Here is a 72,089-nt window from a genome sequence, read left to right as displayed (position 1 = left end):
TTATGAATAGGGAGAAAATTTATTATAATTTAGTTGTCTAACATTAACAGTGGGGATAGTTATTATTGGCTTCAACATCAGTGTTACCACTATTATTCAAGGAAAACTATGGCACTTGTATTACACACTAGTGGTTTATAAGGGGGAATCTTTCACTTCTTACAGATGCTTTATGGTCTTGGGCCGTTAACCTGTTTCTTTGCTTCCAAGAAAGACAAACTATTCACCACTCAAAAGAAATGTTTCTTTGCTTCCAAGAAAGACAAACTATTCACCACTCAAAAGAAATGTTATAAAAAATAAGACAAAAATGAAATAATAATACTAATTTATTTTAACAATAAGTAACAATTTTATCTTGAAAAAAAAAATTAAGATCAATAAATTTATAAATATTTTTTAGTGAATTTTTAATCAAATTTTGTTAAGATAACAAACATTCATAATTTACCTTGAGACATATTACAATGAAGTAATAAGAGACTTCCTTACATCAAAATCCTTGGAAACAAAATCATGGGTTACTAAAATCATTAACCCCACACTATAAAATTCATGGTTAATCTAACATTATTTTTTTTAATTTTATTTTGGTAATTTATCCAAGATATATGCATGTTTAATTAGGTCTTACATTATATCTCAATTTACATGTAATTAGCTCAACCATACAAATTGAATAGCTAGTAAATAGGCATCAATCTATAATAATTATCAAAACACATATTTCATTATACATCATAAAAAGTAACTAAATTATAACTTTATTTTAAATTGTTATTAATTATAAAAGAATTAATATATATGTTAAACATATATACATTTAAAATAATATAGAGCAAGATTTTTAATCAGGGCGAATTATCCCTACTTTACCATGAAGATTCTTAATGTATAAAGAGGCTTTGTTACAATACCATGGGACAATACTATGGTTTATCAATACCACATGCTCTAAAAACCATAACTCACTTCATACGACATTTGTTCATATGCCACTTTTCATAATTAATCAATTGAATTAAAAGGGGAAAAGGGCATAACTACTTTCGAAATAAATCACAACGTTTGATTTGTGTATGCTACTATGGATATTCTAGAATATTCCATGGAGGTTGAATCTCTACCATCCACCTTAATAATGAAATTAAAATTCTAGAAACTCTATTCCAAAATAGTCATGCCTATAGAAGTAATTAAAAATTTGCAACTCCATTATAAAATTGTTGTTGTTGCAGCAAAATTTTGACTCTATTATAAAATTGCTATTGTTGTTGTTGCTACAATTGTAACAAACTCAATTAGTAGGTTACCTTTAAAGGTCAAAATTTAATTAGAGAGTGGTTAGTATTTCTTTGGAAAGTGTCTCCTCGTGGGAGAACTGAGTAACTAGCATAATGGGGGGTTATCCCCTCCATCTCGTGTCAAATCCCACAAGGGAGATCTTTGGCTTGTTGTGATAAGGCTTAAAGAATAAGCTCACCCAGGGCTTCCAAGTTGTTGGATATACTATTAGTGATCTTATGACTTGCCCAGGTTACTCCACTAACTTACAAAGTTCAAGGAGTAGGCTTGATCTGGGGTCTTGCCTAGATTACTCCAACGAGTTACAAGGTTCAAGGAGTAGGGTCCCCCACAACTTACAGGTTGTTGTATATACACTTGGTTATCTTGGGCATTGCCCATATTACTCAAACAAGTTACAAGGCTCAAGGAGTAGTCTCCCCCATGGCTTATGGGTTGTTAGATATACTCTTGGTGATCTTGAGCCTCGCCTAGATTACTCCAATGAGTTATTGATTCACCATGGTAAATAAAAATAAAAATTCTTTAGAAACTATTTTAAATACATGCTAAATAAATCTAGTTTATCTAGCTTTAACTCTCTTATCAATTTCAAAATTTCAAGTTTCTACCATTTCAAGCTTGGATTCAACCATTCGAAGTGGATAATTTCTAGTGATATGGACATTAACCCTTTCTTCATCACTTGTCATTGACTAGGTGTCTTTTTGTTCGATATGGGAGATGAGCTACTACCTTTTCATTGTCGTGTACCATTTCAAATTCTAGTAGTTTTATAAGGAGGAATTTCGCTTATGCTTATCGCTTCAAAAGTTAACTTCCCCACAAAAATGGCTTTGGCTATCACTTGATATATCTTTTCTCTAGTGATATAGGGCCACATATTATATGGATAAAGTCCTTCTAGTGATACAGGGTGTTAGACCCCTTAACCCTCTTAACACTCAAATGATTGTGTATGGACCTCCAAAACTGAGAAGTGTGGCACGTCCTCATTTTCTTCCACTTCCTTAGAATTATAGAATAGAAAAGAACAAGATTAGGGATTACAGCTACAACTACAGGAAAAAATTGAATAATGTAAAATACAATATGGGTTACGTTGTGATAGGTGTGTTTATTAATGTCTTGGAGTGATCGTAGAAAATGTAGTCATATCTAAACAGGAAAGGAGCTTCGTTGTAACCACTACATGTTAAGGAATATATCGTTCTTATTTGTTTGTTTTCAAGAGCTCAAATCAATATTTATATTTAAAATATGACAAGTGTGTTGTAGGTGGAGCAATAGTAGGTATAGTGTAGAGAACAATGTAGGGAAAATTTTCCATGGCTCCATCCATACATGATATGGGTGAGCTCCCTCCACTGACCCCCCTTTTTGGATGTAGATAAAGATTATATACAAAGACACATGATGCATGAGATTATATATAAATATATACAAAACATAAGATTATATATAGAAATATAAAATTAAGGGAAAGAGAAACGTTTTATGAGTTTGAGGTCCTTAATCCCAACCCAGGACATTGTTAACTCTTCCAAAGCATGGCTCTTTGCTTTTAGGGAACACACATAAGCATGAGCCCACACATCAAATGGGTAGGTTTGGCCCAAGAAAAACCCTCTCTACATCGCACATAGAAGTAGAGATGAGTAATATTTGTAAATAAATCAAGCATAAATTGAATTGGTAGTTTTATTATCAACAAATATTCCCCTCAAAGTTGATATTCCATCTATCATTCAATGATATAAGTTACCAATGACACAGTCTTGCGGGAAACTTGGCATCATAACCCTTTTAACCATATAGCCCCATATATCACTTAACAAGGCATCTTCTAAGATTTCAAGCTCGTTATGAGACCCATCTTCTAGGCTTGAGGAAATGAGAAAAACTTTGTGTGTGTGTGTGTGAGAGAGAGAGAGAGAAAGAGAGAGAGAGAGAGAGAGAGAGAGAGAGAGAGAGAGAGAGAGAGAATTTCAAATAGATAACACCTTAATTACCAGAGAATTATGCTTAGATAGATACTTTAGGACTCCATAATGAATGAAAACCTTGTTTGCGACTAACATAACTAGATGAAAATCCACATAAGGTGGATGCCATATTTCTATTTATTTTATCCAACAACACCATAATTTAGACCTTTTTCCCATGTATATGCCTAACTAGGTAATGCTATTTGTCATTGGCCCATCGAAGTCTTTGGGTAGGGTGGTGAAATACGAAATTGTTTCACTAAGCTCAAAGATCCAAGATAACCCCATACTAGAATTGTAGGGTTCATAAATAATTGAGTAGTATTTGAAATCTTAGCTTCAAATGTTGTAAGAATATTATTGTAATTTTTTACTTGTAGATTCAACAACTTATGTGATATGTTAAAACAAAAGACAAGAATCTACTCTACTCTTAAGAAGAAACCAAAAATTGATCGATGAAAACAATAAGTAGAAAATGATGAATATCAATCACACATAACACAATATTTCTTTGGGGAAAGAAACCACTGAAAACTCCGACTATCTATATTGCATTAACCAAAAGATATGAGAAGAAAATACAATGCTTGTTCAACCCAAACAATTCCTGCACTAGTACAATCTATCTCTCTACTTTACAAGCCAACTCAAGCCAATACTTAGCCAATTCTGCTGCCTGCCATGCCCCTACTTCTTTGCACAATTCTTGAGAGAATTAGCCCATATTTAATTGGGAAATTCTCCACCCATGACTGTGCAATCCATACATAGGCCCTCAACTGATTTCATGCACCATCTGTACAACTCGGAAAATTATACAACTGATAGTACATTGTCCCTAAACTTTAATCTCAACTAGGTCTTCATCTAAACTGACATGCATGAGTTATTTACGAGTGAATCTTCAATTAACTGGTGTGGCAGTGAAGATGCACTGGTGCTCGTCCCCACTAAGAGATCTGCTATTAGTTCCTCCAACAGTTAGAACTAGTTTAACTTACTATAACTCAATTAAACTGAGTTAATTAATTACAACTCAAAAGAACTCAACCCAGCCCCCTATAATTTAGGGATCACTCTACATGACACTAGATAGACTTCCAACTCGAATTTCCTAAGCCAACTAAGTCAATTTAACTTAGTTAACTATTACAAGTTGCTATGAGAATAGAATTTTAATTTAATTCTCAATGTCAATTTAACTTAGTTAACTATTACAAGTTGATATGAGAATAGAATTTTGATTTAATTCTCAATTTAATTCAAGGACAAATTAAATTAGAATTTCTAGATATTATTTTTGACATTTCATGTTGCTATTTTCAACAATTATAACATAATTATTTCTCTTATAAAACTTAGGACTTTAGTTGTGATTCCTATAAGCACATAGGTGTCCAAACTTCTAGTGGCATCTTCAGAAACACTCTTTAGTAAACCAACTCATTTAGTCATGATATAAAATCATTATTAAATATTCATACACAACATGTAACATCATAACAAAAAATTATATCTCACACATATGACTAAAAAATATAAAATTAAAAGTAATTGCATGTATATATATGAAATTTTCGGCTTGCAACTAAAGAAGGATGTGTGACTTTCCACCCTACCATAGGCTCACTGGACTTATCTTTCCCACAACTAGCCATCCAATAGCTATGCCTTGATACCACCAAGAGAAAAATTAGATTCTAAAGGAAATTTCTAGTTGTGATAATCACTCTCCTTCACAAGAAAAAAGTAACAGTCGCCCTTTTTAACTAGGCCAAGAATTCCACAAATTGCCTAAATGTCTTCCTAGATAGTTGTGGTCACACAAGTGATTCAGGAGTATTCTAAAAAGGACTAGTTCAAAGTCTCCAAAATTTGATGGAAATAATGCCATGTCAAAGAGATCGATGAGATGATTCCAACACAACTTGAATCATGTCAATTTGATTCCCTATGCGAAATTTATCATAGTTTGAAGTTTTGTAACAATGAAGAAAAGAACAAATTCAACACTGAAATGGCACCATGACACGTGGCATATGACACGACAGTACATGTTGATTTGACAAGCATACACATAGACACATGACAACACACAACTTGTTGATTTGGTGCACAAGTGGACCAACAAGTGCATGACATGTGGGCTAATGAGATGGTGCCACATGGCAGCCAAAAGTTCCCATGCACCCAAGTAAAAGAGCAATTTTGATGCTATGACCTCCATAATACTAGTCCAATAACTTACCAATAGGGCACGTTTGTGGTTTGTTAAATGTCATGTGGGAATATAATATTTGAATCTTTAAATGCTTTATGGTGGAAAAGGGGGGCAAAACTACCAAAATATGGTGGCCCCACCAAAGTTGGAGTATAGTTAAAACCTCCACCCAAGTTAGCAGAGGAACAACGATATTTTTTATGCCACCATATTGATTTGGGATTGGATCTTTTGTAAACATTGCGCCAACCTACCAAGTTTAGGCATTGTTTAAAATGGATAAGTTGACGAGATATTTGGATAAGTCTATGTTTAATATGCAAATGGATTAGCATATTATTATATGGCATGGAATGTTATAAGTTTTTAAACATTCGACCTAGTTCATTACCATATATTCATAGAAAAACTTTAATATATTCCATATGATCGTCGGGGTAGGTAGCTTATAATCTCAAACTTAAAGGTAGCATGCCCTATCCTATTTTGATAGAATTGAGTTTTCCCCTCTTCAAAGCATGGTTATGACTAGGTTCCTAATACACAAGAACAAGATAAATAAAATGGAAGGAAAGAGGTTTCCTAATATTGCTTCAAACTCTAAGTCAAAGCCACATGTATCTCAAACAAGGGTGGCATAAAATATGTCAAGACTTGGCTAAATCATTGGGGAATAAAGTAAGAGGTTATAATGTAAAATAATGATAATATTGAAAATGCCATTACATCTAAATCTAAGGAGAAATTATGGTGCATTAAATAATTAGAAGATAAAAGAAAATTAAGATACTATAAGGAAGTGATCAACCCTACTCTACTTTGACAAGGATAAATAAGAAAATTAACAAGGTAAGTTGCCTATACTTTTGCTCCCCAAACTGGGTAAACTCGATCTTCGTATGCACATGAATCTTTGTCACTCATGGAAATTCACTCACAGAACTATAGATAGGGAGTTGTAAGGCCCACGGTAGCTTCATATAAAAAAGACAATAACGAGGTCAACGGGCTATGCAACTAAAATTTTTGTCGATGGATCTTTTGTCGATTAAAGGAATGATGTGGGATTTAGAACTGTGGGATAACTCCATAGTTAACTGGGGCTTTGAACATTTTCTAAAATGGCATGGATCAAAAGAATTTGTCATTTTTGTAACACTAAGAGGGTTAGCGTTGAAAACACTTTTTCTTAAAATATTTTGCACACACCTAATATTTTAACTCATCAAATCTATGATACTTTGAAATTTTTTCTCTTAAGCTTTTTAAAAATAAAAATTAAATTTTCAAACAAAAAAATTAATTTCAATAATTTAACTGACATCATCATCATTCCTATATTAAATATTGATAATATTAATTAAATTAATCCCTTAAACTATTATTATAATAAGTAAATATAAAACTATAACTTCCTCTTAATTAAAAAAAATAGTATTTATTTAAAAAGAAAAAATCCTAATCCTTGTACTGCTTAAACAATTTTAGTACTGTCATAATATGTTTATAACTGACCATTTTTATATTAATTTCTATTTTAATTTATGTCATAAACTTTGACAACCCTTGTCGTAATCTTCTGCTAGGTTGTCTTACTCAATGCATCACATTAGTATCAATTTATATGCTACTTGAATATTAACCATATTAATTTTTACAATCAACTAAATTAATCTGTTAAAATATTCTTTATGATAATTTAAAAGATGAATATATCCTACCTTTTACATCAGACATATTCTTTATCATTAAACTTATGTAGACAATAATATTCTTTTCATTATATATTTTCTATTATTTTCATTGTATATTTATTATCAGCCCCTAATTTATTTCAATTCATGTAAATCATTGTTGGAAAGGTAGAGGAGGAAAGACATAAAATTTCACACACATAATAACACGAGATGTAGCTCTTCAATTGATCATACAAACTTGATGATTACAATGAACCCAATGAGGGGTATTCAACCTTTCTCAAATCGCGACTTACTTAAAATAACTTTGACATGCAACCACACATTAAGTTCGACTTTACCAAAAATAGGACTTAAGTTGACTTGATTCAACTTGAATTAGTTAATTGACTCTCTAATTTTAGCCAACTCTTCATGCGGGAGTAATTAGCTATCTTTAACACTCCCCCTTACTTACGACTGCTAAACTAAGACATGGCTCATGACAACTCAAACATGTCTGCTGGTTTAAGTCTCAGCTAGGCTTACAACACCCAAGTTTACTCTATGAAACTCAAATATATCTTTTATGAATGCCTCGATGAATATATCAGCCAATTGGTCAATTGATTTGCAAGGCTTCAAGTGGACTTCTCCATTGCTCACATGTTCTCTAATAAAATTATATCGTGTATCATTATGGTTCCTCTTTTGATGAAACACATTATTCTTGGATAGTGCAATGGCTGAGGTGTTTTCACAATATATGATTGTTGATCCTTGTTGTTTCAGCTTAAGTCCATCCAATACTCTTCTTAACCACATTTTTTGACATGATACTGTTGTTGCTACTACATTCTCTACTTTTGCTGACGAAAGTGTCACAATAGGTTGCTTCTTAGATGCCCATGAAATCAAAACTGAACCAAGATGGAAAACATAACCAAAAGTGCTCTTCCTATCATCCAAACTTCCTAGAAAATCACTATCAGTGTACCCAATCAAATCCTTCATCTCTATGCTTGTGTGCATTATGCCACAATATGTAGTTCCTTTTATGTATCTCAAAATTATTTTGCCTACTCTCTAATGTGAGTCTTTTGGAGTCTCCATAAATATAGAAATCAAACTAACTCCTTGCATAATATTTGGTCTTGTAGTTGTGAGATACATGAGGCTGCCAACCAATATTTTAAATAGAGTTGGATTGACATCTGATCTTTCATCATCCTTGCTTAACTTTGTACCTATTGCAACTAGTGTAAGGGTAGGTTTACAATTTTCCATCCTTAATATTTTCAGCAAACCTTTAACACATTTATTTTGATAGATAAAAGTTCCTTTTTCATATTTCTAAACTTCTATGCCAAGAAAATATTTCATAATACCAAGATTTGTTATCTCAAATTCTTTCTTCATGGCTACTTTAAATTCATCTAACTCAATATCACTAGTATAAATCATGTCGTCCACATACAAACCAACAATCAAAATTTGTCTATGCTCATTTACCTTTGTGTACAAGGTACTCTCAATACTTCTTCTGCAAAATCCGATGTAACTATCAATTCTTCTATACCATGCTCTACGTGCTTGCTTGAATCCATAGAACACTTTCTTCAACCTGTAGACTTTATCTTCTTGTCCTTTAAATTCATATCCTGGAGGTTGCTGCACATAAATTTCCTCTTCTAAAATTCCAATCAAGAAGAATGGTTTCACATCCATCTGATATAACTTTCCATTTGTTCTGAGTTGTTGTGGTTAAGACTGCTCTTACAGTATCCAATATGGCTACCAACGAATTTTTTTCTCCACAATCTATTCATGGTTATTGTGAGAACCCTTTTACTACAAGTCTTTCTTTAAATATGTCAATTTATCCTTTCTCATTCAACTTTGTCATATACACCATTTCACACCAATGATATTTTTGTCCTTTGGAAAATCACCCAAATCCCATGTATCATTCTTTTCAATAGCTTCAATTTCTTCATCCATAGCTTGTACCCACTTTTCATCTCTAATAAATTATTCAAATGAAGAAGGTTGGAATGACAATAATGAATAATTTGAACTAACATCCCAATCATCATAAATATCTTTCAAACTTCTCATTTTTCTCTTACCATTTCTTGATTCATCTCCTGATTGATTGCTAGGAGAATTTCGATCTGTTGATCTTCTTGAAGATCCATGCTACTAAGAATATCTTGGAGTCCTTGCTGACATGACTTTTTTGGTGTGTTCTCTTGTGATATCTGATGCTCCTTTTCTGCGACATCCTCGTCTTCCATAAGTGGCACTTTTACATCAAATTTCTTGTCTATACTCGTGTTACATGACTCTTGTTCTTTGAACACAAAATCTATGCTAATTATGGTCTTCTTGGTGATAAGGTTATATAATTTGTAAGATTTTGATTTCTCACTATAACCAATAAATATGAAATTTTCACTTCTCTCATCCAACTTACCTCTTATCTCCTTAGGCACATGTGCATAGGCTACACATCCAAACACTATGAGACGTGATACACTGCAAGACATACCCGACCATGCTTCTTCTGGCACTTTAATCATCACACTCTTTATTGGAGATATCTTTATCACATAAACAACACATGCAACTGCTTCTTCCCAATACATTAGACAAGTTTCTTCCTTTCAGCATGCTCCTTACCATGTTCATAATTATCCTTTTATTTCTCTCTACTACACCATTCTGTTGCAGTGTGTGTTTGGTTGTAAACTTCTTTCTAATTCCATGTTGTTTGTAGTAAGCATGGAATGCCTTCAAATCATATTCTCCACCATGATATTTTCTCAATACGTTGATGTGATAATCACTTTGGTTCTTTGCTAAGGGTTTGAAGTATTTGGACTTTGAAAAAGTTTCAAACTTGTACTTCAGGAAGTAAACCCAAGTCTTTCTTCTATAATCATTAATGAAAGTGAGGAAGTAACGACTTCCACCAATCGACTGTGTCCTCATAGGTCCGCACAAGTCCATATGAAGAAACTCTAGTGGTTTCTTTTCTATGTATGCAACTCCCTTTGGAAAAATCTCACAGTGTTGCTTCCCCAAGTTGAAACCCTCACAAGTACTAGAATGTTATCTGATGGGAGGTAATCCTCTAACCATTTGTTTCTACTACAACAATCTTAAACCATAGAAGTGCAAGTGTCTAAATCGAAATTTCCATAACCAGTACTCATTAGAACAGACAACTGTAAAAGAATTGACTTGATCATTGTAATTCATGATTAGAGGAAAGAGCTTGTTCTTTGTCATCTGCACCTTTTCTATCCACTTATTTCTTGCAGGCTTATCATATATAACACACTCTAGTTCATGAAAAATAACCTTGTATCCTTTCTGCATCAACTGACCAACACTAATCAAATTATGTTTGAGACTAGGGACATAATATACCTTTGAGATTGTCTTTGGCCCCCCCGCTTGGTCACCTTTTCCATCTACATCCTCAATCTTGTCAGTGCCCAACTTTACCTCTGTCTTCATAGATTGATCCAGATTTACAACCAAATTCTTGTTTCTTGTCATGTGGTTACTGCAAACATTGTCTAGTAGACAACATTATCAGAGGGTTCATGCATGGTATGGGAAGTTGGGAACATGGAGTCAGTATTCTTTGTAGTGACATTATCACTATACTTTCCTTTATTAGCTAACCTCTCCCTGCAATCACAGGCATAATGACCAAATTTATTGCAGTAATAAGATCTCACCTTTGATTTTTCGAATCTTTGATTGTTGTTGTAGCTTCTGCTATTGCTTCCACTTTCATGTTCCTACTCTTCTTTGCCATATCTTTGAGCACCATGTCTTCCACATTGTCCTCTACCTCTTGATATACCTTTGCCTCGACCTATGTTTCTTGAGATAGAAACCTGACTTTTGAAAGCGGTTTCTAAAGTGTAATCCTTATTTTTCTCTATCCTTTCCTCATGGGATAAAAGTGACCCCATCAACTCATTAACTGTCAACATTTCCAAATCCTTTGCTTCTTCTATGGCTGCTACCACAACGTTAAATTTGGTAGACAAAGATCTGAGGACCTTCTCAACCACTGTTTGATCTTTAATATAACCACCATAAATTTTTAACTGATTTACAAAAGTCAAGACCCGATTCATGAATGAATCGATGTCTTATGTTTCTTTCATCTACAAACTTTCAAAATCTATTATAGTATTCTGCAACTTAACGATATTGACTTTGGTCATACCTTTATAGCTTGTCGTCAAAGTCTCCCATGCTGCCTTTGCTGAAAACATGATCATAATTGTCGGTCCACTCCTTGTTGGATAGGCTGCAACGCTTGCACATTCTTATTTTTATCTTTCTTCCATTTTTCCCTCTCTGCATTAGTGAGATCTCGTTTAGTTGCTTCATATTTAAGTTCTGGAAATCATTCTCTGACATATTCTCAAACATCATAAGCCTTTAACGTAATATCTATCTTTCCCTTTAACGTAATATCTATCTATTCTCAAACATCATAAGCCTTTAACGTAATGACCCACGCATCATAATCTTTCCCTGCAAATAAAGAAAGCTATGATTAAAAACTAAATAAAACCATATTTTCTCCTTAAATAATAAAAACCCCTTTTATATTTTTATAAAAATACTTTTCTAAACAAAAATCCCTTCTTTACAAAACCTTTTTATAATAAGCCCTTTCAAACAATACTTTTTTAAAGAACTTTATATTAAACTTTGAAGAACTCAAAGAATCCTTTTAAAAAAATGCGGGTCATGAATTAACAAAATTTCAATGAGAAAAAGTAACTTGCGTGACCTTTTTTAATCTTTACCAAAAAAACACTTTAATATGCCTCACACTTTAGTATGCACACGAATTACTTTGAAAAAGTTCCCTTCAAAAAGACTTGAATTTTCCCTTTTATAAAATCGTTCTTGTCTTGGTTAACACGGGTCTTCTTAAGGAGTGCCTACGTACTAACTCTCTTTATTATCCTAAGGAGAGCTCTCGTTAGTGCATTGAGGAAAATGATGTCCCTGCGACGAGTGTTCTTAGTTAAGATTGGGTTCTTTAACATGTCTCTCTACGGGTGCTTCTTGCGTTATAATGCCCGAATACAACTACAAGGTGCGTTATAGTTTAACCAAGGGAAAAAAATTTTTTCTCCTCTCTCACATATTGTTGAACTTCCTGGAAACCCTCCGCGTGTTCTTTTGTTTTGCACTGGTTTCTTGAGGTTCAAACTGGTTCAAAGGGCATTCACGAAACAGGTCTCTGTATTCGTGGCATCTATGGCATCTAAAGGGTATATGCTCGTAATCTAGGGGTTGTTGTCAAACCTCATCATGGTATTCAAGCTCAATGAATTCAGGGAGAGACTTTGTTATATTCATGTAGATGCAGACCCAGACATAAGACGTGTACCTTCCTCGCTGCATGGAATGTGCGACCTTAACAAAGTTTCCAATGGAGTTTCCAATCCCTTTTAAGATCTCTGGATCCCAGAAGTCTACTGGTAAGGCAAATAATTTGACCCAGATTGGCGCTGCTAAGAGTTTCTCTTGATCAGGATTATAACATTCTTCCCAATGCTTCATAAAGAGACCTCCATTGTTAAAAAAATATGGTCCATTTTCGAAAACCCTTTCCTTGTCCTCCAAATTGGTGAAAATCACTGTAAAGAAGCCTTTAGCCCCCAACCTTAGCTCAATATGATCTTTTGGCTGCCATTTTTGTTGGATCCATTTGACCAAGTCCCTTTCTGTTGGGCAAACCCTGATAAATTTACATATTAGTGCATGGTATTTCATGTACTTCCTATATGTCTCCAACTTCTTGTTGCGTATGAGAAATCACATTTTTTTGGCAGCCCATGGAAGACACTGCCCACGTAAGTAGGCTTGCCACTCAGCACCAAGGAACGAAGGACCTTTGTCATTGCCGCCATGATTTCCTGTCGTCGCTACTCCTTGACTGCTTGTTTCGCCATTCTCTATGTTTCGGTAGGAGGGGATCTTTGCCCCCCCACCCCGGGCAGGTGTACTCATGTCTCTGTCAGAAGGCTAGACTGAGGTAGCTGTAGGAGAAGGGATCGCCGCAACCATAGGTCTGTTGTAGGGGAGTCAAGGTTTTCGTACTGAAACCCTAGCGAGATCTTTTTTTTTGTAATTTCTAACCAACCTTATCAATTAATAATTTTGACTTTTTTAATTAAGCCACGAAAAATATAATAAATAAGTGAAGTTTTTTCTTTAATATATTAGATTTGATAAAATTGAAATTGAGTAATTTCGCGTGTGAAATTTTTAACTTAAAAATTGAAATGTTTTGAGTGAAACTGGCCGCTAATTAAAAAAATATATTGAAAAGAAAATATATAAAAATTATAATTTCATACATGTTTCAATGAAATTAGAAATTCAAAAACATATTAAATTTTATTGATATATAATCCATATCAAATATCATTGAAATTTATGTACATTTCGACAATCCCATTTATCTACATTTTGATATGGTCAACCATTGTTCAATGTCCTATTGTGAAAAAAATTGTGTCAATATGAAAATAAATCATGCTCAACCATGACCAACCATGTTTATTTTAGGGTTTATAATATTTATGTTTTGGCTTATATACCTTGGGTTTATAATATTTATCCCTTGGGTTTAATATTATTCCCTTGAGTTTATAATATTAATCTCTTGGGTTTATGTATAACTCTAAGGGCTCATATTCCTAGGGTATAATATTATCCATAAGGTTTATAATATTAATCCTAGGGTTTAATATGAACCCCTTGGGTTTATAATCATGGTCAACCTTGTGCAACCATGGTGCAATATCACATTGTGACAAAGATTGTCTCAATAAGAAAATCAACCACGGTAAAATGTTGCATTTTGATAAAGATTATATCTATATGAAAATAAATCATGGTAAATCATGGTCAACCATGTTTATTTTAGGGTTTATAATATTTATTTAAGGGTTTGTATACCTTGGGTTTATAATATTTATCCCTTGGCTTTAATATTATTCCCTTGATATTTTAGTATTAATCCGTTGGGAAAGAGTCTAGCTCGTGGGGGTGCTTTGAGTTTCCAGATTTTTCCCCACCAATCCAGGAGAGCAGGTGGTTTACAATCCATTAGCAGGTTTGGGTATCTCGCTTTGGGAGAGTATTTCCCGTGTTCAACTGGGTTCTAAATGAGTTCATCACGTCCCTCCATTATGCAGACATGTGCTTTGCTGAGGGCATTTATATAACCCTCCCAATTTTGGTGCCAGTGCTCGGGAATGCCCAGATGTCGAGCAGATAACCAGGCTTGTTCTAGAATGGAGTTTTTCTCCCTGTCTGCAATCTAGCCGATCACCTTAATCTACCTCTAGTTTAGGTATTGTATGAGGTCTGGAGGTAAATGGTGCATGTTGCCCCCACTAGACCATGGATCCATGCCTATTCGAGCCATATTGCCTTCATTTATTTTCCATGCAAGGCCCTCATGAATGCTGGGCATAGAATGGAAGATAGATTTCCAAACAATAGATATCCTAGTACTTGGCAAGTTGGGATGCGTATCCAGTCCATGGGTGTTGAGAGAATAAGTCCCCTAGGGCTTTGGGTCAAAACCCTAGCAGAGCAGGAGTAGTCTATAGCAAGAAACAAGCATTCAACTGAGGCAACATGCTTAAACAAACTATGCAAGGATGAACATACCTAGATGTCCTTCGTTTGGGTAGTTCCATCCAGGGTTCAAACCCTCTGCAACTCTTAATGATCTTCGAACCTGCAAATCAGCCAATTCGAATACACATAGCAGCATATAGATAAAGCATTTTAGTGAAATCAACTTTATATCATATAAGTAGATGGTTAGTTATACATTGAAATAGTCATCCATATATAAACCATAACAATAACATCTGATGCATAAACAAAGTCGATATCGGGAACAAGACAATGCTTCTTTTTATTGTAGAAAACTATAATAAAACATGGAAAGAGTTCACCTGAGTCTTCCTCTTTCGGCTCCAAGCGGAACCATCCTCCAGGTCCGTTTAGTCCCAGTCTTCAACAGCCTCCTTCCATAACCAATACCATGATATCTCCAAGCATGTGAGAGAATATCAACGCTCAAGGAAACAAGGGTTTCCTAAACTTGGGGAAGTGCTTGAAGCACGGGGATACTTCAGACTTGATCAGGGGATGATCTCAGTATAGTAATTCTATCATTTCTCTCCTCCTTAAGGCCTTCCCATTGAAGTCTTTTTATACTTCTCCCAAATTAGTTTTTTAGTTGGGAAACAGTTGGGCCACGGGCACTAGTAGGTAATCAACAGGTAAAACCCGTGATCTCTGCCCATAATTAAGGAAATTTATTTTTTTTAAGTGTTTTAACACATATACGCGGGTTGGGTATAGACGGACCCGCGTGTACACGCTTTTAACACAAGGCAAAGTAGTGTATAGGGAGTAAAACACTGTTTTTAAAATATTTGGACCAAGTTTGGAAGGAGGGGTTGCCTAGGCCATAAACCAAGCATCACAAATACAAAGGGTGATATTTGGAGCTATAACAATGAGATGTATTTGCGATATGTGAATTCAGTCTAGAGGTTTTGTGAAGTGAGCAAGGACCATCCCATCTTAGCTACGAGTGCTCGTACAAATGTTGAGAGGTATTTTAAGCCCCACCCTCCCCATTTTTTTTGGTAGAGCGATCTGTTTCCATCTGACCCATGCATAGGGCTTGCCCTCTTTGTATCCATTCTAAAGGAATCTGCAGCAAATATTTTGTATGTGGGCAAGAATTCCTTTAGGGATCCAAGCCAACATCACCCAGTATACAGGGGTGAATTCCAAGACATATTTTATGAGGACAAGTCGACCTACCCTTGAGAGGAATCGATGGTTCCATTTTTTCAACTTCTTCTCAATCATAATTACAAGCCAAATCCAATCCCCAATGCAATAGCAATGGGGCTTAAGCCGAAATCCTAGGTACTTTAGGCCATCCTCCAAGTGAAGCTATTGGAAGGGAAAGAATTGGTGTGCAGCTCTGGCTTCCTGGGGTGATGTATATGAGAGAGTAATGGTGGATTTGGTATGATTTGCTTCCATGTCGGTGGCCTTTGCAAAGAGTTTAAGAATTTCGTGGAAATTAGATAAATCCCACAGGTTGCCATGGAGGAAAATAAGGACATCATCGACAAAAGTAGATGGGTGAGATGGCAGAGGTCATTCATTTGTATCCCATGTAATCATCCCTCCCTCTTGACTATTGCAATGAGGTTGCTAAGGCCCTCCATAACAATCAGGAAGAGCAGTGGGGAAAGAGGGCATCCTTACCGAAGGCCTCTCTTAGCATGAAAGAAATTCGAGGCAGAGCCATTAATGAGAACACTGAAGGATGTCGAGTTAATACAGCACATGATTCAGTTGATGAAGGGAGGAGGAAAGCCCAGATGGGTGAGGATCATTTTGATATAAAGCCAGTTGACCTTATCAAAAGCTTTGGCAAGATCAATTTTGAGAATGGCTCCTTTGATCTTTTTGTGATTGATAGAGTGTAGGGATTCTTGTGCAGTTCCAACAGCTTCATGTATTTGTCTATTCTAAAGAAAGGCAAATTGTTTGGAGGAGATGTGTCTAGACAGGATGGGACGAAGCCGATTTGCAATGATCTTGGCAATGATTTTGTACAAGCATTTACAGAGGGAGATAGGCCGAAAATCATTGAAGGATGCAGGGGAGTCGGATTTAGGAATTAAGGCAATGAAAGTAGAGTTTATGGCCTGGTATATTCGCCCAGTTGTTCTGCATTCTTCCACCACCTTAAGAAAATCAAGTCTAATGAGTTCATAAAAGGCAAGGAAGAATTCAATAATCCATCCATCCGGCCTTGGAATCTTGTCTTTCTTGAACCATTTTAGCATACCTTCTAGTTCCGCTTGTGTGACCAGGGAAATGAGATCCTCAATTGAGTCCTCATCTACAAATCTGGGGAAATGCCCTGCAATTCGGACAATTTCAGCAATGGTTGCCTCTCAGGGGGTCATGAAGAGATTTCTGAAGTGTGAATTCCCCAGCTGTGAGATTTGTCTGAAGGTAGTTGCTATGCTTCCATCTTCCATAGGCATTTTCCAGATAGTATTGGATATTTTCCTTCCTTTTGCATAATTTTGGAAAAACTTTGTGTTTTCATCCCCTGCTTGCAACCAGATTGCTCGGCTTCGGAGTCTCCAAGTTTCTTCCCGATCCTTTAGAATTTTGATCTTACGATTTTCTAGTTCAATAAGCTGAGCCTTGGCATCAACAGATGCAAAACCTCTGTCCTGCTCATCCTGTAATGAAGCCAGAGATTGCTTTGCAGAATTGAGGGTATTATAATCTCTCTTGGTTTTTTCCTTGGCCCATTGAATAGAGAGTTTTTTTAGCATTGTGAGGTTGCAGCAAAATCCTTCAGCCCAAGTTCTCCCTCTAGATGGCAGATGGAGTCACCAGTAATCATTTATCATTTGAATGTAGGATGGGTATTTTAACCAGGTGGAGTTAAATTTGTAGGGTTCCCTTGGTTTTGTATGGGATCCCAAGATCTCCATGAATATGGCGTAATGGTCTGATATCCCACCTGTTCTCACCCATTGTATGTAGTGGGATATCTTTTGAATTAGAGGATCCTTGATCAGGAATCTATCCAGCCTTCTAGCCAATGCAACTTCTTCTATTCTCTGATTCCTCCAAGTGGGAAGGGGCTTGTTCATGGGGATGTCTGCCAGATGATGATGTTCCAACAGTATCTCCATAGTTTCAGTGAGCCTGTCCACTTGTGCATTGGCCCCCCAGGTTTTTCCATATCTAATGGAGAAATTTAGGTCACCGCTGATAATGAGATTTTTCGAGGACATGATCGATAGTTGAGAAGTTGATTCCAGTAGGCCTCTCTGTTATGAAAAGGTCCATATACATTGATAATGCAGAGGTCCATTCCCAGCTCAGATGAGAAGATATCCATACTGATGAAACCGTCCCCTCCCCAGGAGGTCCTCAAGTTTATGGTGCGAGGGTTATATCCCAAGGCCAAACCGCCTAAACGCCCAATTACATCCAAGGATTGAAATGTCCAACCAGGTTTCAAGGAGCCAAGTGTATGGGAGATAAGGTTAGCTTCTCCCAAAGTTTCTTGTAGAAAAATGATGTCTAAAGGCTCAGATTCAAAAATTCTTCTGAGGGCTAGTTTTTTGGGTGAGCTAGCCATGCCCCTGCAGTTGAAAGAGAGCCACTTCATGGGGGAAACTGTGCAGGGGTGTTCGATGCTCTAAGTACCCGGTTAAGAGTGGCTTGTCTTCCTGAGACAAATTCTGTCCTCATTATCAGAATAGCTTTGGATAGGTGTGACTTTTGGCCACAGATGGGCTTGTGGGTCGGAGGGGAGGGAAAAAGGCCCAGACCAGATGGGGATTTGTTATGCTCTTAACCTGCAAAATGATACCCAATACAGAATATGCGAAGAAAAGATACCCAGAACACAGAATAGCAATGATTTTATTATTCAGAGAGTAATGTTCACTTGCCTCTTCGAGGGGGCAACCTCCAATAGAGCAGAGCTTGATTAGAAAATAAGACACGATACTCCTCGCAGGGAGTCCCTATCCTTTATATATGACTCATACATGCAATACCACGAGCCAATACCGTGGGTTTTATTAATACCATCTATCTAATACTACGACCCATTTGCAACTAACTGTGGTCCCGTCATTAATTGTGGGTTAACCACTTACAAATATTAATATGGGCTTTATTGACTCTTGACTATGACGTGATCCCATGACATAAATAAGGGGGTTAGGGTGGGACCCTAACATGCCCTCCCCCTTAAGACTAGCCTTGTCCTCAAGGCTGAAGTTGCGGAAACTGCTGAAGAATAGTGGCTGGTTCCCAAGTTGCATCTTCCGGAGAGGTGTCTTTCCATTTGACGAGGACTTCCTTAATCATGCGGCCGTGCAAGTGTTTGTTTCTTGTGTCTAGAACCTGTTCGGGTTGAAGCTAGATTGACCCTTCTTCGTCCAATTCAGGTAGACTGGTTTGAACTCGGCAATTGTTCCCGATCACTTTCTTGAGGCACGATACATGGAAAACTGGATGGATTTTTGCAGTAGGTGGCAAAGCCAACTTGTAAGCCACTTCTCCAATGCGCTGAAGTACTTGGTATGGTCCGTAGAATTTTGGAGATAGCTTCTGACAACCCTTGTCTTTGAGTGATGTTTGCTTATATGGTTGTAGCCTCAAAAAGACCTGATCCCCTTCTTGAAATTGGCGCTCTGAGCGATGCTGGTCTACCTGTTGCTTCATGCGGTTCTGAGCTTGATGAAGATTCTCTCTAAGATGGGCAAGCATGGTTGCGCGGTGTTGTAGGAGTTGATCTACTGCTTGTACTTTGGAGCACCCCTTGAGATAAGAAGTAGGGGAAGGCAGAAGTTGACCATATACTGCTTCATAGGGAGTCATTTTGGTGGTGCATGATAGTTGGTGTTATACCACCTTTCAGCCAGAGGTAACCACTATACCCAAAGGTGTTGCTTTTCTGAAGTGAAACACCTAAGGTAGGTTTCTAGACATTTGTTGACGGCTTTAGTTTGACCATCCGTTAGCGGATGATATGAAGTATTGAGTTTTACTTGAGTGCCTTGTATCCTGAAGAGTTCCTGCCAAAAATTACTGGTGAAGATCGGGTCGCGATCGGACACAATAGAAGTGGGCATGCCATGCAATTTGAAAATCTGATCCATGAAATATTGAGTGACCAAAGTTGGTGTAAATGGGTGGGGTAGTGCGCAGAAATGAGCATACTTCGATAGTCAGTCCACAACCACCATGATGACTGACTTGTTCCCAGACTTTGGAAGACCTGTAATGAAATCCATAGAAACTTCCGTCCAAATGGATGTCGGAATGGGCAATGGTTGTAATGTGCCTGGTGTGTTGACTGTTTCCCCTTTGTGGCGTTGATAGACATCGCATTCTGCTACAAAAGTAAGGATGTCCTTTTTCATGCTTGTCCAAAAAAATGATCTTCTGGTGCGAGCATACGTCTTCTGAAAGCCCGAATGTCCTGCAATGGGCGATGAGTGCAATTCTGCCAAAATGCGACCTTTGAGGGTGGATGTTGGGGATATTACGACTCTGTCCTTGTAGCGAAGAATATCATCCTGCCACGAGTAGCCCTTGGTGGAATTTGAATCTACCTGCAATTGAGAAATGAGTTGGGATAGCCCGGGGTGTGAAAACCATTCCTTGCGAGCCTCTTCAATCCATTCTGGAATAGGGAGGGAAATTGCTAGCAGAGTACTGTCTTCCTCAAATTGGCGAGATAATGCATCTACTACACTATTGTCTTTCCCTTTCTTGTAAATGATCTCATAATCATATCCCAGCATTTTGGCAAGCCATTTATTTTGTTGTGGGGAGGATAGGCGTTGCTCCAAAAAATATTTAAGACTGTGATGATCTGTGCAGATTTGGAAACGTCGCCCCAATAAGTAAGGTCGCTAGGTCTCGACGGCATGTAAGATGGCCATCATTTCTTTTTCGTAGGTAGATTGGCCCAGATTCCTCCCACTTAGTTGTTGGCTTGTGAAGGCCAAAGGTCGCCCTTCCTGCATTAAGACCACCCCAATACCGGTCCCCGAAGCATCACATTCAATGACAAAGGATTTGGTGAAGTCAGGTAGTGCTAAGACTGGAGTGGAACACATGGCGTTTTTGAGAGCGGTAAATGCCTGTTGTGCTTCCTCATTCCAGAAGAAGGAATTTTTCTTTAGGAGTTGAGTGAGGGGCTTCGCTATGCGGCCATAGTTGCGGACAAATTTACGATAATAGCCTGTGAGACCCAAAAATCCTCTCAAGCTCTTCAAAGTCTTAGGTTGATTCCATTCTTGCATTGCCTAGATATTTTTGGGGTCCACCTTGACACCTTCACGCCCCACAATGTGGCCCAAATACTCAACTTCTTCCATGCCAAACGCACACTTGGACATCTTGACAAATAATTTATGCTTACGGAGCAGGTGTAAGAGTAGATCTACATGCTGAAGATGTGCAGCCCAAGTGCCACTATAGATGAGGATGTCATCGAAGAAGACAAGGACAAATTTCCTGAGATATGGTTTGAGAATGTGATTCATAAGGCTCTGAAAAGTAGAGGGGACATTACAAAGACCAAATGGCATGACCAGGAACTCATAATGGCCTTCATGAGTTCGGAAAGCAGTCTTGGGAATGTCGACTTCCTTCATGCGAATTTGGTGGTAGCCTGAGCGAAGATCCAGCTTAGTGAAGAATTGAGCCCCATTGAGTTCGTCTAGCAGATCGTCAACCACCGGAATGGGAAATTTATCTTTGACTGTCAACTTATTGAGGGCCCTGAAGTTGGGACACATCCGCCACTCCCCATCTTTCTTGAGTACCATGATCACTGGGGATGAATAAGGACTAATATTGGGACGAATTGTTGGAAATAATACTGAGAGGGGGGGGGTGAATCAGTATTATCAAGTCAATAAAACTTTTTCATTTCCAAACTCTGATTCATATATTCTACTTCCACAACTTCTTATGATTAAGTTAATTGATCTTCAATGAGTGCATTAGAACATTATCAACCATATTATCAGTTAACAGATGCAGTAACATAGAATAGATCATCACACATAAGGCACACACATGAACACCATGATATAAGGTGGAAACCCAATGTGGGAGAAAACCACCTGTTGCAAGTCATCTCAATCTTCTTCTTAATAAGAAAATCCTTTTACAATATTTTGTACTGGTGCAGTCTTATACCAGTACGGGAGCTACAACCCCCCTTGCTCTTGTACTAGCCGATCCATTTACTAGTACGCAGGCTGCTACCTGCTACAATGCTCCAAAGATTTCCTTTAGCTCTTGTACTAGCTTAGATACTAGTACGTAGGTGCTGGCCTACAATCTTTTCTCCTCCAGGTACCACGTTTCATCAATTTTCATACTGGATACACTGAAGCACAACACATAATCTGAGAGGCCACGTTTCATCCAATTTTCATACTGGGCCCAATAACAACATTGAAGCATATAAACAATCAATCTTCTGAATTACCCAAGCACTAGATCAATATATATACAAGTGAGTCATCAACTAGATCTAGTCCATCAGATCACATAAAATGAGTCATTAAGAACCTGATCCATTCATCCATCAATGTATAAACATTTAATCAATCACTTCTCAGACTGCTGTTATCAGAACATAATACCAGAAACCAGACATCACTTCAAAACCCAGAACACAACAATAATAAACAGGGGCAGCTAAATAGATTTCATGAAAAGTCCGCAGCTTCACCCATAGACCACCTGCGTACATCCGCACTATTTCCAGCTGCTTTCCTGTGTACCCCCGCACTGTGCCTTACGGACTTCCTGCGCACCTCCGCTCTGTGTCTAATGGAATGCCTGCGCACCTCCGCACCTTCTGCAATTCTGAGCCTGCAAACCTCCGCACCTTCAGCGCTTCTGGGCCTGCGTACCTCCGCACTTTTCCTTCACTGTACTTGCGGTCCTACGGGTATAGATAATTTCCAGACTTCAGGGATAACCCAGACAATCAGATCTACAGATCTGAACATGCACCGAGGAGATATCAACCCATTAGTAGATCCGACTTGTAATCCTCATATTTCTCCTTGATATAGATTCAGCGCTCTCTCACAAACCGATTACAAGAATTTCAGATCTAGCTTCTTTTGAGATCTTCTAATTTCACAACTTTCTAGCCAAATGATCTCCTTTGCTTTATATAGGCAAGCTCTTGCTAAAACCATGAATCAATACCATAGATAACCAATACAAGGGGGCCCAAAAACATGGGGCTCAATAATAATAATAATAATATAAAACAATACCACTGACCAAACCATAGGATCAAATATGCCGGGCTAGATACTATGGTCCACCATTGGATTCCCACGTGAGAATACTTTTTCACTGCATGAAAGTGCGTGAACTAGGGTCCGCACCTTTTACATGGTGTACCTACGGGTATGTACGCACTTTATCTATGATATTCCTGCGGGTCCGCGCCTTTTGTACTGTGTACCTACGTACTTCTTATTTTCTTCATTATTGTGAGCTAATCATCAATCTCTGCTATTGACTGGTTGTACTGTGATCCATCACCTGTATGAGTTGCCATCAAGGACAACACTTTAGCCATAATGCCAACAATCTCCCCCTTTGGTCTTGATGGCAAAGCTTACTTGTCATACTAAGAACTTGCCATTTGATTCCTTTGAACTGTCCTGCATCCATGTATTATGTCACATCTGATATTTCTTCTGTAGATTCATCTGAATGTAAATAAGTGAGATGTTCTTCTATGAGTGGGTTGCCATCAAGTACAACACATGCATCATAATGCCAACAATCTCCCCCTTTGGACTTGATGGCAACAACACCACATTACTCTCCCCCTTTGACATCAAGGGCAAAGGGTTATGCTCCCCCTAAGAACATGCTCCCTCTGACTATAAATCAGATGAGCTCCCCCTTTGTATATGCCATGGTACACCAATCTGATCATGCCGGAATGTCTGCTCTATTATATAGTGCTGTTTATGCTCAAGCTCCCCCTGACTGTAAGCAAGGTCTGCAAAAAGATGTTCTAAGAGGAACATGACTCTATACATCATAAATGACCTTCCTATCACCAAAAGACTCAATACATACATCCATCACCCAACCAAGTGGGGATCATCAAATATGAAAACCAAGTACATTACATCTTCATCCCAGGCATAGTGGGAAAACCAACATAGGCCGTTACATGACCTGAAGAGATGACTACAATAGATACTATTACATCATGAGTCTTGATATGACCTTTACAGAGACCAAACACCTAAATAAGATCATGATAAACATCAGCAACAACATTGTATGATCTGCTCCATAGTATCTGTCAACAACAACTAGATCAGCAACTTGCATTAGTGCATGAATCATCAAGGTATGTCCGCATCAACAGAATTTCACATTCTATGTGAGAAACACCATAGCCATCATGAACTAAGTATCAACAATCTGCATTAATCATCATATGTATGAAACAATCCTATCATCATAAGAGCTCACAACGCAACTTTGAATAATCATCCCTGTATCCAGCCAACAATCCTCATCCATTTGTGCCAAGAATGAAGGGAATCATGCATCATAACTGTAATATATGATCTTTATGCATATGTCAACAATAGCATATGAGTGACTCATCATCAAGAAGATGTGAATTCAAGCTAAGTGCTTCTCCTTATCCTTATGAAAGTTACCATGTAAGCACCATTAGAGAATCAACCACAAATCTTATCCAAGAACCATGTGAACAACTCATAGCAAGATGAATCATTTATCTATATAAGCATCATCACCAAGGACTATTAACCATAATGCCAACAATGCATTAAGAGCATATGCTCCCCCTAAACTTGTGCCATCTGTCAGATCTTATCAGTAAGAAAAGTCAGCCAATAAATGCCTCAAGACAGATCCGCAGTTTCTCATTATATGGCCTGCGTGGCTCCGCACGTCACCTTCCGTGCCTCTGCGTATCCCCGCACTTCACTTTCTGTGTTTTTGCGTATTCCCGCAGACAGTCTTCTACTACAGCGTGTACCCACGCATCAATTGCGCCGCGTACCTCTACTATGGCCACGCATTCTTTGCTTCTATTGCGCCGCGTACTTCTATGCACCTCCGCAGGTTTTCTTTCTATCGCGCTGCGTACCTCCGATCTTTCCCCGTACCGCTTCTTCTGTCTCGCCGCGTCCATCCGCATGTGCCCTTTTGTTACGCCGCGCACTTATACTGTACCTTCGCAGCTCGACCTCCTATGTCACCGCGTACCTACGCACGAGGACCATTGCTGCGCTGTGTACCCTCGCACTTTCACAGTGAATGGTCTACGTACCTCTGATTAGAACCCAATTAAATAGTCCTCCTTTGTGCCACTGACAGTCAGATTCCCAGATCTGATCTTGTGCTCGAGAGATCACACTTCATAGATTCACTTCCAACTTCATTTTCCCTACTGCCTTTCTTCAAACAATCATATACGCGATTGTGCAGTATCCAACTCGCGTATATACGCGACTTCCCTTTATGGAGTTTGCATATGAGATTCAGGACACTGAAGTTTTGTACTTTCAGCTCCCTCTGATTCTGGTATGTCTGTACGTTGTGTTGTGCCACCTTTTTCTGACTGTACTTCCTTTTTCCTCCATATCTTCAAGCGTGATGATGACATTTTCTCCTTTTGGTGTGATGTCCGTGCTTTGTTCCTGCATTCCTTTGTTATATGTCCAAGCTTGTTACATGCATAACATCTTACATGTTTCATATTCCTTTTGTAGCAATCAGCAGCTTTGTGACCATACATATTGCAAGCAAAGCAATATCCATTAAAGTACCTTGAATGAGATGATCTTTCTGCATGATGGTCTTGAACCCTTCTTCTTCTACATCTGGCTGCAACATGTCCAAGATTATGACATACATAACATTCAACATTATTCATAGGAGGAGTAAAGGATTTTCTTTGAGGAATCTCTTTCCTTGGTTGATGATGAGATTGATCTTTCATTTCTTCGTTGATCACTTTAGATTTCTATTTAGAGTTCCTTGCCTCACCTTGTGAACTAGATTCACCTTCAACATTTTCATGAAAGCCAAGACCAGTTTTGATAGCAGGAGACCTTTGACTACTAAGAATATCATCCAAGACTTTAGAACTATCTTGAAATCGTAAAAGCTTATCCTTTTCTTCTAATTTACCTTTCAAGATATTTACCTCAACCTGAAGCTATTCTTCCTTTTCAAGAGATTGCTTTTTCAAATCTTCTTCAGCTTTCCTTCCTTCTTCCATTTGTTCCCTTAGTTTGAGAATCTCCTTTTCTTGTTCTTCATTCAGATCCTGCTGCATTTGACGAACTCGGAAGGCACATTCCAGCTGAGATTTTAAGCTGATGACTTCGTTGTCTTGTTTTTCAATTGCTTGGTGAAGATCTTCATTCTGCTTCCTTGATTCTTCAAGATCTTCCTTTAGTGAGCGGATCGTGGCTTCAAGATTTTCATAATAACTGGATCGATCTCTGAGCTCCTTGATTGTTGTGTTCTTTTCAATGACTTCATTTCTTAGTGATGTTACTTCATCCAACAACTTTTGATATTTGTCCTTAAATAGCTTCCTTACCTTGCTTCCTCTCTCTAGATGAGCTTTTAGTTCGGTAGTTACCCTTTCAAAAGCACAGTTCCTATTGTCCAACAGATCTTGCTGAGTTCTAATTTTGTCTGTAAGACTTTTAAATTCTGCCTCAATTTGATATCTTTCTTGCTCACCCATAAGAGAAAATTCAGTAGTCTCACTATCACTTTCATCTTTTCCAAAAGGAAAGATAGCTGGAACATCAGAGGATAGCAAATTCATACCTGAATGGTCATCTTCATTCTGAAATGATTCTGAATCTGAAGAGCTTCTTATACCTAATCCCCAATCGATTCTCCCACTGTCATAGTTCCTCTGATATGTCTTCTTCTTCTTAGGTGCTTTCTTCTTAAGCTTCTTTCCCATTGTTTCACGGATCTCCTTCAAGCGATCAAGCTTCTACCAAAGGACCTGCTCTGATACCAATTGTTGGAGATAATACTGAGAGGGGGGGGGTGAATCAGTATTATCAAGTCAATAAAACTTTTTCATTGCCAAACTCTGATTCATATATTCTACTTCCACAACTTCTTATGATTAAGTTAATTGATCTTCAATGAGTGCATTAGAACATTATCAACCATATTATCAGTTAACAGATGCAGTAACATAGAATAGATCATCACACATAAGGCACACACATGAACACCATGATATAAGGTGGAAACCCAATGCGGGAGAAAACCACCTACTGCAAGTCATCTCAATCTTCTTCTTAATAAGAAAATTCTTTTACAATATTTTGTACTGGTGCAGTCTTATACCAGTACGGGAGCTACAACCCCCTTTGCTCTTGTACTAGCCGATCCATTTACTAGTACGCAAGCTGCTACCTGCTACAATGCTCCAAAGATTTCCTTTAGCTCTTGTACTAGCTTAGATACTAGTACGTAGGTGCTGGCCTACAATCTTTTCTCCTCCAGGTACCACGTTTCATCAATTTTCATACTGGATACACTGAAGCACAACACATAATCTGAGAGGCCACGTTTCATCCAATTTTCATACTGGGCCCAACAACAACATTGAAGCATATAAACAATCAATCTTCTGAATTACCCAAGCACTAGATCAATACATATACAAGTGAGTCATCAACCAGATCTATTCCATCAGATCACATAAAATGAGTCATTAAGAACCTGATCCATTCATCCATCAATGTATAAACATTTAATCAATCACTTCTCAGACTGCTGTTATCAGAACATAATACCAGAAACCAGACATCACTTCAAAACCCAGAACACAACAATAATAAACAGGGGCAGCTAAATAGATTTCATGAAAAGTCCGCAGCTTCACCCATAGACCACCTGCGTACATCCGCACTGTTTCCAACTGCTTTCCTGCGTACCCCCGCACTGTGCCTCACGGACTTCCTGCGCACCTCCGCTCTGTGTCTAATGGAATGCCTGCGCACCTCCGCACCTTCTGCAATTCTGGGCCTGCGAACCTCCGCACCTTCAGCGCTTCTGGGCCTGCGTACCTCCGCACTTTTCCTTCACTGTACTTGCGGTCCTGCGGGTATAGATAATTTCCAGACTTCAGGGATAACCCAGACAGTCAGATCTACAGATCTGAACATGCGCCGAGGAGATATCAACCCATTAGTAGATCCGACTTGTAATCCTCATATTTCTCCTTGATATAGATTCAGCTCTCTCTCACAAACCGATTACAAGAATTTCAGATCTAGCTTCTTTTGAGATCTTCTAATTTCACAACTGTCTAGCCAAATGATCTCCTTTGCTTTATATAGGCAAGCTCTTGCTAAAACCATGAATCAATACCATAGAGAACCAATACAAGGGGGCCCAAAAACATGGGGCTCAATAATAATAATAATAATATAAAACAATACCACTGACCAAACCATAGGATCAAATACTTCGGGCTAGATACTATGGTCCACCATTGGATTCCCATGTGAGAATACTTTTTCACTGCATGAAAGTGCGTGAACTAGGGTCCGCACCTTTTACATGGTGTACCTGCAGGTATGTACACACTTTATCTATGATATTCCTGCGGGTCCGCGCCTTTTGTACTGTGTACCTGCGTACTTCTTATTTTCTTCATTATTGTGAGCTAATCATCAATCTCTGCTACTGACTGGTTGTACTGTGATCCATCACCTGTATGAGTTGCCATCAAGGACAACACTTTAGCCATAATGCCAACAATCTCCCCCTTTGGTCTTGATGGCAAAGCTTACTTGTCATACTAAGAACTTGCCATTTGATTCCTTTGAACTGTCCTGCATTCATGTATTATGTCACAACTGATATTTCTTCTGTAGATTCATCTGAATGTAAATAAGTGAGATGTTCTTCTATGAGTGGGTTGCCATCAAGTACAACACATGCATCATAATGCCAACACGAATGACACCTGCTTCCAAAAGTTCCTTGATGATTTTTTCTATTTCATTCTTTTGGGTGAACGAATATCTGTATGGCCGCACATTTGGGGGTTGTCCCCTTGGAACCATGGTGATGCTATGATCATGTTCCCCTCGCGAGGGTGGAAGCTCATGAGGCTTATCAAAGACTGGCAGATGGTTATTTAAAATCTACTGCATCTCAGGATGAATTGGCAGAGACTTGGTTTCGACGACCTGGATGGCATTAAATTGAGCTACCACTCCATGATTGCCCTTTTTTAACAATTTTTCCATCCGATGCGAGCTGATGATAGAGGGGGCTCCCGCCTAGAGTCCACGGAGGGTATGTGTGTAGTTTTTCTGCTTAAAACTCATATATAACTCCTGAAAATCCATTGTGATTGGCCCAAGCGTGCGGAGCCATTCAACGCCGAGGACAATGTCGCAACCCCCCATGTGTATGGCAAACATGTGGGTTTTCAACTGATAATCTCCCATTTGAAGTTTGACATTTTCTCAGCGGCCTTCACATTTCATTGTGCCCCCATCCGCAATTTGGACTTGGAAGTTAGAAACTGCTCTTACAAAACAATGCACTGCTTCTGTGATTTTTTGATGCATGAAATTATGGGTACTTCCACTATCAATCAAGACTACTACTGGGTGATGTTTAAGAAAACCCCTGATTTTGAGAGTTTGAGGGGAAGAAATCCCTGCCAACGCATGCAGCGAAATAACTGGTTCGTCAGAGACATTCTCCTTTGGGTTGTCTTCTTCTAGCGCCTCATGTTCCTCAAGTGGTGGATCTTCCTCTGTTGAGCTGTAGTCAGTGGCATCTATTTGAAAAAATTTGGGCTCCTTGCATTTATGACCTGGGGAGTATTTTTCATCACAGTAGTAACATAGTCCTTGCTTCCTTCTTTCAGCCATTTCCGCCGGTGACACCTTTTGGACCTTAAGTGTTTGAGTCGTGTTGTGAGCCTGTGGGAGACGACCTTTAGTGGGGAAATTTGGGCGACTGTATTGGGCTGCTAATGCACGTTCCACGTTACGGGCTACCTTGCAAGCCTCTGTCCAAGTGGGAGGGTGGTGCAGTAAGACTTGAGCTTTGATGGCTTCTTTAAGACCACTGATAAAACATTCCGTGTAGAAATCATTTGAGAGACCCCAAGTGTGGAAGGCTAAGGCTTCAAAAGCTGTAATATATTCATCCACGGTACCTGTTTGTCGGAGCTTAGTAAGACGACCCAAAAAATAGTCCTCCTGTTCAAAGCGATCTCGAAGAGCTTTGGTAAATTGGGTCCACATCTTAGAAGGTCCATTGCAACGTTGATGCTATTCCCACCATTGCCACCGTTCATTGTCCAAGTACATGCTCCCCAACATAAGCTTAGTCGCATCATCGAAGATATGATTCAGTTTGAAATACTGCTCCATTTGTGCTATCCATGCGGACGGGTGAGAACCGTCAAATTTATGCATATCCAACTTGGGAGGTCGCTGACTGGGTGGTGGGTGGGTGTGCCAGACGTGAGGAGAGTGGCTAGACTCACCCTCATTGTATACATTGTCATTATACGCCTCCTCGTGGGCTGGCTCCTTGTCCTTCGGGAGTAATTGCTGGACCTGGAGAGATAGTCCGTTAAGCTGCCTATTGATGGATTGGATAGTTTCGTCAAGTTTGTCCAGTCTTTCATTGGCCATTGCTTGAGCTCTAGTTTCTACCATACACCAACCTGATGAAAAATTGGGACCGCCAAAAATTTTTCACTAATAATTGAATGGTACCACTGTGCTCAGCTCGTCATCCTGATTCTGATGGGCTAGATCACAAATAAGCGCCTGGGAAGATCTCAGACTTTTTTTTTTTTTTTGAAAACTCCTAACGGAGTTTTACTCCTTCCTGATCAATACTGCAGTCGCCAAATCCTCAAAATGTCAATGCGGCCAAACTTCCTGCGAAAATTATACCTCGGTATAGGAACCCTTCATAACAGCTCCGATCTGGTGGATTTGAGAGATCTGAATGCGGATCGGCTGGCTCTAATAGATCGGAATGACTGATCTGCGAACTCGAGACTGCGGAACTGATGTCGGCTGCTTCTGCACCCCTTTGCACCAGCGGATCTGGAATAGATGATGTGTGATCCCCCGAGAGAAAAGGGAACTATGGTCTTGAGGAGTGTTAGCTGCTACAGATCGCAATATACATAAGGGTCTGGCAGTAGTACTCGGCCCAATGTTCAGGGCTCTAACTAAGGAGGATCGACCGTACCCTTAGCCGTACAACCCGACTACCCTATCGTACGGGTGAGTAATCTCTCCGAGTGCTGTTCTCGGTGTACTGTAGCCACAAGACGGCCGATGGTTTATCTATGGCGAGGTTTCAAGGGAGCCTAGGGGTTTCTGATATACCCAGAGGGTACGTGGAAAACAGTCCGTGCACGGTTCTGTCTAATGAGCTACTACTCGAAGGGGTACCCACAGGGGTTACAAGGGAGTCCAACAGACGTGACCACCTCTTGTATTTCCTGCGTGCATGCCTCCCCAAATCCGCAGGTTTATGCGCTCAACGACAGATCCCGTGGTTTAAAGACGCCGGAACACGTCTCTAGCCAAATTTTTTTTTGCTAAGAATTGGCGATCCCACCAGCCCTGGAAAGTGCTCTGATACCACTTGTTATGCTCTTAACCTACAAAATGATACCCAATACAGAATATGCGAAGAAAACATACCCAGAACACAGAATAGCAATGATTTTATTATTCAGAGAGTAATGTTCACTTGCCTCTTCGAGGGGGCAACCTCCAATAGAGCAGAGCTCGATTACAAAATAAGACACGATACTCCTCGCAGGGAGTCTCTATCCTTTATATATGACTCATACATGCAATACCACGGGCCAATACCGTGGGTTTTATTAATACCATCTATCTAATACTACGGCCCATTCGCAACTAACTGTGGTCCCGTCATTAATTGCGGGTTAACCACTTACAAATATTAATATGGGCTTTATTGACTCTTGACTATGACGTGATCCCATGACATAAATAAGGGGGTTAGGGTGGGACCCTAACAAGATTTCCATCCTGAGGTGTGGAAAGACGAGACTTTAGGTTGTAAGGGTGGGTAGTATCAGAGGGGAGGAAAGGGGTGCATGAGGGGACAGGGGGAAGATGGGGGGGTGGTGGAGAAAGTTGGTGATAGAGGGATTAGGGAACAAGGAATAGAGGTGAGGGTGCCATCTAGTGTAGATGTAGAGTGCACATGTGATGCATAGAATGCAAGTGTAGAAATAAAAGTAGAGATCGGGGAAGGAGGAGTACCTGATGTGTGAGGCACCTCTGCAGTAGCTCACGATCTGGTCATCGGTGGGGAGGGGGGACGAGGTCCGCTGGATGCAGCCTGGAATGTAGGTGTTGCCAATCTGATTGTTTTCGCAGTAGCTGGTGGAGTCAGGCCTGAGATGGGGGCATTGTTCTTTCCTGCTGTATCTTCAGCTCCCATAGAAGGGTCTGTGTCCTCACATACCAGAGGGAATTCCTTGTAGAGATGCCCAACTCTGTGGCATCTTCGGCATCTGAAGGGGACACCTTCGTAATCCAGGATTTGGATTCTGGTAAAATGCCACCATTGCAGTGTAATTTTCTCCTCCAGACCTTCTGTTGTGTTTAGGTGCACCAGGATGCGGGCTAATGTTCTGTTCTTGGATTGAATGTAGGATTTGTCGTAATCCAAATAGGTGCCCAGGGAATTTCTAATGTGGACGAAGACATCTTCAGACCAGTATTACAGTGGGAGTCCAGGTAATCTGACCCAAAGTGGCTTGGCCCCAATCTGCTGCCGTTCGGGGTCGAAGGGGCTCCATCGTTTCAGTAAAACCGGAGCCATTTCTGGTAAAATGCTGCCATTGCAGTGTAATTTTCTCCTCCAGACCTTCTGTTGTGTCCAGGTGCACCAGGATGCGAGCTAATGTTCTGTTCTTGGATTGAATGTAGGATTTTCCGTAATCCAAATAGGTGCCCAAGGAATTTCTAATGCAGACGAAGACATCTTCAGACCAGTATTGTAGTGGGAGTCTAGGTAATCTGACCCAAAGTGGCCCGGCCCCAATCTGCTCTCGTTCAGGGTCGAAGAGTGGGCTCCATCGTTTCAGTAAAACCGGGGCCATTTCAATGTGCCAGTAAAGAGATAGAGCTAGGGTGGTAAATTCTTCCAGAGAGAAATGCAGTGCAAACCAGACACGAGGAAGGATATGCACTTCGGGGAGGTCCTTGAAGGTATTTCCCCAAATTTCTTTGACCCAACGATTGAGTTGTTCTGCAGTGTTGGTGCGGACTCTAAGCCTGCCCACTAGGAATTTCCCGACCGTGTTAACCACCTCGCCCATGTTGAGACCTTCGTCGAACGTGAGGGTGAAGTCCTTCTCGGAGGCTTTCACACACTTAGTCTTCCTTTTTCCTGATCTGGGCACTGTGGGGTGGTCCAATAGAGGGTCTGGTGTACCCTGTGTCTCTTGCTAAAAGCCTTGTGCAGTGTGACGGACTTTGAAAATCGAGGTTTTGAAACACCCTAAAGGTAAGGCTGTGGATGCTATCGCCTTAGTGATCGATGGCATATCTATCGGGGGTTGTTGCACGAGCGCATCAGGACAGGTAGGTTCCGAAGTAGAGGGGATGTGAGATGCATGAAGGTATTCATTGGGAGGCAAGGGTTCGAAGGGCGGGGACGAGGGCGAGCATGCAGGTGGGAGGTGAAGGGTCATCGGAGGGAGTGGCGGGAAATCTAAGTCTGGTGAATCAATTGAGAGACTATCGAAATGAAGGCTGGAGGCAGAGGTTCCGGGCAAGGTAACCATAGGAGGCGAGTTGGTGTGGAATGAGGTAGCGAGGTTACGGGGAATGGTCAAGGCCGACATAGGGTTAGGTCGCCGAAAGATTTGCTGGTCGGGGTTAGGGTCAGCAGTGTAATCGACTGCATCATGGTCCATGTCCTCCATGTTGCAGTGGGATTGGGGCAGCCGTAACCGTTGGGGGAAGCAATAGTAAAAAGACGTGTGCAATAGCTAGCAAGGAGTGACAACGTTTCAAGGAACGGTACCAACAGTAAAACAGGGGGTAAAAAGAATGCAGTTACCGTGGCTGCAGTGAGTTATGGTCTCCGATGCCTCCATTGCACTCCCGATCATCACCATCCACTTCATAAAGAGTTTATTATGTTATATATTATAATAATATATAATATAATAAATAATTAAGATTTTAATTTTAAAATTTGAAATAGTTTTTAGTTAATTTTCTTTGAAAATAAATTTAAAAATGAAAGAACTATAAATTCTTTTCATAAAGCGTTTATTATATTATATATTATAATAATATATAATCTAGCAAATACTTGTATTTTAAATTTTAAAATTTGAATTAGTTTTAGTTAATTTCTTTTAAATAAATTAAATTTTCCATTTTAAAAAATGTGAATACTTTTATATATACATATGTAAAATTTATATAATATAAATAATATTATAAAGTACTAAGATAGATGCATCTTAACCAAGAATCCAAGCTAAATGAAAAACAAAGTGATTAACAATAATAGAGGAAAAATAGTAGATAATTCTTTTAATCTTTTTATTATTGTATTTTCTTTAACATAATTAATCTAAAATATAAGTTTAATATTTTACAACAAATGATATTTTTTTATTAATTTAAATAATTTTATTTTTATAATATCATGTTATGTTTTTTTTTTGAATCTAGGATAATCGGTAACTGGTTAGAGTTACCCTGAACAGATCCAAAATCAAATTTAACTGGCTGCCACAATAAACACAATAACCCTAGGCTAGGTGCAACAACCTGCAAGCCGCACAAGAACAGGGAACTTATGCCTGAGCCAAGACGTCCTCTATAAAGTCGCCTACTCTTTTAGCCAAAACACAACAGGTCAAATTATAATATAACGTTATGTTACGTGACTAAAAATTCCCAATTTGAAGACACCATTATTAGAAATCTTGGTTTGGTTACCCGTCAAGAGGCGCCAAACAAGATGTTGTCCGCAGATGCATCATGCATCTACCGCATTGCCCAGCGTTACCTGAAACAGGAAAAAATAATACAGGATCTCTAAGAGTTTCCTTCTTGACCTGCAATTGCCACTCCCCATTCTGAAATATAAGGGTTGCTCTGCGGCCACACCATTCTTTGGGTGTCTTTATAACATGTTTATGAGTGTTGCTGAATGCTATTCATCCGCTTTACCGAGTCTAAAACATAGACTGAGCACGCAGGTCCCATTTTGTGCAACCGAATAATTAAAACTGCTCGGGTCAATTCTGGTTGACAATATTTTTATTTTATGATTTATGATTGCCACAAAGACTACACTGTAAGTTTAATTGAAATTTATGATTTATCTAAAGTGAAATTAAAATTATAAATTATACAATAAGGTTGGTAATAAATATATGATGAAGAGAATTAACAATATGTAATGAAAAGATAGAAGTTTATGATTTACATGAATTGAAATAAATATTAAATAATACCTGGGTTAATAATAAACATACCAAAAAAAAAGAAAATATATAATGAAAATAATATATTTTTTGAGCAATTATGGTTTGTGGTCACTAAATAGTTGTTGTTTATAGGCAATAATTTACAATATATATTCACATAGATTGAGGCCTAATCCTAAGGGTATCTAAGAAATTTGACTTTATAGCCTTTCAATAAACAAGGTACTTAGCAACAAAAGCTCAATTAAGTAAACTATTCTTTGGGCTATGAAAAAAATATTATTGTTTAAATAAATTTAACGATTAAAAATATATCTGATTAAAAAGATATATTCATTCTTTAAATTAATCATAGAGAATACTTTAATCACTGTGATGAACCACACTTCTTGGTTCCAAAAGCGTCGGCCAAAAATTCTCTTATGTGATTTCTAAAATTCTTTTATGTGATTTCTACTAAAAGACTTTGCTCTTATGTGATTTCTAAAATTCTCTTATGTGATTTCTACTAAAAGACTCTGCTTAATTTATTATGGATCACAAAAGCTTGAATACATAAAATACTTTAACCTATTAATTTATTTGATTGTAAAAATTAATATTGTTAATATTTAAGTAGCATATAAATTGATAGTAATGTGATGCATTGAGTAAGACAACCTAGCTATCAGAAGAATATGAAAAGGGTTATTGAAAGTTTATGACTTGTAAATTAAAATGAAAAATGATATAAAAGTGATTAATAATAAATATATTATGAAAGTATTAATATTGTTTAAGGAGGTTTGATGATTAGGAATTTTTATTTTTTTATTTTTTTATTTTCTCTATAAAAAATAGATATTATTTTTTTTAAACAGAAGGTTAAAATTTTATATTTAATTAGTATAATAATAGTTTAAAGGATTAATTTAATTAATATTATCAATATTTAATTTAGAATTGATGATGGTGGTGGTGGTTAGATTATTGAAATTAAATCTCTTGTTTTAAAATTTAATTTTTATTTTTAAAAGTTTAAGAGAAAAATTTCAATGTGCCATAGATTTGATGAGTTAAAATATTAAGATGGTTGATATTGTAATAAATTTTTAAAATTATGATTAATTGTAGGTGTTCATATAATATTTTACGAAAAAAATATTTTTATCGTCAACCTTATTAGCTTTACAAAAATGACAAATTCGTCAACAATCTTAGTGTTACAAAAATGACAAATTCTTTTAATTCATGTCATTTTAGAAAATGTCCAAAACCCCATTTAATTATGGAGTTTGTTAGAGTTTGTGCTCATTTTAGCAATGTTAATTTTCTTATTTAACCTTGTCAAAGTAGAGTGGGGTTGATCACTTCCTTATAGTATCTTAATTTTCTTTTATCTTCTAATTATTTATTGCACCATAATTTCTCCTTAAATTTAGATGTAATGACATTTTCAATAATATCATTATTTTGCATTATAGGCTCTTACTTTATTCCCCAATGAGTTAGGCAAGTCTTGACAGCTATTATGCCACCCATGTTTGATATACATGTGGTTTTGACTTGGAGTTTGAAGCAATATTAGGAACCCTCTTGTCTTACATGCCATTTAATATCTTTTTTTTTTTTGTGTATTAGGAACCTAGTCATAGTCATGCTTTCAAGAGGGGGAAAGAATCAATTCTATGAGGATAGTCCAAAGGGCGTACTACCTTTAATTTTGAGAATATAAGCTATAAAATTCTTTTGGATTTGTTGTATTTTTCTCCATCATTCTCTAAACATGTTGCAACCCTAGACTTCAAAAGCATAAGAGATAACAATAATGATAAGAGTCTCAAAGGCAATTTTTCCTTGTCACATAACCAGAGGTTGACTAACTAATGGTCTATGGACGAATACTTTCTTTCTAGTTTATAAGATTTTTATCCTCCATTTATCTTTTTCTCAACATTATAATTGTGAAAATTCCTAGTCCAAGGAACCCCTACTGTAGAAAATCTAAATCTACTTCACCTACATGTTTTTTTTTTTAAATTACATTAATCAAGTTATTCTTTTGAATAATGAAGAAAATTACTTGTGCAGCCTATACTAATTAAATATTTGATCTCATGAAACAGAAAACAGAGACAAGAACAAGATACATAGGACACACTTATTTTTGGCCACAATAGTCTGCGAAAAAACCTAATGCGGGAAGATCGGTGCAGCAGCTCTGAGGGTTTTATTATTATTCAAGAGAAATATCTAAATACAAATCTAGGATGCTCATTTAGCAATCCTTTATAGAGAAAACACTGGCAGAAAATATGCACGACTTTTACCTCACTTCACCTGGCAGAATTCCAGCTGATCCGACACAAGACTGGCTATCCTCGGCTTTTTCTGCATCACCTCTTTTGCCCTCTACGTCATATTTCCCAGTAGTTCCAGCAATTCTCGGCTGTTTCGGCTATTTCTGGTAGTTCTGGCTTCTTCCCTTCATGTCAATTTTCCCAATTGTTTTAGAAATCTCGGTTGTTCCCGGCAGTTCCGGCTTCTGCCCTCTATACCAGCTTTCCTAGTAGTTTTGGCTTCTGCCCTCTGTATCATCTTTCCTAGCTGTTCCAAAAGTTCCCGATAGTTCCGACAGTTTGTTACAGATCCATTTGGGCACATCAAATCCCAACATTCAGATCAGTGATTTAGGACTCATCAAACCCTAAAATCAGTTGTTTCATGCCCTAAACAAGTCAACCCTTTGAATGCCTCCTTCCCAGATAGTTTCATGACTTGAAGACATCCAGAAATTGCCTCTAGAGGGACCAGCGCAGGTAAGCCCTTATGAAGGTGTGTTGCAGAGCAGCTAAGTCCACTGCCAGGGTGCTTTGCAGAGCACTTAGGCTTCCTTTCACCTGTGTTGGGCGAGAATGAGCGAAATTCACATAGGGTTTGGGAATATTCTTATCTTGTGGAGTCATTTAGAAGTTTCCCTATCTTATCAACTCCTATGAGCTCGAAAATGGATGAGGAATGAGTTAAGGATCATCCTATCCTCTCATCCCTTCCTCCATGGAACTAATTCTAAGTATGGAAGGCCATTCAATGTCACCATTAATGACAAAACATCCTTCATCTTCCTATAAATTGACCACTCATCTAAGTGATCAAGGGTTGGATTATGTTGAATTTTAAGGAGATAATGCTGCTATAAGACTTGACTTTGGAGCAAATGATGTGATGCCACAAGTTTGTATTGCTTTTGATGTGATGTGGATGGGATCCAAGCTGGAGGAATGACTTTGTATCAGACACTGATGGTTGTAATTCCTTCTTCTATCTAATAAAATGTTTGAACCTTTTTCCATATGATGTGTTCTTTCATAATGCTTATATGCGTGAATTTCTTCTGATTCCTTTCATTTATATTCAATGGATCGTATGATTTAATCGGTTTTCATCTTCTGTTGTGTTGACAAGGTACTTTTCAAGCAGATTAAGTACGAGAAGGAGCAACGGAATCGATACAAGGGAGACGAGAGGAAAGCGGAACTACAGGTAGGCCTTCTATCCTCTCTTCTTATCTATTGCTTATAGGGAAAGTCTAAAACACTTTAAACTGTTGTTCTAGGCACAACTACTTGCCTAGTGAATTAGTATTTATCTGTAGATGCTAAATTCTCCAAAACAAATTAGCAACTCAACTGGGGATGACTCCTCTTTCCTAGTAGCTTATCCACCTCCTAAGACATCCTTGTAGACTCTATTTGTGTTCATAGATTGTAATTCAGCTGTTTACATTGAAAAATTGGTCAAAACTGTGTCAAATTGCCTCTTGAAATGGCTTATTGTCACTAGCACAGGCTTGTGAGGGACACAGTATGCTTCCGAGCATCCCTGGCTTAGGGATAGTGATCTGAAGCACATTGTCTCCCACTCTGGGCTGCGCTGATCCTCCTAGGATTAGTTTCCCACCTTTGGAAAGAGTTTTTACCAAATTTTCTCTATTTGATTGTTCACTGATTGATCCATGAATGTTATTTCTTTTAAAATGAGTGTTTATCTCCTGATCTAGCACAACTTTGATGGATTGATTAATGTTTCTTCATGTTTTCTTTGTCATTATCGATCAATAGTCAAAGTTAGGATATAATTGATTAACTTCATTCGAAAGAAAGTGTCTTAAAGTCTTCTCTTCCTTCGAAATTGAACTGTCGTAAAAGTCTTCGTTCATATGAAAGATTGATTAATTGTATGTGCATATTTCCTTTTTGTTCATATTCACATTAAGGGAATTGAAAAGAAATACATGCATGTTGCATTGAAAAAGTTTGTGTGTGCTGATAGGAATAGTGTAAGGAAATTACATTTAGATTGTGCTCTTTTCTCTTTGATCAAAAGAAATCTGATTGCTCTATCCCTAAGTAGCTAGGATTTTCATCATTAAATTGAATGGAAAGAATGCTTATCATGATAGTTGCATTCCTAGGAATTTCAGAATACATCACGTGGTGAACTTGAAAGGAAAATTCCTAAGCAAGATCAACTTAAAATAAACATCAATTTACCTAATGGAGCATTGTCATTAATGAGAACATTTAGTGGTTCTAGGCTAGAGACGTGATCCAAATGGATCCTATAAAACCATCTGTCTTCAAACATTCAAAACTGTCGCCTAAGAAGAACCTTTAGAAAAGGTGGATTACACTATCGGGATGCAAAAACATTGAAAAAAAAAGTATTGGCGGCTTAAAACTACAATGCATCGGAGTCGTCAGATCCAGCCGATCAATGGTCCAGATCCAATTGGCATATCGCAGTCGATGGTGACAGATGGAGGCCATCGGAGGTGACCATATGACAGTTGCGATCGCGATCAACGAGAGTCAACGATCAAGCGTGTAGATCGACGGCCCAAGTGGAATCGCAATATTGCAATCGATGATTACAGGGGGGGTTACCAAATGACCCAACGGATTATGCGATGTGCGATTGCGATATCGCCATATCACGTCGGAGCAGTACAATGGAGTGGGGTTATATGTATATATGCGATGCGATGGTTGGACCCGATGGGATCATAAATGATATTTGATATAGTTTGAGATCCGTAAAAAAAGGGCTTTTCTATGTAAAGTTGTGTTTTCATTAAATAAACGAAAACCAAGGGAGACGTGATTTGGGCGATGTTGCTGGACCTGAAAGGGTTTATTAATGCGGTTGCATATGATTTCAAGTCCGATATGAGCGGGATTTTCATGTTTCAATGTATTTTTAAATAAAAAGGGAAATCATGAAACAAGTGGGATTTCAGGCGTGTTATAGACATATTTGGGCACATCAACCCCAACTCACATGTCAAAGTATTAGGGTTCATCAACCCCTAAAATAGTTGTTTTATGCCCTAAAGGAACTAAGCCATCTGAATGCCTCATTCCCCAAAAGTTCCATCTCAAAAATCATCCAGAAAGTGCCTAAAATAAATCATTGTTGAAAGCCATGTGTTAGGGTGCTATGCATCTCAGGTGTTGCACTATCAAAGTGCGATGCATCTCAGTTTGGCCCTCTAGAAGGTGCGATGGGCGAGGTAGGACAAAATTCTGAGAGAGTTTGAGAGTTGGTTGCTCATGGAAACTTCTAGAAACTTCTCCTATGCCACTTGCCCCTCTGAGTTCGCCCAAGGATCACTAAAGGAATTAGGAAACCACCTCCAATTCCCCTCTTTCAAGGAACCAATTCCTAAAAATAGAAAGGCATTCATCATCCCCATTGATGACTCAACCTCCTGCAATCATCAATAAAAGGATCTCTCATCCAAGAGATCAGAAGGTTGAATTAGTTTGAGTTGTAAGGAAGTGCTGTTAGTTTTAGTATTGAGGTGAGAGCATTGTGTCATTGTTGATTCATGTGGTGAAGAAGGCTTGAAGCTGGGAGGATGGCACTGGATCAGACTTCTTATGGGTTTTAATTCTCCTTGATATTAATAAAGTTCTTCAAGATTTTTCCCAATTGATTGTGTTAATTGTAAATGCATTCATTTGTTTATTTCTAATTCTATGATGTTTATGCTGTGATGGATCATTATTCTTTGACAGGTATTTGTTTCTGTAGTTGTGCAGGTACTCTCCAAGCATGTTAAGTACAGGGAGGAGTTACGAGATTAGCCAAAGGAGAGGGAGATCAAGCGAGGATTCAAGCGAAAGTTATAGGTTGGTCTTTCATAATCTCTTTCTTATCTGTCACTCATAGGAAAGATATTGAATTTCTTTGACATTTCTAGGTTAGCTACCAAACCTAGAGGGTTAGTTGTTCGAAAAGACACTAATTTTCCTAGAAAAAAATTGGTGAATCCACTGGGGAAACCAGATGATTGTTTGTTGCTATTTGTTGTTCTATGTTGAATTATATAAACTATAGACAAAGTCTGAAGCTAGCCAAGAAGCTTTCGAACTGCTCTTGTTATGCAATTGCGTAGTAGATAAATGTTGCTTTAGTCAATCTCTGGTTTAGTTTATGAATTAAACATTTGACTTGAAAACACATATAGATGCCCTTTTGGTAGCTCAGTAACCTCTTAGGACTTTCCATCATACTTTGCTTATCATTGTTCATCAAAACCAAGCTTGATCCATTGAAAACTACTGCAAATTTGAGCCAAAACCATTTTCAGAAGCACTCCCTGACCATCACACTGTCTTCCACTGTGACTTGATATGCATCTCACTTCCCGAATGAGAAAAGTGTGATGCATCTAACTGTCTGCAGAGGCCAGGTGCGATGATTGACTGAACTCAATTTCCCATCTAGGAGTTGAGGGTTTTTGACTAGTTTTCATTCCTACTTGGTTGCTTGCTGAAATTGAACAATACCTCATCACTAAAGCCAACTTACATCACTTAGATCAGCCTCAATTTAGATTAGGATTGGTGAATGTTTTTATGTGTTTTTTTTTCATTTACAATCCATTATCAAAAGTAGTTATAATCGATTTGTCGTTTTCGATAGAAAAAGTGTCGTAAAGTCTTCAATTTTCGTCGAAAAAGTGAAGTGTCGCAAATCCTCCTTCATAGCTTATCGATTAAACTATTCTTGATGCATTTGATTTGATTTGAGTTCGTTCAAAGTGTTGAAAAGATATTTCCTCAAGTTTGAAAGTGTCGTTTTGAGTCTTCCTTTCTCTCTTTGAAGAAAAACTGTCAAAATTGTCATTTTGGGTGAAACATTTTGAGTCATTGTTGCATTTAGTTTTCCTTCTTGAATCATTCACATTAAGGAGAGATGAAAACAAATACATGCATTTTCATTTTAGTATTTTTGTTTGTGAATGCTTGATAGGAATAGCTAGGGAAATTGCATTAGATGTTCTCTTTGCTCTTTGTCAAAGATCTGATTTCTCTATCCTTTAGTAGCTAAGGTTTTCATCGTTCAAATTAAATCAAAAGTTTGTTTATCATTATAGTTGCATTTTAGGAATTGCAAACATACATCACGTGGTGAACCTTCAAAGGCAAATTTTTAAGCAAGATCGAATTAAAATGAACCTCAATTAACTTAACAAGGCTTTGGAATTAATGCATGTTGGGTGTGGAGCCTGATTATCTTCTGTATTCAAAGGTTTCAGCTGGATGTATACCCCAGGAAGACTGTACACCCCTCCACGCAGGGGGATAAATCCCCCCTGGCTGGGGGGTCCAGAGGCCAGCGGTCCCCTGGCTGGGGTTCAGGGGCAGCACCCCTGAAGCTAAAAACATATGTAAAATTGCCTTGTAAAAGTCTAGTAATTTGTAGTAAATCTGGGCCGTTCATTAGGCAGATGATTTGACGATAGAAGTTATGTTTAATTTAGGGTTTTTTGACCTAGAAGGCAACCCCTCACTATATATGAGGGAATTGTATTGTGTCTATGGATATCTGGATTTTGAGTGAGAAAGAGAGAGGAGATTGAGAGCGAAGAGGGTGTTACAATGGATCTGCTGTGGGTTGTATCTCTTCAGTTTGCTGGATAATATAATAAAAGAAGGACTGGTTGTTTCTCCGTGGATGTAGCCCAAACTGGGTGAACCACATATATCTATGTCTCTCTTGTTTTATGTGTTTTCTGTGTTTATATTTCTGCAATATGTTATGTGTTCCATTGCTCCATAATATATAATTTTCTAACAACTGGTATCAGGCCGAAGGTCTATTTGGCTGATAAACTCCCAGGAGAGAAGGGTTCATGGTTCGAGTGCGAGCAATGGCAGAAGATGGTAGGTTTAGGGTTGAAAAATTCAATGGCCAAAACGTTTCACTGTGGAAGATGCAAATGGAAGATTATCTGTATAAGAAAGATCTGTACCTACCATTGGGTGGAAAAACAAAGATGCCGATGGGTATGATAGATGAAGAATGGAATCTTCTCGATAAAAATGCACTCGGAACAATACAGCTGTGCCTGGCGGCATCGGTAGCATTTAATATTTCAAAGGAAACGACAACACAGGGTTTAATGTCGGCATTGGCCAAACTATATGAAAAACCCTCGGCCTCAAATAAGGTATTTCTTATGAAGCATTTATTGAATATGAAGTTGTCAGAAGTTGGATCTGTTGTAGACCATTTAAATGATTTTAATACAGTTACAAGTCAGTTAAGTTCTGTAGAGGTAAATTTTGATGATGAAGTTAGGGCTCTGTTATTTCTGTGCTCATTGCCAGAAAGTTGGAATGGTTTAGTTATGGCCATTAGTAACTCTGTCTCTAGATCTAGTACTTTAAAGTTTGATGATGTTGTTGGTGCAATCCTTAGTGAGGAAATGCAACAGAAAAGCTCCAGTGAGACATCAGGTAATTCTTTGACTGCAGAGACTAGGGGAAGAAAAATGGAAAGAGGAAAGAGCTCAGGATATCGCAGTAAGTCAAGAAAAGGCAGATCCAAGTCTAGATCGGGGATAGTGTGCTGGAAATGTGGGAAGAAAGGACACCTGAAGAAAGACTATAGATCTTGGAAGGGAAAAGAAGGAGATGCGCAACAAGAAAAAAATCATGAAGCAAATGTGATAGGTGAGGTGTTACAAGATGCTTTGATTCTTTCTTTCGAAAATATTACTGATTCCTGGGTGGTAGATTCAGGGGCCTCATTCCATGCCACACCTGATAAGAAATATTTTCATGACTATGTTCAAGGAGATTTTGGACAAGTCCGTTTGGGTGATGATAAACCCTGTAAAATCGTTGGAATGGGTACAGTTTTCATAAAATAGCAAAATGGAAATCAGTGGCTATTGAAGGAGGTAAGGCATGTTCTAGATCTGAAGAAAAATCTGATTTCAACAGGGCAGTTGGGAGGTGAAGGTTGCATAACTACTTTCACAGATAAAACCTGGAAGGTCACCAAAGGAGCCCTGGTAATAGCAAAAGGCGAAAAGGTTGGTACATTGTATTTATGCAATGATATTTCTACTTCTATTAATGTTTTAACCTCTACAGGAGAAGATACAGCATTGTGGCATCATAGGCTCGGGCACATGAGTGAGAAGGGGATGCAGATTCTTCACTCAAGAAATTTGTTGCCAGGTTTGAAGCATGTTGATTTAAAATTCTGTGAAAATTGTGTTTATGGAAAACAGAAGAGAGTCAGATTCTTTAGAGTTGGGAAAGAAAAGAAGAGCGAAAAATTAGAGCTTGTGCATACAGATGTATGGGGACCTGCTCAGGTATCATATCTTGGTGGCTCTCGTTATTATGTTACTTTTATTGATGATGCAACTAGAAAAACCTGGATTTATTATATTCGAAATAAATCTGATGTATTTGGTATTTTCAAGAATTGAAAGCTTTGGTTGAAAATGAGACAGGGAAAAGGTTGAAGTGTCTTAGATCAGATAATGGAGGTGAATATTGCAGCAAAGAGTTTGATAGGTACTGTTCAAAGAATGGAATTCACAGAGAGAAGGCAGTTCTAGGAACACCATAGAAAATGGTGTGTCAGAAAGGATGAACAGGACAATCATGGAGCGTGCAAGGTGCATGAGATTACATGCAAGATTGCCTTTACAATTTTGGGCAGATGCTGTAGACATTGCTATTTATCTAATAAACAGAGGGCCTTCAAGTTCCTTTGATGGTGGTATTCCAGAAGAGGCATGGACAGGTAAAAAGGTAAACTACTCATTTTTAAAGACTTTTGGTTGTGAAGCCTTTGTCCACATTAATAAAGAAAATAGAACAAAGCTAGAGGCAAAATAAAAGAAATGTACCTTTATTGGATATGGTGTTAATGATTTTGGTTATCGCTTATATGATTATGAAAATCACAAAATCATTAGGAGCAGAGATGTAATATTCAATGAAAAGGTTTTGTATAAGGATCAGCTACATGAAAAGAAACAGGAAAAAGAAAACTGAGAATACACAGTGCTTGACGACATCATAGAAAAAGTGATAGTGCCTGAAAATCATAATGATCAATAGCCAGAACAACAACCACAACAGAAACAAGCACCTCAAACACCTGAAAGTGGTGTTAGAAGATCTACCAGGATAAGTAGACTCCCTGAACGATACTCTCCTTCATTATATTATGTATTGTTAACTGATTTTGGTGAACCAGAATGTTATGAAGAAGCAATGCAGGTAGAAACCAAGAATAAGTGGGAGAAAGCCATGAAAGAAGAGATGGACTCCTTAGCACATAGCCAGACTTGGGACTTAGTCAGGTTGCCTGCAGGTAAAACAACATTGCAGAATAAATGGGTTTACAGGCTGAAGGAAGAAGATGGAGGAAAATAGAGGTACAAAGCTAGACTTGTGGTGAAGGGGTTTGCACAGAAGAAAGGTATTGATTTTGATTAAATATTTTCTCCTCTTGTTAAAATGACTTCAATCAGAACTATTTTAAGTCTAGTAGCAACTGGAGATTTTCATCTTGAGCAGTTAGATGTAAAGACAACTTTTCTCCATGGGGATTTGGAGGAAGAGATATATATGCAGCAGCCACAAGGATATGAGGTAAAAGGAAAGGAGAAACTAGTTTGAAGGTTGAAGAAGAGCTTGTATGGATTAAAACAGGCTCCAAGGCAGTGGTATCTAAAATTTGACGGGTTTATGTCTGAACAAGGTTATACTAGATGTCACTCTGATAATTCTGTTTATCTCAAAAGGAAAAATGATGGCAGCTATATTATATTGTTATTGTATGTAGATGACATGCTTGTTGCAAGTTCTAACATGCAGGAAATAAACGTGCTCAAAAGAAAATTGGCAAACTCATTTGCAATGAAGGATTTGGGTGTTGCAAAACAAATCCTTGGTATGAGAATAACTAGAGACAGGAAGAATCACAAATTAACATTGTCTCAAAGTGAGTACATAGAAAAGGTGTTGAAAAGGTTTAATATGCAGAATGCAAAACCAGTTGGTATACCTTTGGCTAGCCATTTCAAATTAAGTAAGGAGGCGTGTCCCAAGACTCAAGAAGAAATGGCTCATATGTCTAAAGTTCCATATGCATCAGGAGTTGGAAGCTTAATGATTGCAATGGTTTGCACAAGGCCTGATATTGCACATGCAGTGGGAGTTGTAAGCAGGTACATGAAAAATCTAGGAAAAGAACATTGGATGGTAGTGAAGTGGATTCTCAGGTATTTGAGAGGTACCAAAAATCAAGCATTATGCTTTGGTAGTTCAAACATTGCTCTACATGGATATGTTGATGCAGATATGGCAGGTGATAGAGATAAAAACAGGAGCACTATAGGATATGTATTTACTATAGGTGGAACAACTGTCAGTTGGGTTTCAAAAATCCAAAGTGTTGTTGCACTTTCAACAACAAAAGCAGAGTATGTTGCTGCTACAAAGGCTAGTAAAGAAATGGTTTGGTTAAAAAGGTTTCTGGATGAATTAGGTAAGAATCAAGAGTTGGGCAGGTTATACAGTGATAGCCAAAGTGTTATACATCTTGCAAAGAACTCTGTATTTCATTAGAAGACTAAACATATACAGCTCAAGTACCATTTCATACGATCAACATTGGAAGATGGACAGTTGAAGTTGGAAAAGATACACACTAGCCAGAATCCTGTAGATATGCTAACAAAAGTTGTAACCAGGGAGAAACTGAGAATATGCTAAGTTTCAATTGGTCTTCAAGTATGATGAAGAAGATGAGAAACAACTAGGTCCAAAGTGGAGTCATTGTCTAGCAAAAGAAGTAGGGGTGGAGTTGCTATAATCAGTGTCCAAGTGGGAGATTGTTGGGTGTGGAGCCTGATTATCTTCTGTATTCAAAGATTTCAGTTGGATGTATACCCCAAGAAGACTGTACACCCCTCCACGCGGAGGGGGTGCGGGGGGGGACTTGTCCCCCCCGCAGGGGTCTGGGGGCCTGCGGTCCCTCGGCGGGGGTTTGGGGGCAGTGCACCCGAAGCTAAAAATAGATGTAAAATTGCCTTGTAAAAGTCTAGTAATGTCTAGTCAATCTGGGCCGTTCATTAGGCAGATGATCTGACGGTAGAAGTTATGTTTAATTTAGGATTTTTGCCCTCGAAGACAACCCCTCACTATATATGAGAGAATTGTATTATGTCTATGGACATTTGGATTTTGAGTGAGAAAGAGAGAGGAGACTGAGAGTGAAGAGGGTGTTACAGCGGATTTGTTGTGGGTTGTATATCTTCAGTTTGATGGATAATATAATAAAATAAGGACTGGCTGTTTCTCTGTGGATGTAGCCCAAACTGGGTGAACCACGTATATCTGTGTCTCTCTTGTTTTATGCGTTTTCTGTGTTTATATTTCTACAATATTTTATGTGTTCCATTGCTCCGTAATATATAATTTTCTAACAACGCAACACATCTAGAGGTCTAGGATAGAGACGTGTTCTGGCATCTTTAAACCTAGTGGCTGTCATTTTCCTCTTTGATTCGATAAGTGCTAGTACGGACTTGTGCTCCCTGTACCATCCCGTATATAGTGGGAGACCCCAGTAGGCTTAAAATCCTTTATCCATAGGAAACCGAGTCTTCCGCCTTATCTATCACAATGCACAAAACATAACATTTGGGAAGATTGACTGCCATACGTAAAGTCCTTGGTAATTTCTATTTAATTTATCACCAACGTGTATATTGCAGTTTTGCAATTGGTATGGTAAACCTTTTTGTCTAGATTCTCCAGAGTAGTCACTTTCGTTCCTTTTCGACTCCTTAAAAGAAAAGGTCCATCTGAGCACTTGTCCTTTTAGGCTCATTAAAAATTGAAGGCGACTAGAGTCATCTTTAGCTTTTTCTCGACTCTTTAAAACTGAAAAAGAAAAGTTCTGTCTAAAGTGTCGTTAAAATTAATTGACTACGAATAACATCCATATTCCTTAGTTGATCTTAGGTTGAAACATATGGCGGCAAAGCTGGAGTCCACCGTTCAAGGAATTCCTTTTGATGGGAATCCTAGTCCTTTTCCTTCTTTTGAAAATATTGGTACTCCTTATATGGCTACATTTCCCCTTCCGAGATTTACCATTGGCTTGCCAGTGTGGTTGTTTTCAACCTCCTTGGTTCAAAATGTCATGATTTCTCCGCAATCGAGTACACCTCCAATTAGACAAAATCAACCTCCAGTTGATCCTAAAGTTGACCCTTTGCCTTCTTCCTCATTTGTTTCTTCCTCCCCTTCTTCCTCTTCGCCTAGTGAAAGTGTTGGTACTAGTAACCAGGTGGCTAAGAAGAAGAAGAAAGGGAAGAAGAAGAAGAAGAAGCAAATTCAATAGAGGGGAAACCAAGCAACCATTTCTCTAAATGCAACCGCTGATGAGAAACCATTCGTTAAGCCACACAAAGTTCGATATCCATGCAAAATTTGTGCGGGAGACCATCTTCTTCGAAATTGTCCTGATATTCCTCAGATCTTGGAAGAATGGTGTTCTCGTTCACATCATCCCGTGTCATCAACCTCTAAAGACCATGTTGGTGACATACCATAAACTAGTGATAGTAAAGTTCATGGAAAGAAGGGAAAAAGTTAAGTTTCCATGTAGGTTATGTGAAGAGAATCACCCCATTCACCTTTGTCCCTATCTGGATGAAGCCAAGAAAGTGTTGGATAACCATCGTGCTTCACCGCAGCGACTTCCATCTCGTTACAGGAAACTCTCCCTAAATCCTTCACTAGTTGATGGACTGACTGACCAAAATCAATGGTCAGTCGAACCCACTCTCTCTGAAAGTGAATCCTATGAGTCTATACCTGACCAAAATCAACAGGTCGAGGTAATAGTTGACTGGATTTCACCTTCGGTAAATTGTACCTTTTTCGAAGAGAGTGAACACCATACCACTCAGGTTCTTTTTGTTTCTTCAGATACAAAGGAGCTTGGGGACAATCCACCTGTTCCATCAGGACAAGAAGAAAATCCTCTAGTTCTCGTAACTCAAGGGGTTAATTCTCCTGTTTCCACGGTACCCCCTCCAAGTAGTCTAGTCACTTCCTTTGATTGGAATCGACTGGCAGGATCCCGCCTTCCTTCTTATGTGCCTTTCCAGATCATAGTACAATTTTATAACATGATTGTATCTGGCACTATTATAGATGAAGGTGTATCAGTGAGTATCCTTTCCTCAACTACTTGGCAAGCGCTTGGTTCACCACTGCTTGTCCCGGTTACACAGAATCTGTTGGGCTTTAACAGAGGAACCAATCGACTGTTAGGGATCCTCCCTCAGTTACCTATTACTTTGGGAGGAAAAACCGTTTATCTAAACGTGATGGTAGTCCCAGGCCCATTACACTACAATTTACTTCTTGGGCATGACTATGTTTATGACATGGGAGCTATTGTTTCAACACTCTTCCAAGTGATTTGTTTCCCGCATGAAGGCAGGATTGTCACCGTTGACTAGCTTCCATTTCCTAGTCCAAATATGGCTCCTAGTCAACCATATTCCCTAAATGGTCCTTTTGTACCAATGGTATCATCCTTGCCATGGGTTAATTATGTGGCAACCTGTTCCATACCTACATCAATTGACGATCAATTCAGTGATGTTGTACATCATGTACTGGGGGCATTGGAACCAGATCTCTCCTTCATGACCACTTATGAGTTGTGAAGGGTTCTTGAGGATAGTTTGTTGTCTTGTGTCAACCTCGTTAAAAAATGAAATAAGGGTCTATGAGGATAGTTCTTTTACTGTGTCAACCTCATTAAAAAAATGAAACAACTCCTATGAGGATAGTTCTTTTACTCTGTCAACCTCATTAAAAAAATGAAACAACTCCTATGAGGATAGTTCTTTTATTGTGTCAACCTCATTAAAAAAATGAAACAGCTCCTATGAGGACAGTTCCTAGTCTTGTGTCAAGCTCGTTAAAAAATGAAACAAGGAATACGAGCATAGTTCCTTTTCTTGTGTGAAGCTTGTGAAAAAATGAAACAAGGAATTTGAGCAGAGTTCCTTGTCTTGTGTCAAGCTCATTTAAAATAAAAAATAAAAAAATGAAACAAGGTCCCAAGTTCCAAGTCGAGTCTTTAAGTAGATATCGTAAAATCCCAGTCAAGTCTTTCACTTGATCTCATAAAAGAATATTCATTTCATCCACCTGATAGCCATGAGTAGTCTACTTATGTTATGAAACCAGCTCAAGAAAAGATAGAAAAGATAGATCAACGCCTTAGAATTCAACCTCTTCGAGGGGCCAACCTCCTTTACATTACATAAATGAACAATTCTTGGATGATTCAAATGAAAAAACCTCCTTTCTATATATAGGAGTCTAAGGAGTCACATTATAATCCAACCGACCTAACAATAATAATATAAAGCCACAAAAATAACAATAGAGGGATTCTATGGGGCACAGTAATAACAATATGGGGGCAATAGGGGCACAAAAATATTAATAAGGGGTATAACTACGATAGTAATGGGGTAATCACTAGTATTATAGGGACCCAACATGCCCCTCTCCTTCAAAAAAGTGTTGTCCTCAACTCTTGAGTAGTTCTGGATAATTCTGCATAAAATTCTCATCCTCCCATGTGGAATCTTCAGCAGATAAGTTCTTCCACTTGATAAGATACTCTGAAATTGAACGATTTCGTAGCTGTCGAGTTCTTGTTTCTGTGACTGCTTCCGATTCCAATATAATTTTTCCTTCCTCGTCAAGTTCTGGCAATATTGTTTGAACTGGGAGCTTGTCGCCTATAACCTTCTTTAAACATGAAACATGGAAAACTGGGTGCAATCGAGAAGCTGCAGGAAGCTCCAATTTGTATGCCATAGTACCAATCTTTTGAAACACCTTGTATGGACCATAATACTTTGGTGATAATTTATTATCCTTCTTAGCTTGCTTGAGGGACATTTGCTTATATGGTTGTAGCTGTAGGAATACCCAATCACCTACATCAAAACTTCTTTAACTGCGATGTTGATCTGCCTGTTGTTTCATTCTATTCTGTGCGAACATGAGGTTATCCTTAAAGAGTTGGAGGACTTGTTGTTGATGTTCGATGTGATGTTCCACTGCCTGAACCTTAGAATTTTCTCTTAAATATGATGTGATGGATGGTGGTTGATACCCATAAAGTGCCATAAATGGGGTCATTTTTGTTGCTGTATGGAAGGAAGTGTTATACCACCATTCAGCCAGAGGCAACCATTTGACCCATTGTGTCTGTTTATCAGATACAAAGCAATGAAGATATTCTTCCAAACATTTGTTTACTATCTCAGTTTGCCCATCAGATTGAGGATGATAAGATGAGCTATGAGCTAACTGAGTACCAAGACAAGAAAATAATTCTGTCCAAAAATTTCCAGTGAAAATGGGATCTCTGTCACTTACAATAATCTTTGGGTTTCCATGTAGCTTTTGAATTGTTTCCATAAATGCAGTAGAAACTGTACTGGCTTTAAATGGATGTGATAATGCACAAAAGTGTGCATACTTGGTAAGTCTGTCAACTACCACCATGATGACACTCTTTCCCTCAGACTTGGGTAAACCTGTGATAAAATCCATTGAAACCTCCTCCCAACGTTGGCTTGGAATGGATAAAGGTTGTAATAGACCCGATGTCTTAATTGTTTCAACTTTATTTTGTTGGCAAACCAAACATTCAGCCACAAACTTTTGAATATCTGATTTAAGGCCATCCCAAAAAAATTCCTTCTTAACCCTGTGGTAAGTTTTTAAAAATCCTGAGTGCCCTCCTAAGGGAGAAGTGTGCAATTCCATAAGAATCTTTTGTTTTAGCTGGGAATTCTTACAGAGGTATAAGCGATCTTTGTACCATAATGAATCATTTTGCCAGCTAAATGTATCAGACGTACTGGAATCTTGTTGTAACTTTCGAATAAGTGCCCACACTTCTTCGTCATTCTTCCATTCCTCCCTTGCTTCGTTTATCCAATCTGGTTGGATAATAGAAATGGCGCACAACAATGCTTCCACATCCTCATCCTTTCTTGAGAGTGCATCTGCCACCACATTTTGCTTCCCTTTTTTGTAGATGATTTCAAAGTCATAACCCAACATCTTTGTGACCCACTTTTTTTGCTCTTCAGAGGATAATCTTTGTTCTAAAATGTATTTAAGGCTATCATGATCCGTTTTTACCTTGAAGTGTCTTCCCATTAGGTAGGGTCGCCATTTCTTAAGTGCATGGAGTATTTCCAACATTTCCTTCTCATAAATAGCTTTGTTTAAAAACTTTCCCTTGATTGGACGACTTTCAAAAGCAATGGGTCTTTCATCTTGCATTAGAACAGCACCAATTCCATTTCCTGAAGCATCACATTCCACAATAAAGGTTTTTGTGAAGTCCGGTGTAGCTAAGACGGGTGCTTGGCACATTGCCTCTTTAAGATGTTCAAAGGCCTTTGTTGCTTCCTGAGTCCATGAAAATGCATCTTTCTTCAATAATGTTGTTAGAGGTGCTGCTATTCTCCCATAATTCTTAACAAACTTGCGATAATACCCTGTCAACCCGAGAAATCCTCGCAGATGCTTTATGGATGTGGGGATTTTCCATTCCTTAATGGCTTTAATTTTGCTAGGGTCTACCTTAACTCCTTCATGAGATACAATATGACCCAAATATTCCACCTCCTGGACTCCAAAGAAACATTTGGATCTTTTTGCATATAATTGTTTCTCCTTCAATAGTTGTAGCACCTTGTCAACATGTTCAACATGATCCTTCCAAGACTTGCTGTAGATTAGTATATCATCAAAAAATACTAACACAAATTTTCTAAGGAATGGTTTGAAAATTGAATTCATCAAACCTTGAAATGTTGAAGGTGCATTGGTAAGGCCAAAAGGCATGACCAAAAATTCATAATGACCCTCATGAGTTCTAAATGTTGTTTTCGGAATGTCTTCAGTCTTCATTCTGATTTGATGATATCCTGAACGAAGATCCAACTTGGTGAAGTAAATTGATCCATGCAATTCATACAGTAATTCATCAATGACAGGAATGGGGAACTTATCTTTAATAGTGAGCTTGTTGAGCTCCCTATAATCTGGACACATGCGCCATGATCCATCCTTCTTGTGCACCATACTACTGGAGCAAAGAAAGAACTTTGACTCGGTTGAATTATACCAGCCTCTAGCATTTCTGCAACCATACGTTCAATTTCACTCTTTTGGACATAGGGATATCTGTACGGCCTGATGTTTGGAGGAACACTTCCTGGAATCAGATGAATAGCATGATCATGATCACGCATAGGTGGGAGACCTTTGGGAGTCTCAAATACCTTGGAATGATTGTCCAGGACTTTTTGGAGATCTGGAGAAATAGATGATTCCGATGTGGAAACATCTAGCAAGCATAATTGTGCAATTACACCTCTTTCCTCCTTTTTTAGAAGCTTTGTCATACCATTAGAGCTGATTATCTTTCCTGGTTTCCCTGCAATACCCCTTAATTCAACTTCCTTTCCTTCCGTAGAAAATTTGATGAAAAGTTCTTGAAAATTAAAAGCTATTGTACCCAGGGATTGTAGCCATTGGACTCCTAGTACAACATCAACACCTCCCATTGGAATGGAAAGCATTGGGCTAGTCAATACATATTCTCCCATGGATAGCTTGATATTATGGCACTTTCCAGAGCAATTTATTGTTCCTCCATTTGCAATCATCACTTGACACTCTGGTGCTGGATATAGGAAGCAATTCAATTCTTTTGCTACCTTACAATGAATAAAATTGTGGGTGCTTCCTGAATCAATCAACACTATTACCTTTTTCTTCTTGATTTGTCCTTCTATCTTGATGGTTTGAGGAGTGGTAATTCCCGCCAATGCATTACAAGATATGGTCGAATTTATTTTTTCTTCATCTAGGCTTTGTTCCTGGAGTATATCCTCTTCTTTTGACCTTTCTTGCTCCTTTTCTTCTTCCTCTTCACAATCTATGTAGAATAATTTCTTCTCAGCACACTTATGACCTTTAGTGTATTTTCTATCACAACTGTAACAAAGCCCTTTTGCTCTTTTTTCTTCCAATTTTTGTGGTGTCAACCTTATAGGTTGTGGAGTACTAGGGGCAACAACACTTCCGTCTTTATAGTTGTGAGTGGTATGCTTCCTGGTTGCCATAGTTTTGCTTTCCATTTTTCTTGCTAACCTGAATGCCTTCTCTAATGAATCAGGTTCCCAAAGGCGAAAATCATGTTGGATATTATCCTTTAAAGACCCTATGAACACATCAATCCTATGCTCCTCTGGAATATCTTTTACCCTTATGTTCAATTTTTGGAACTCCTCAATGTGCTCCATTATTGAACCCTTTTGTTTGAGACTTATCAATTGGCTAAAAAAAGTGTTGCTTTTTGTATCGCCATAATGTGCTATCAATTCTTCCGTAAAAATTTCCCAAGTGATAAATGGTTTACAAGAGAAAATCCATTGATACCATACAAACTAATTTGGTTCCAAATATAAAGTTTCCATACGTACCTTTTCTGTGTTTTGCACATTATTGAGATCTAAGAATTGCTCCATCTGTAATATCCATGTGGCAGGATCCTTGCCATCAAACTTCCTCATATCGATTTTTGGAGTATGGTGAGTCTTCGATCCAACATTAGCATCTATGGAATCATGTTTAACATTTCTTTTGTTCTCATCATGAGTTTCCTTTAGTACCCTTTCACCCTTAGGGACCATTTCTTGTAGCAACGTATTCATATTTATCTTCAATTCATCCATGTTTGTCTTCAAATCTATCTTCAAATCATCCATCTTAGCTTCCACGTCAATCATCTTAGCTTCTACGCCTTTATTTAAACTGTCCATCTTAGCTTCTACACCTTTTTTTAAACCATCCATCTTAGCTTCTACATCTTTCTTTAAACCATCCATCTTAGATTCTGTTCCTTTTTGTGCAAGGGACAGTTGTTGCACTTGGTCTTGTAATTTTGATATATCATGTTGCATTTCTTCCTCTTCTTCATGAGTCATGCTAGAGATTTCAGGTTCCTTACTAGGTGTTTGCATTTTCTTTCCTCGGGGCATCAGTTACCGATAATAATGCTCTACTATGCCCTTTGAATTCCTTCAAAATAAATTTTCAAAACAAGCTTAAGCAAAAATTTAAGAAAATCTACACACTTTTTTCACTTTGTAGGAGCTCGATATTTCCTTTGATGTATCTCTGTACTTTCTAATCATCTAGTTCTAAGTTTGTGATCTATAGTAGCCCTCTGTGTCCTCTTTCCAATGCCACAAGTCTGACCCAAATTGGATTCTCCAAGGAAGAGTTATGTGAAATCTCCCACAGTGACTTGCTTATAGACTAGTTCAGTAGAGCTAACTTGTACGACATGCCACGAGTCACTGTTTTGACCTTTGGATATAAAACATGCATACAAAAAACTACAATCCATCCTCTTTCTATAACTTCTTACGAAATTTCAATCCGATCCCCAGAGAGAAAGTTATGATGATTTTCCCCAGGTCACCTGTTTTGAATGTAATTCAGGAGTCTGCAAAAAGACCAACTTCCTCAGATCATATCTCCGTAAATATCACGAGAAAATATCTGAAATTCGGACCCAAGGTTCAGCGCGATTTCTTCTCAAATGGGTTTTTCTTGCGACTTCTGAAACATCACAGAAAAAAGTTATAGCGAAAATTCCACGATGACCTGTTTGGAGCAGCGAAACCCTATAATCCAAAGCTCTGATACCAAATGTCATGAAACCAGCTCAAGAAAAGATAGAAAAGATAGATCAATGCCTTAGAATTCAGCCTCTTCGAAGGGGAAAGCTCCTTTACATTATATAAATGAAAAATTCTTGGATGATTCAAATGACAAAACCTCCTTTATATATATAGGATTCTAAGGAGTCACAATATAATCCAGCCGACCTAACAATAATAATATAAAGCCACAAAAATAACAATAGAGGGATTCTATGGGGCACAGTAATAACAATATGGCGGCAATAGGGGCACAACAATATTAATAAGGGGTATAACTACAATATTAATGGGGTAATCACTAGTATTATAGGGACCCAACAACTTAGGTGAATGTAATGAAGCTTGGGGGGCATGCACCTAATGGTAAAGTTAAGTTTCCCTGTAGGTTATGTGAAGGGAATCACCCCATTCACCTTTGTCTATCTTGACGAAGCCAAAAGCTATTGGATAACCATCCTGCTTCACTACAATGACTTCCATATGGTTACCAAAGACTCTCCTTTTCATCATGCTGGGGGCATGTAAACCAATTCAAGCATAATTTTTCATTTCAAGATTGCATAAACATGAGACTGAATCCAAGCATAGTTCCTCATGGTTCAAGCTTGCGTAAAAATGAACCCATTTCCATTTTAACCTTTATGATTGCCATTATATCAGCCTCTTTCATCAGATGAGCCTTGGTTGTTTCATTCCATCACCACCATCTCTTTGGCCGATCATACACTTTCACTTGGTTGTTTTACCTTTTTTGAGGAACAGCTGCAATGAGTGGTCTTATTAGCCAGCCTCTTCACATAAATCAACATGTTTTGAGAAGTTCCAACATCACCGGAACTAGTTGCTACCCTAGACACAACTCGTTCCTCAAAATGGAGTCATCTTTAAACTCTTTTTAGACTCTCTAAATGAGAAAAGATTGTCGAGCGCTTGTCTATTCCAGCGCGTTAAAGTATTGGAAACTACATCTCTCTTGTATTCTTTTATCCTTTTTCGGACCTGAGGGATTATTTTACAAAAAATTACTTATGGAGTTTTCTTTTGTCTCTTTTCAAACTCTCTAAACATGAAAAGGATCGAGTTATCCTTGTTGTTAAACTCGTTAAAATAATAGCGACAAACTTGTCCATCTAGACGAGACTGAGTTTCACCGTCGCTAGATTCGTTAAAACATCAAATAGTGATGGGTTTACTCAAAGGGTGAATTATAGAACAAGAATATGTTATCCTCCTCAAGCTTGATAAAAAATAAAGAGGTACTGGTCAGCAATGATTGGGGAAAATGGGAAAAATCTTGAAAACTTATGGTAGCAAGTCGCTCTTGAACATGACACTTTCACTTCATCTCCGTGATTAAGCTGGGTTGGGTTCTTCTGTTTGCTGGTCATCATACCACTGGTCTTTCATACCATCCATCTTTTGGGGTTAATTCTACCAATTCATCTCAGTGTCGATGATATGTTCAAGAGAAGTCATCCAGTTAATGTCTTATACACTGCAATACATCCAACCTTCATTCTTCATGATTGCCATTCCTTGACCTTGTGTTGTCAATTCATTTTCACCTCCAGAAATGATTTTCTTCATTTCATGTCATAGATGTGGGATACATCAAGGCCCTCCTACGACGAGTCACTTCTTGTTGACATCAGCTCATTATCCAAGAAGTTGACTTAGAAACACCCTTCCAGTGCTTTGAAGCTTGTTTACATTAATGGCAAGTTTCTCTCTTCCGGTGATAGGTTGACATTAATGGCCTTCGACCGAAAGATTTTTTGTGGTGTTCAACATCAGATCATGTATTCACACCATGTGAAATGTACTGTAGTACCTTGAGGATCATTATAATTATCGGTGATCCTTCTCGCATCTATTAACAGCTCACATCATTGGCTGGTAATCAGGCGATGTCTTTCCATGTTCGACCTCAGAACATCTCTTCACATGGTTTGACTTGTACATCGAGCAAAGATTGAACAAGTTTGAAGACCCTGGATCTAGTTTCATCCATCCAGGCTGTGATATATTCAGGGATACAAAAACATCAAATGTACAAAGGCTCTACATAGATGGTCATCCTAATCATGGATTATGACTCTATATCTGTAGAATCACAAGTCTGTATCTGCAGACAACTATATGATCTATGTACATGTAATGAAAGTTTATAAAGCTAAGCATGGGAATGCCTTCCTCATCTAATTCATGAAAAATCATACTATCATGATGTATTATATTGTAATTGATGCAGGTCACCTTCCAGTTTGAAACTTCTGATCCTCATGATAAAGCATTTCACCTGACATGAACATTTACGACCTCATGCTTTAGGGGGCAACTTTTATAGACATATTTGGGCACATCAACCCCAACTCACATGTTGAAGTATTAGGGTTCATCAACCCCTAAAATAGTTGTTTTATCCCCTAAAGGAACTAAGTCATCTGAATTCCTCATTCCCCAAAAGTTCCATCTCAAAAATCATCCAGAAAGTGCCTAAAATGAATCATTGCTGAAAGCCCTATGTTAGGGTGCTATGCATCTCAGGTGCTACACTGTCAAAGTGTGATGCATCTCAGTTTGGCCCTCTAGAAGGTGCGATGGGTGAGGTAGGACAAAATTCCAGGAGAGTTTGAGAGTTGGTTACTCATGGAAACTTCTAGAAACTTCTCTTGTGCCACCTGCCCCTCTGAGTTCACCTATGGATGACCAAAGGAATTAGGAAACCACCTCCAATTCCCCTCTTTCATGGAGCCAATTCCTAAAAATAGAAAGGTATTCATCATCCCCATTGATGACTCAACCTCATGCAATCATCTATAAAAGGATCTCTCATCCAAGAGATCAGAAGGCTGAATTATTCTGAGTTGTAAGGAAGTGCTGCTAGTTTTAGTATTGAGGTGAGAGCATTGTGTCATTTTTGGTGTGTTCTTGTTGATTCATGAGGTGAAGAAGGCTTGAAGCTAGGAGGATGGTGCTGGATCAGACTTCTTATGGGTTGTAATTCTCCTTGATATTAATAAAGTTCTTCAAGATTTTTCCCAATTTATTGTGTTAACCATAAATGCATTCATTTGTTTATCATATTTCTGATTCTATGATGTTTATGTTGTGATGGATCATTATGCTTTGATAGGTCTCTATTTCTGTAGCTGTGCAGGTACTTTCCAAGCATGTTAAATATGGGGAGGAGTTACGGGATCGGCCAAAGGAGAGGGAGATCAAGCAAGGATTTAAGCGAAAGTTACAGGTTGGTCTTTCATAATCTCTTTCTTATCTGTCACTCATAGGAAAGATATTGAATTGCTTTGACTGTTGTTTCTAGGTTAGCTACAAAACCTAGAGGGTTAGTCATTCGATAGGACACTAATTTTCCCAGAAACAGGGCGGGTCGTGGGTGGTAAGAGGTTTTGGTCGGGCTCCGTTTGAGCCCATACATTGGCTGCCACGTGTCCAGGCTAAGGAGAGAGAAAACCACCGTAATTAGGTGGTTAACCCCCATACGAAAGAGCCGCCCAAAATGAACCACAGCCGTTGGATCCAAATCTCCCAGATCAACGGTGGAGATTCAATGCGATTAAAAGGCGGACCTGATAGGAGTTATAAGGTGGAATTGATAACATTTCAAATCCGATAAATGGAAGTTTGGCGATTTTTCACAGCTTTTAGTGTATTTCTCTGTGAACACAGAGAACGCTATTTCTAGGGATTTCAAAGGTATGATGACCCATTCTGTTATAGAACAGGTGGCCACCATCCTTGAAAGTGTTTAGCAATGATTTCTAACGCTCAGAGGGGGATCTGAGCGAACAGAGGCCCGGAAGCTAGAGAGCCCTAGAAGGAGAAATGAACAGACAATGCAGATTAGCTTTAAAGCCATAGACTGATAGAAACAAAGACAGGCAATATTGGAAGAAATGTTGAGATAGAGCAAAAAAGATAGAGAGTCAGTGAGGGGAGTCTATGTACTCAAAAGAGACTTGGGGGATCCAAGTAAAGCCTATAGAATTTTCTCTACAAATTAGCTAGCTCACTCATATCATGTAGAAATTTCACCTACAGATCCAACTGATATATGCAATGTACTAAAGCATAATACTAGATCTACATCTACCATAAACTTAGCGGAGGCTTAATTGAACATGAGCAACATCAAGCATGAACATATATAACTGAGAATGAGAAGTAATCAACCATAACATAGAAGATATAACCTGGGGAATGCATCAGCCTAAAACCCCATCTCTGTATTATCAATCAAGTGGAAATCCTCAACAACATGCCAAAAGAATCAGCTCAAAAGCTATCCTGCTCTCTCTGTACTCTGATGACGTAGCTCATGGACTATCTAGGCCTGAATATATAGGCTCCACAAGTCCTCCAAGCCCCTATTTCCTTGCGCAGTTTTGATTAGGGTCCAATTACATAACATGTGTGCATTTGACCAAATCATACCTACTGTCACCTCAAGTCCAACTACGTAGTACTAGATGGAATAATATTCCTCCTGCATGCAAGGAATATTCACAAGGAATATCCTAGCAAATGATAGTACACTGTCCCTCATCTAATCTCAACTGGGTCTTTGTCTAAATTGCCATGCATCAGTTATCTGTTAGGTCCCTATAATACTAGTGATGCCCCCATTACTATTGTAGTTGTATCCGTCATTAATATTGTTGTGCCCCTATTGTCCCCATATTGTTATTACTATGCCCCATAGAATCCCTCTATTGTTATTTTTGTGCTTTTATATTATTATTGTTAGGTCGGCTTGGTTATATTGTGACCCCTTAGACTCCTATATATAGAAAGGAGGTTTTGTCATTTGAATCATCCAAGAATTGTTCATTTGTGTAATGTAAAGGAGGCTACCCCCTCGAATAGGCTAAATTCTAAGGTGTTCAACTATCTTTTCTATCTTTTTGTGAGTTGGTTTCATAACATTTGGTATCAGAGCTTTGAATTCTAGGTTTTGCTGCTCCAAACAGGTCATCATGGAATTTGCGCTATAACTTTTTTTCTGTGATGTTTCAGACGCTAAAAAAAAACTCATTTCGGCCGAAATCATTATGAATCTCGAGTCTGAATTTCAGAGCGTTTCATGCTATATTTGTGGAGATATGATATGAGGAAGTTGGTATTTTTGCAGACTCCCGAATTTCATTCCAAATAGGTGACCTGGGGAAAATTGTCATAACTTTTGTTTTGAGCAACAGATTGAAATTTCGTAAGAAGTTGCAGAAAGAGGACGGACTATAGTTTCCTGTGTATATTTTTCAAATACTAAGGTCAAAACAGTGACACATGGAACTTCATACAAGTTTTCTCTTCTGGAAAGGTCTATAATCAGGTCATCTTGGGAGATTGTGCATAACTATGCCTTGGAGAATCTAAATTCGATTAGACTGGTGGCATTGGAAAGAGGACACAGAGGGCTACTAGAGGTCGCAATTTCAGAACTGGATGATCTGAAATTACAGAGATACATCAGATTCAACATTGAGCTCCTACAAAGTGAAAAAATATGTGTAGTTTATGTTAAATTTTGCATAAGCTTGGTTTGAAAAATTAGTTTGAAGGAATTCAAAGGGCATAGTAAAGCATTATTATTGGTAATTGATGCCTCGGGGAAAGAAAATGCAAACACCTAGTAAGCAACTTGAAAGCTCTAGCACGACTCATGAAGAAGAGGAAGAAATGCAACATGATATATCAAAATTACGAGACCAAGTGCAACAAATGTCACTCACACAAAAAGTAACAGAATCTAAGATGGATGATTTAAAGAAAGATGTAGAAGCTAATATGTATGGCATGGAAGCTAAGATGGATGGTTTAAAGAATGACATGGAAGCTAAGATGAATGGCATGGACGCTAAGATGGATGGCATGGATGATAAGATGGAAGAATTGAAGATAAATTTGAATAAGTTGCTATAAGGAATGGTCACTAATGGTGAAAGGGTAGTAAAGGAAACTCATGATAAGAACAAAAGAAATGTTAATCATGATTTCATAGACTCTAATGTTGGATAAAAAATCCACCATATTCCAAAAATCGATATGAGGAAGTTTGATGGCAAGGATCCCGCAACATGGATACTACAGATGGATCAATTTTTCTATCTCCATAATGTGCAAAACACACAAAAGGTACGTATTGCAACTTTATATTTGGAACCAAATCAATTTGTATGGTATCGATGGCTTTTCTCTCGTAAACAAATTGTCACTTGGGAAATTTTTATGGAAGAAATGACAGTACATTATGAGGATACAAAAAGCAACACTTTTTTGCGCCAATTGATAAGTCTCAAACAAAAGGGTTCAATGATGGAGCACATTGAGGAGTTCCAAAAATTGAACATAAGGGTAAAAGATATTCTAGAGGAGCATAGGATTTATGTGTTCATAGGGACTTTAAGGGAGAATATCCAACATGATGTTCCCCTTTGGAAACCTGATTCATTGGAGAAGGCATTCAGGTTAGCAAGAAAAATGGAAAGCAAAATTATGGCAACCAGGAAGCCTGCCACTCACAACTATAAAGATGGAAGTGTTGTTGCCCCTAGCCTTCCACAACCTATAAGGTTGACACCACAAAAATTGGAAGAAAAAAGAGCAAAAGGACTTTGTTATAGTTGTGATAGAAAATACACTAAAGGTCATAAGTGCGTTGAGAAGAAATTATTCTACATAGATTCTGAAGAGGAAGAAGAAAAGGAACAAGAAAATTCAAAAGAAGAGGATATACTCCAGGAACAAAGCCTAGATAAAGAAGAAATGAATCCGACCATGTCTTGTAATGCATTGGCTGGAATTACCACTCCTCAAACCATCAAGATAGAAGGAGATATCAAGAAGAAAAAGGTAATAGTGTTGATTGATTCAGGAAGTACCCACAATTTTATTCATTGTAAGATAGCAAAATTATTGAATTGCTTCCTATATCCAACACCAGAGTGTCAAGTGATGGTTCCAAGTGGAGGAACGATAAATTTCTCTGGAAAGTGGCATAATATCAAGCTATCCATGGGAGAATATGTATTGAATAGCCCAATGCTTTCCATTCCAATGGGCGGTGCTGTTGTTGTACTAGGAGTTCAATGGCTACAATCCTTGGGTACAATAGCTTTTAACTTTCAATAAATTTTCATGAAATTTTATGCGGAAGGAAAGGAAGTTGAATTAAGGGGTATTGCAGGGAAACTGGGAAAGATAATAAGCTCTAACGATATGACAAAGCTTCTAAACAAGGAACAACGAGGTGTAATTGCACAATTATGTTCGCTAGATGTTTCCACATCGAAATCATCTATTTCTCCAGATCTCCAAAAAGTCTTGGAAAATCATTCCAAGGTATTTGAGACTCCCAAAGGTCTCCCACCTATTCATGATCATGATCATGCTATTCATTTGATTCCATGAAGTGTTCCTCCAAACATCAGGCCGTACAGATATCCCTATGCCCAAAAGAGTGAAATTGAATGTATGGTTGTAGAAATGCTAGAAGCCGGTATAATTCAACCTAGCCAAAGTTCTTTCTCTGCTCCAGTAGTATTGGTGCACAAGAAGGATGGATCATGGCGTATATGTCCAGATTATAGGGAGTTCAACAAGCTCACTATTAAATAAAAGTTTCCCATTCCTGTCAATGACAAATTATTGGATGAATTTCATGGATCAATTTACTTCACCAAGTTGGATCTTTGTTCAGGACATCATCAAATCAGAATGAATACTATAGACATTCCGAAAACAACATTTAGAACTCATGAGGGTCACTATGAATTTTTGGTCATGCCTTTTGGCCTTACCAATGCACCTTTTACATTTCAAGGTTTGATAAATTCCATTTTCAAACCCTTCCTTAGAAAATTTGTGATAGTATTTTTTGATGATATACTAATCTACAACAAGTCTTGGAAGGATCATGTTGAACATGTTGACAGGGTGCTACAACTATTGGAGGAGAAACAATTATATGCAAAAATATCCAAATGTTTCTTTGGAGTACAAGAGGTGGAATATCTGGGTCATATTGTATCTCATGAAGGAGTTAAGGTAGACCCTAGCAAAATTAAAGCCATTAAGGAATGGGAAATCCCCACATCCATAAAGCATTTGCTAGGTTTTCTCGGGTTGACAGGGTATTATCACAAATTTGTTAAGAATTATGGGAAAATAGCAACACCTCTAACAACATTATTGAAGAAAGATACATTTTCATGGACTCCAGAAGAAATAAAGGCCTTCAAACATCTTAAAGATGCAATGTGCCAAGCACCGGTCTTAGCTACACCAGACTTCACAAAAACCTTTATTGTGGAATGTGATGCTTCAGGAAATGGAATTGGTGTTGTTTTAATGCAAGATGAAAGATCCTTTGCTTTCGAAAGTCGTCCAATCAAGGGAAAGTATTTACACAAATCTATTTATGAGAAGGAAATGTTGGCAATACCACATGCACTTAAGAAATGGCGACCCTACCTAATGGGAAGACACTTCAAGGTAAAAACGGATCATGATAGCCTTAAATACTTTTTAGAACAAAGATTATCCTTTGAAGAACAACAAAATGGGTCACAAAGATGTTGGGTTATGACTTTGAAATCATCTACAAAAAAGGGAAGCAAAATGTTGTGGCAGATGTACTCTCAAGAAAGGATGAGGATGTGGAAGCATTGTTGTGTGCCATTTCTATTATCCAACCAGATTGGATAAACGAAGCAAGGGAGGAATGGAAGAATGACGAAGAATTATGGGCACTTATTCAAAAGTTAAAAGAATATTTCAGTACATTTGATATATTTAGCTGGAAAAATGATTCTTTATGGTACAAAGATCGCTTATACCTCTGTAAGAATTCCCAACTCAAACAAAATATTCTTCTGGAATTGCACGCTTCCTTAGGAGGGCACTCAGGATTTTTAAAAACTTACCACAAGGTTAAGAAGGAATTTTTTGGGATGGCCTTAAATCGGATATTCAAAAGTTTGTGGCGGAATGTTTGGTTTGCCAACAAAATAAAGTTGAAACAATTAAGACACCAAGTCTATTACAACCTTTATCCATTCCAAGCCAACATTGGGAGGAGGTTTCAATAGATTTTATCACAGTTTTACCCAAGTCTAAGGAAAAGAGTGTCATCATGGTGGTAGTTGACAGACTTACCAAGTATGCACACTTTTGTGCATTATCACATCCATTTAAAGCTAGTACAGTTTCTACTGCATTTATGGAAACAATTCAAAAGCTACATGGAAACCCAAAGATTATTGTAAGTGACAGAGATCCCATTTTTACTGGAAATTTTTGGACAAAATTAGTTTGTTGTCTTGGTACTCAGTTAGCTCATAGCTCATCTTATCATCCTCAATCTGATGGGCAAAATGAGATAGTAAACAAATGTTTGGAAGGATATCTTCGTTGATTTCTATATGATAAACAGACACAATGGGTCAAATGGTTGCCTCTGGCTGAATGGTGGTATAACACTTCCTTCCATATTGCAACAAAAATGACCCCATTTATGGCACTTTATGGATATCAGCCACCATTCATCACATCATATTTAAGAGAAAATTCTATGGTTCAAGTAGTGGAACATCACATCGAGCATCAAGAACAAGTTCTCCAACTCTTAAAGGATAACCTCGTGTTGGCGCAGAATAGAATGAAACAACAAGCAGATCAACATCGCAGTGAAAGAAGTTTTAATGTTGGTGATTGGGTATTCCTACGACTACAACCATATAAACAAATGTCCCTCAAGCAAGCTAAGAAGGATAATAAATTATCACCAAAGTATTATGGTTCATACAAGGTGTTGCAAAAGATTAGTACTATGGCATACAAATTGGAGCTTCCTGCAGCTTCTCGAGTGCACCCAGTTTTCCATGTTTCATGTTTAAAGAAGGTTATAGGCGACAATCTCCCAGTTCAAACAATATTGCCAGAACTTGACGAGGAAGGAAAAATTATATTAGAACCGGAAGCAGTCATAGAAACAAGAACTCGACAGCTACGGAATCCATTTCAGAGTATCTCATCAAGTGGAAGAACTTATCCGTTGAAGATTCCACATGGGAGGATGAGAATTTTATACAGAAGCATCCAGAACTACTCAAGCGTTGGGGACAACACTTTTTTGAAGGAGAGGGGCGTGTTAGGTCCCTATAATACTACTGATGTCCTTATAATATTAGTGATGCCCCCATTACTATTGTAGTTGTATCCCTTATTAATATTGTTGTGCCCCTATTATCCCCATATTGTTATAACTGTGCCCCATAGAATCCCTCTATTGTTATTTTTGTGCCTTTATATTATGATTTTTAGGTCGGCTTGGTTATATTGTGACCCCTTAGACTCCTATATATAGAAATGAGGTTTTGTCATTTGAATCATCCAAGAATTGTTCATTTGTGTAATGTAAAGGAGGTTGCCCCCTTGAAGAGGCTAAATTCTAAGGCGTTCAACTATTTTTTCTATCTTTTTGTGAGTTGGTTTCATAACTTTATCCATGAGTGAATACTCAGTTATCTGAAAATACTAGTTGTGACATGCATACAAGCATCAACAAACTGAATCTCATTAATCTAACAACTTGTTAAATTAATCTAACTGGACTTGACTAAGTTAAACTAAGTCAACTGATCCTCTCAATATATAACTCATCCTTAATTCCTCAATCAGTGGAGCACATAAAGGACACATTCCCCAATCAGTGGAGAAATTATTGCATGTTATCACAAAGACTTCAAGTTTGATTTTCCTTAACTAATTAACTCAAACTGAATTAATTAATTAATATTCAAACTGCTGGTAAGACAAAATTTGAATTTTACTTCCAATTTCTAGTCCAGGGACTGACTAAAATAGGAGTCCACATTGCACTACTAAAAATAGAACTTCTATTTTTAGCACTTCTATTTTTAGCAATTTCTTGTTGCCAATTTTCAACACTCCCTCTCAATAAGAAAGGCTTCCTCTCAAACTCGATCCTGTAACTCTGGAATGTTCTGCATGCAACACTTCTACCAAGTGTGGTTGCTCGAGCAACTCTCAAAACAAAAAAACTTCCAACTGACCTCTCTGTTGGACTAGAAACATACTCTAATGCTGAAGCTCTTGACAAGTGCTCCCTCTCTGATCTCTGCGCCTCTACACTATTGCAACATCTCCATGCATCTTGCACCGTTGCACCCTTCTCTGTGCTACCCTGCAATGTGCAACACACTTGTGCCTCTCACATTACTGCATCCTGCATTCTCTATGCTATCCTGGGATTCCCTGCACTGTAGCTCTCTCTACCACTCCATATGCATCTGTCTCTACCCAATCAGTTAGTTCTGCTACTCCTCATCGGGGCTCCCATAGCAAAGTCGAATCAAAGAGGTTGGGTACCTCAAGGATCCTGCCCCTCCTCCTTGGGACGATCACTCTACATCACCGCAACTCCTACCTAGAGGTATGGCTGCATGTGATCCCTCAGCCCACATGGCTTGAAGTTTCCCCCTACCAGAGGTCTCTACATGAGTAGATGTCTCTACTCGATCTCCACTCAGCTTCCCCTATTGTGGCTGCTCCATAACCTCCTGAAGCTGTTGCACCAATCATGGCTCCTCCACAATCGTCTAAGACTTCTTCCGGCACTGCATGTTGAGAGGTAATATACCCTCCCTCTCAACCACCAAGTCTCCATCAGTTGCCTTGCTGCTCAAGGCTTTGCATGCATCTTGAACCTCAAGAGCATACAAGTTCTTGGCTCGTGAACTGATTTACTTCACCTGTCTAGTGATGATCTGTGTAAGGAAAACCTTTCCCTTACTGAAGACTACATCATAGCCTTTGTCTTCCAGCATCACGATCGACACCAAGTTTCTCTTCATTCCTGGTACATACTTGACATTAGTCAAGGTAAGGCGAGCTCCATGCTCCCTCTGAAAAATAACTGTGCCTACACCTGAGACACTATACTTTTCATCATTACCCATTGCTATGAGTATCTAGAGATCTTTCTCCTCCAAAGTACTGAACAAAATCTTGTCGCTGGTCATGTGGAAAGGAGCTCCACCATCAAGAAACCAACCAATTCCTACCATGGATGAAACCATGCATGTGAAGAGTGTGAAATCCAACTCGAACTGTGAAGCAAGTGCCTCACCTTGAGATCCTTCCCCGGATCCCTTCTTGGATTTCCTCAGTGGACAATTTGTAACAAAATGGCCCACCTCATGACAACAAAAGCATTGCAATTTTGATTTGTCAAACTTCTTCCCACCATGGGAAGAACTGGACTCGGAAAGAGAAACCTTCTCCTTCCCCTTCTTCGCTTTACTCGCTAAGGCACGGTTTTCTTCATTGTCCATGGATGAAGAACCATCTCTGGTGCTCCGTCTAATCTCCTCCTACATGAAATCTGATCATAGTCGTTCCCAATCTGGCAGTTTCTCTCTTCCATTAACCGAGTCCTGGTAGCTATGCCAGCTCTTAAGAAGTCTGAGGAGTGCAAGAATCACCATGTCATCATCATCTATCACGACCCCTACACTTGCAAGCTCATCCCTGCATGTGGTGAGTTTGGTCAGATACATAGAGATCGTGTCGCCCTTTTCACACTTGATATTTTGAAGTTTGTCCTTAAGTGCCAACTTCCTCTGATCACTACTATTCTGATAAAGATCTTTCAATTTTTTCCACATCTAAAACGGAGTCTCCTTCCCATGGAGGCTCGAGACAATGTGATCTCGAACTCCCTCCAGAAGGATTCTCCTTGCTCTAGCCACACACTTCTTCCATTTCTCCAGTTGAGTAGCATCAATCAGCTTTGGGACTTCTTGATCAATGAAGTCCTTAAGTCCATTATCTTCTAATACTGCCTCCATGCAATCCTTCCAGGCTATATAATTCGAACTGCCATCAAGGGGATATTCGAGTCTCAAACCATAGAATGCCATCGGTGAAATAGATGTGATAAGAACTCAATTTAATATTCAGAAACCACAACTTCAAATTATCCCTTCTTGTATACTATTCTTCCTTGATCACCTGTGCTCTGATACCATGTAGAATTTTCTCTACAAAGCAGCTAGCTCACTGATATCATGTAGAAATTTCACCTGTAGATCCAACTGATATATGTAATGTACTAAAGCATAATACTAGATCTACATCTACCATAAACTTAGTGGAAGCTTAATTGAACATGAGCAACATCAAGCATGAACAGATATAATTGAGAATGAGAAGTAATCAACCATAACACAGAAGATATAACCCGGGGAAAGCACCAACCTAAAACCCCATCTCTATATTATCAATCAAGTGGAAATCCTCAACAACATACAAAAAGAATCAACTCAAAATCTATCCTGCTCTCTTTGTACTTTGATGATGTAGCTCATGGACTATCTAGGCCTGAATATATAGGCTCCATAAGTCCTCCAAGCCCCTATTTCCTTGCGCAGTTTTTATTGGGGTCCAATTACATAACATGTGTGAATTTGCCCAAATCATACCTGTTGTCACCTCAAGTCCAACTACATAGTACTAGAAGGAATAATATTCATCCTGCATGCAAGGAATATTCACAAGGAATATCCTAGCAACTGATAGTACAATGTCCCTCATCTGATCTCAATTGGGTCTCTATCTGAACTTCCATGCATCAGTTATCCATGAGTGAATACTTAGTTATCTGAAAATACCAGTTGTCACATGCATGCAAGCATCAAAAAACTGAATCTCATTAATTTAACAACTTGTTAAATTGATCTAACTAGACTTGACTATGTTAAACTAAGTCAACTGATCCTCTCAATATAGAACTCATCCTCAATTTCTCAATTAGTGGAGCAAATCAAGGACACATCCCCCAATCAGTGGAGAAATTATTGCATGTTCTCACAAAGACTTCAAGTTTGATTTTCCTTAACTAATTAACTCAAACTGAATTAATTAATTAATATTCAAACTGTTGGTAAGACCAAATTCGAATTTTACTTCCTATTTCTAGTCCAGGGACTGACTAAAATAGGAACCCACACTTCACTGCTAAAAATAAAACTTCTATTTTTAGCACTTCCATTTTTCATTCCCTATTGCCCAATCCAGCACTGATGCCCAAACTGCCATTTTTAGCACTTATATTTTTAGCAATTTCTTGTTGCCAATTTTCAACAAAGCCTTATTGTTTTGTATCTGTTGTGTGAGGCTCAATTTGAGCTCATTGTTGTACAAATCTGTTTTTGAATACATAATAGAGAGGTCACCACTGAAGGCTGGACCAGGAGACATAGCCCAGGAGTCTTGGGTGAACTTCTTATTAAACTTGCTGTGTTTATATGTGTTTGTCTATTATGTTCTTTAACTGCTTCATTGTCTATGTATTTCACAATCTTATCGATCCATTGCATAAAGTAGCATAGGCATATCCATGCACATGAGTTTGTAATACCTTAATAATTGTCTAAGATCCCATTTTCAGATCAAGACATGTTCCGACATCATAAAACAAAGCAGTTGTTGCTAACTTGTTTGCAATACATCCTGAGTGTGATACCTCATTCCAAGTACGTGAGTATATCATATCTCGTCCACGTACCTTCGGGTATATAGGGAGCTGTTACGGTACGTAAAGTATATGGGAATGCTCTCACTATGTGGTTTTGCATTAGACAACGCTTATATGGACTGGGCCTCCATGTGCCTTCCGGTATATATGGGAGGAAAACTCTAGGTTGCTATCCATCCTTAAGTAACCAAGTCGGCCGCCTTGTAAACTGTGATACACCGAACATAGCATTCAAGGAGATTGCCTGCTTGTACTTCTTGGTTTGCCAGGAGGTATTCTGCAATTCATAGTTGCTTGGTAACCCTTTTGCCTAGTATACCCCTTTTTGTTTATTTCTTTGTGATAATAAAATTAATCAGCAATTGTGGAGGAACATCAACTCATACCTCTTTGTTCATGGAGAATAGTGAGAAAACCTCCTTTGCCTCCCGAAGCGACACCACTTCGGGCAAGGCGGACTCGCTTAACTGAGTCTAGTACATCAAGAACTCCTATTTATTCATTTAAGTTACCTGAATCATCTATTTCGGTAAGTACAAAGACTCTAGTTACTCCAACTATTTCAGGCCCATCTATTTCTGAAGAAGAAGTTTCACAATTGCCTGAGGACATTAGCACTGATCCTAGTGAAACAGTAACCGAGGTTGTTCAACAAAAAAGTACTTCTGAACTCGAATCAGTTCAACCAAAAGTTAATGGAGAATCTATCCCAGTTCAAACAGAAGTTACATCTGAACCTGAAATTGTTCAGGAACCTCTTTCTGAAAATGTTGTTCATTTACCCGAACATCTGGACTTTGAATTTGAACATTCAGAAGTTGTTACTTTATTGGAAGATGATCAACTGGTTACCCCTCAGACATCAATAACTATTGAAACTTCAACTTCATCAACACCAGAAATCTTTTACGG

The 72,089-nt window shown here is 38.3% G+C and overlaps 1 protein-coding gene across 1 annotated transcript; it reads right to left on the bottom strand.

Moving 5' to 3' along the window:
- Nucleotides 1–32,679: 32,679 nt before the first annotated feature.
- Nucleotides 32,680–33,291, bottom strand: LOC149232488 (uncharacterized). Its single transcript, XM_089381927.1, has one exon. The coding sequence runs from the start codon at nt 33,289–33,291 to the stop codon at nt 32,680–32,682; it is 612 nt and encodes a 203-aa protein (XP_089238053.1).
- Between the last annotated feature and the right edge of the window lie 38,798 nt (nt 33,292–72,089).

This window comes from Pinus tabuliformis, chromosome J (genome assembly GCF_031772625.1).
Source record: "Pinus tabuliformis cultivar Carrire ecotype Pingquan chromosome J, CPIR1, whole genome shotgun sequence".
NCBI lineage: Eukaryota > Viridiplantae > Streptophyta > Pinopsida > Pinales > Pinaceae > Pinus > Pinus tabuliformis.
Note: the sequence above shows the minus strand (reverse complement) of the source record. Positions and strands in the feature narration are given on the sequence as shown.

What these genes read in the sequence shown, in the direction of transcription:
- LOC149232488 (XM_089381927.1), bottom strand. Translation starts at nt 33,291, where the DNA reads ATGGGCGAGGTGGTTAACACGGTCGGGAAATTCCTAGTGGGCAGGCTT.